The sequence below is a fragment of the Mytilus californianus genome, unplaced genomic scaffold (genome assembly GCF_021869535.1).
Source record: "Mytilus californianus isolate M0D057914Y unplaced genomic scaffold, xbMytCali1.0.p SCAF_5, whole genome shotgun sequence".
NCBI lineage: Eukaryota > Metazoa > Mollusca > Bivalvia > Mytilida > Mytilidae > Mytilus > Mytilus californianus.
In genome coordinates this window covers 52,717,463-52,789,551 of record NW_026262701.1, presented here as the reverse complement: position 1 = coordinate 52,789,551, position 72,089 = coordinate 52,717,463, and the positions used below count along the sequence as shown (strand labels likewise).

At 32.8% G+C, this 72,089-nt stretch overlaps 3 protein-coding genes across 3 annotated transcripts; 2 read left to right on the top strand and 1 right to left on the bottom strand.

The window, feature by feature from the left end:
* Nucleotides 1-32,417: 32,417 nt before the first annotated feature.
* Nucleotides 32,418-33,356, bottom strand: LOC127702041 (M-phase inducer phosphatase 3-like). The gene has a single exon (XM_052206041.1). It carries the CDS (start codon nucleotides 33,354-33,356, stop codon nucleotides 32,418-32,420), a length of 939 nt encoding a protein of 312 aa, XP_052062001.1.
* Nucleotides 33,357-41,932: 8,576 nt separating this feature from the next.
* LOC127702031 (M-phase inducer phosphatase 3-like) lies at nucleotides 41,933-42,890 on the top strand. The gene has a single exon (XM_052206007.1). The coding sequence runs from the start codon at nucleotides 41,933-41,935 to the stop codon at nucleotides 42,872-42,874; it is 942 nt and encodes a 313-aa protein (XP_052061967.1). The 3' UTR covers nucleotides 42,875-42,890.
* A 6,868-nt stretch (nucleotides 42,891-49,758) lies between these two features.
* On the top strand, nucleotides 49,759-66,151 carry LOC127702494 (perlucin-like protein). The gene is made up of 5 exons (XM_052206711.1): nucleotides 49,759-49,844; nucleotides 53,174-53,307; nucleotides 53,650-53,762; nucleotides 61,422-61,664; nucleotides 66,050-66,151. The coding sequence occupies exons 1-5, from the start codon at nucleotides 49,834-49,836 to the stop codon at nucleotides 66,077-66,079; spliced, it is 531 nt and encodes a 176-aa protein (XP_052062671.1). The 5' UTR covers nucleotides 49,759-49,833; the 3' UTR covers nucleotides 66,080-66,151.
* The last annotated feature ends 5,938 nt before the right edge of the window (nucleotides 66,152-72,089 follow it).

Genomic DNA, 72,089 nt, shown 5'->3' with positions numbered 1-72,089 from the left:
GTGTCTTTTTGTAGTGGGGATGTATAGGTACCCTGCCACGTACACTCTGCGTTTTTGTTAGATGTATTTCTTTTTTGTTTCGATCTATCTAGTTTAGCCATTTTTTCTGATTTGTATAGTTCATTCTATGTTGTACTGTTACACCACTATTCTAGGTTAGGGGAGGGTTGGCACCCCTTCAAACTTGTTTAACACCGCCACATTCTGTATTTACTTGTCCCAAGTCAGTCAGGAGCCCGTAATTCAGTGGTTTGTCGTTTATTGCTGTGTATCATATTTGTTTTTCGTTCATTATTTTGCACATAAATCAGGCTGTTAGTTTTTTTGTTTGAATTGTTTTACATTTGTCGCCTTTAACAGCTAACTATGCGGTATTGGTTTTACTCATTGTTGAAGGCCGTACAATGACCTATAGTTGTGTTATTTTGTCTCTTAAGAAGATTTGTCTCATTAGCAATCGTACCGCATTTTCTTATTTTTATAATGGCATATTGTACATATAGATTAGACCGTTAGTTTTCCGGTTTGAATGGTTTAACACTAGTCATTTTTGGGACCCTTTATAGCTTGCTATTCGGTGTGAACCAAGGCTCCGTGTTGAAGGCCGTACTTTGACCTATAATGGTTTCCTTTTACAAATTGTGATTTGGATGGAGAGTTGTTTCATTGGCACTCATACTACATCTTCTTATATCTATATATTATGATGATATGGACAAACGAAATAAACAATTTAATAACAAAGCCTCGTCTCAAGTTTTATGATATTCTATGAAAATTCTGTTTTGATCTCCTTGCATACGTAGACGTACAGTGTGCCACCGATCAGTTCCAAATTCTAATTAATGCTTATGCGTTAAGTATACAATTCCTTGGCGTTACATAGTATCTACAATCCATAGTTCACAGCTGTCATATTCATCTATAATATTCTGGTCATCACTCAGATAAGTTCATGCTGTGAAGACAAATACACAAACATTTGACTAAAATATTTATTGATTTACTATATATATGTGCTGGCTACGTAGGGTTGAAAGGAGTGTTGATAACGGGATAAAAATAAATAATCTCATTTTCCAACTACGTCACGTTAATGTTTAGAAGCAACGCAATCTAGTGGCGGATCCTGGGGGGGGGGGTGTCCTTGGGTTGGAACTCCCCGGCCCTTTTATCCTGGGTTGGGAAACAACCCCCCCCCCCCTTTTTTGAAATCGCCCCTGCAATCGTCATAATCACACCTTGCTCTTCCGATAAATTCGTCACATCTTAAATACTTCCACTATTTGCCCCTTTCATATCTTTCATTATGAAGAAATTTCACTTTCAATATACAATAAACAAGTTTGGTCAGATAAATGTAGTGACACCCTAGAGAAAGATTTATATTATTGAAAAACTGATAAAAAGTTACATTGCCGTTCCCTCTTAAAAGACGCTTACACTGTGGAATTTCTTTAAATAATTGTTATCATGTTTCATATATACAAACCGTAACGTTGAATGTTAATATTAGGTGCAGATGTCAAAATGGTCGGATATATAGATCTATAACTAGCATCAGTGGAAATACCACATTGGAATAAATAGCTCGATTAATTGGTTTGACAATTAGCTGAAGCATTTACAACTGTGGTTTAACTGCATCAAAATAAATACTGACACCTGATTCAGATACTTACAGTGACTTATGATATAATCACGCAAGTGATAAATTCAACCTATTGCTATATTTAATATGAATTTCTCACATGGAGCTTGAAATAGTGACCTATTTCAGCGGCTCATCCCTACCACTCATTACATTGAGTGCCCCCCCCCCCCCCCCCCCCCCCCTTTCCGAGCGCAAAGGATATATATATTAGTTTGCATAATGATAAGAAAGGTCATTTCATACGAAAACAATATTTGTTTTTATTGAATACTTGCGCTAAATCGGTATTTTAAAAAAAACTTACGAAGCCGTGTTACAAAGTCGGTACGGATACGCATATTTACATTAAGGCATTCATCAGATTATCAATTATCGAAGATTAATATCATTTGTATATATATTTTAAAATATTGCGCAAACGAACCTTATTATGTAAATAAAGGCTAGACCTTTTACTGGGATAAAAAAGCAAATACAAAATTATTTGTCAAAGATTCAATTTCACATATAAAATCATAACTATTGTATAATGAGAACTGGATTGCGATTGGCATGAACAAATATCTGCAAAATTGTTTGAATTGTTTTACATTTATCATTTTATAGCTGACTATGTGGTATGGGTTTTGCTCTATGTTGAAGGCCGTACGGTAACCTATACTTACTAGCTTCTAGACGTCCTTTGGTCTCTTGCGGAGAGTTGTCTCATTGGCAATCATACATGTACCACATCTTCTTATTTTTATATTTATTAAAAATTTAAAAAAAAAAAGAGAAAAAAAAAAGAAACTTTTATACAAGTTTTCTAAATATAAATCTTACAAGCGGTGATCAAAGACATCATTTGTTGAAGTAGAAAAGGGAGAAATAAAATAATTGTATATCAAAATTTTAGAATAAGGTATTCAATGAGAGAGTTTTTTCATAGATACATATTTCAAAGTCATACATATGATAGTCATGACAGTACACTTTCATTTCAATTATGCAACCAGTATTTATAGAGTACAAGTGGTATATTTTCGTTTAATCAGACAACCCAACGACACAAATAACCAAAAGGCAGTTGGACAGACAAACGTCCATTTTTAACATTCTGATTTAGTGATGAAACAAAATTTATAAATCATTTGTTTTAGTCCAGAATAAAACTTGATAAAGCAAGGTATAATATATCGTCATTTCTGAAATACGGATTATAAAAAAAAGCATAACACCATACCGATTCATTTTGCGTCTTGTGAAACATCTTCATAGCAATTATCATTCGTAATGTTAAAAAATTTCAATAGATACTTTATTTTTGTTCAGTGTAAATTTTGATAAAACAAAGTGTATATTGACATATATTCATAGCTTTCGTCAATATAATGATATATATTCAAAGACGAGGAATTACTGCCATGCCGATTCTTTTTTCCTCTTATGAAACAATGTTGTCATTTTTGAAATATGGATCATCAAAATTCCCATTTCTAGCATGAACACCACTACATGTATTCAAAGAAGCATAGTTACTGCGAGAATACCTTACTGCGATACCAGTTCCTTTTTGCGTCTAGTGAAACATTTTAATTGTAGCATATCAATTTGAAAACATAGTTTGATTACATCATTTACCAGAAATTAAAATTTATATTATCATACAAATATAAAACTGCTTGTTTAACTTCCAGTGACAAATATTTGAGACATATGCAGAACGAATCCTCTGTCCAAATGACAAAATTATGGAAGTATTTTTCTCTAACAAATAGCTAGTTAATTGGTGTATGTGCGTACCTTGCAAGGTTCTTATGCCTGTCGGACAGTTATCAATTGACCTCGAGCTCATTTCATGGATCAGTGTAAATGCAAGTGTGTTAATTTTTGAATAAAGCATGTAATTACTATTTTTCACTGATGCATAATATAAATAAATAACCCAAATAATTCAGACCATCTTTTTAATCGATATCTTTTGTTTATCTCAACAAGATGTGTTATTTACTAGATATTTATGATGCATACAATGAAAAGTGAACAGACAACACCGTGCTGTAATCAATACTTGTGGGAAAGTCAAATGACCAACGCTTAGTGAAAATGAAATAACAACTATCAATTCTGAAATTATCTTGAACACAAAAATTCACAGCTGCAGACTCCTTCGTCTCTTCTCCTACATTTGCACAAGAGAAATTTTAATAGCAGATACCCGATTTGATGCCGTACCAACCGTAGCACGAAATTGGAGCCGAGATTGAACGACAATAATTGATATATACTCTTGATATCAACGTACGTTTTATGAATCATAATCAACAGTATTGGAAGTATTTTTAGCTGCATCATGGCATTATTTTCACTTGGATATAAAACGTATTTATAGCAAACAATTATTATAGTGTGTGTACTCGATTATGCTTTCAAGTAACTGTTGCACGAATGGTTTATAAGGAGATTTAGTAAGACACTGCTTTATATTATATCTGATTTTGCATGCTATAAATATTATGAAAAAAGTATAACATGAATAGGTTGGAATTTTATTGGTAGGTTTTTAGAAAACATGACAAAATAAGAACAATTTCAACATACACAAGCTAGTAATCTCATTTTTAAGGTATTAATGCCTCGCACACCAGGATCAAGCTAGCAACCACTACGCTTGCAGCCAGTTTTCTGATATGACTATAAACCCAAACGTTGCATCATATTCAAACTTAGTTAACTTGAAACCGTTTTTATTAATATATGACTACTAAATTATCTGTTTTAAGAATACAATTAAGCAGTCAAAGACACTCTGATTAAATGAATTTCAAAATTTCATTTCGTGTTCATTAATTTAACGACAATTCATTTAATGGTGTCTTTGACTGCTTCATTTTATATATAAAACACACGATTTAGTGGTTACTAGTATATTAATAAAAAAAATTAAGTTAGAATGAATCTTAGGCAATTTTTTTTGGTTTATAGACATATCTGAAAAATGGCTGCTAGCGGAGTGGCTGGTCGTTCATACATACATTTAATTCGAATTTGAACGATCTTGGTCGAGCGGGTATTACATAGTATTACATACCAAGTGTGCAATCTTAAATAAAGAAGTAAAGATGAGCGTAATCAGTATCAAATCTTTGCATTCTTCACTTTAGTTCAATACCTTTATAATTCTTATATTTTTTCTGTGTTTTCACAGAAATCGTCTTACACATGTATGAGAAATTTTACCAATAATTAAAGTACGAAGAAAGGATCAAATTATTAGATACGCTAATAAGGTATCTATTATAGAACACGAGTGTTAGTGCAATTTAGTATAAGATGGTGACGATGGATTGCTGCTTAAAGTCAAGCGGCAAAGTTAATTTTTATTTAGGACGGGAACATATGTTAATGTGATATGCATAACAAACCCTGCTTTGTACTAGACCGACTTGCTGGGATGGATTTACAACTTGCTCGCTCGCAAGGCAACAGTCCGTAGGAAGACATCAGATGCGGATCCGGGATTTTGAAAAAAAGGGGGGGACCGGGGCCCCTTATTAGGCAATGTTTGGAGTGGAACATGTAAAACATTTTCATTAACCATAAAAGTAGCTCCATAAGGAGGATTCGGATAAAATTCGCCGCTTCACATGTCACCCTAGTCGGACACCTTATTATAATTCCGAGCCGACCAGTCTTTTCTCTTACTCTTTAATACTGCGTGCTCAGCGTAGTCGCAGCAAATGTCACTTTTAAAGTTTTTGTTTTGACCAAGTCGGGTTTCGATCCCATGACCTCCTGCACTCGATGCAAATATGCTACCACGACACCACTGAAAGTTGTCCTTGTTATTTTTATGCCCCACCTACAATAGTAGAGGGGCATTATGTTTCCTGGTCTGTGTGTCCGTTCGTCCGTTCGTTCGTCCTTTCGTCCTTCCGTCAGTCCCGCTTCAGGTTAAATTTTGGTCAAGGTAGTTTTTGATGAAGCTGAAGCCCAAACAACTTGAAAAGACGTACACATGTTCCCTATGATTTGATCTTTCTAATTTAAATGCCAAATTAGATTTTTGACCCCAATTTCACGGTCCACTGAACATAGAAAATGATACTGATAGTGCAATGGGGCATTCGTGTACTATGGATAAATTCTTGTTAAATATAATTCAATGCTTCTAGATATTGTTTTTTTCATCGGCAACAGACTTATAAAGATTTATTTTTAAATGTTTATGCCCCCACCGTAGCGGAGGGGGCAATAAGTTTTTATCCTTGTCTGTCTGTACGTCCGTAAGAACGTCCAAAAATTGGTTTCCGTTCTCTAACTTTAGTTTGCCTCAAGCAAATGTTATGAAACTTATACACAATGCTTATTACCACAAAACACAGATCAAGTTTGAATTTTGGTGGCGTCACTTTTGCCATTCTTGAGTTATGCCCTTTACAAATGGAAAAATTGCTGAATTTTTTGTTTCCCTTCTCTAACTTTAGTTTGCCTCAACTAAATGTTATAAAAACGTATACACAATGCTTAATTTCTTTTGACCAAGCCGGGTTTCGATCCCATGACCTCCTGCACTCGATGCAAATATGCTACCACGACACCACTGAAAGTTTTCCTTGTTATTTTTATGCCCCACCTACAATAGAAGAGGGGCATTATGTTTCCTGGTCTGTGTGTCCGTTCGTCCGTTCGTTCGTCCTTTCGTCCTTCCGTCAGTCCCGCTTCAGGTTAAATTTTGGTCAAGGTAGTTTTTGATGAAGCTGAAGCCCAAACAACTTGAAAAGACGTACACATGTTCCCTATGATTTGATCTTTCTAATTTAAATGCCAAATTAGATTTTTGACCCCAATTTCACGGTCCACTGAACATAGAAAATGATACTGATAGTGCAATGGGGCATTCGTGTACTATGGATAAATTCTTGTTAAATATAATTCAATGCTTCTAGATATTGTTTTTTTCATCGGCAACAGACTTATAAAGATTTATTTTTAAATGTTTATGCCCCCACCGTAGCGGAGGGGGCAATAAGTTTTTATCCTTGTCTGTCTGTACGTCCGTAAGAACGTCCAAAAATTGGTTTCCGTTCTCTAACTTTAGTTTGCCTCAAGCAAATGTTATGAAACTTATACACAATGCTTATTACCACAAAACACAGATCAAGTTTGAATTTTGGTGGCGTCACTTTTGCCATTCTTGAGTTATGCCCTTTACAAATGGAAAAATTGCTGAATTTTTTGTTTCCCTTCTCTAACTTTAGTTTGCCTCAACTAAATGTTATAAAAACGTATACACAATGCTTAATTTCTTTTGACCAAGCCGGGTTTCGATCCCATGACCTCCTGCACTCGATGCAAATATGCTACCACGACACCACTGAAAGTTTTCCTTGTTATTTTTATGCCCCACCTACAATAGAAGAGGGGCATTATGTTTCCTGGTCTGTGTGTCCGTTCGTCCGTTCGTTCGTCCTTTCGTCCTTCCGTCTGTCCCGCTTCAGGTTAAATTTTGGTCAAGGTAGTTTTTGATGAAGCTGAAGCCCAAACAACTTGAAAAGACGTACACATGTTCCCTATGATTTGATCTTTCTAATTTAAATGCCAAATTAGATTTTTGACCCCAATTTCACGGTCCACTGAACATAGAAAATGATACTGATAGTGCAATGGGGCATTCGTGTCCTATGGATAAATTCTTGTTAAATATAATTCAATGCTTCTAGATATTGTTTTTTTCATCGGCAACAGACTTATAAAGATTTATTTTCAAATGTTTATGCCCCCGCCGTAGCGGAGGGGGCAATACGTTTTTATCCTTGTCTGTCTGTACGTCCGTAAGAACGTCCAAAAATTGGTTTCCGTTCTCTAACTTTAGTTTGCCTCAAGCAAATGTTATGAAACTTATACACAATGCTTATTACCACAAAACACAGATCAAGTTTGAATTTTGGTGGCGTCACTTTTGCCATTCTTGAGTTATGCCCCTTTACAAATGGAAAAATTGCTGAATTTTTTGTTTTCCTTCTCTAACTTTAGTTTGCCTCAACTAAATGTTATAAAACTTATACACAATGCTTAATACCACAAAACATAGATCAAGGTTGAATTTTGGTGGTGTCATTTTAACCGTTCTAGAGTTATGCCCCTTTACAAATGGAAAAATTGCTAATTGTTTTGTTTCGGTTGTCTAACTTAAGTTTGTCTCAACTAAATGTTATGAAACGTATACACAATGCTAATTACCACAAAACTCAGAGCAAGTACAAATTTGGGTAGCGTCACTTTTACCATGTTTACAGTTCTTGAGTTGTGTCCCTTTATAACATTATATGCAAGCGGGGGCAGCATCTGTGTCCATCCCATTTATTTAGTTTATTTTTTAGAATGCATTTCTTAAAGGTTTGATTTTTAGCGAAAAAAAAAATAAAGGGGACCTTATTTAATTTCTACTGTGACGTCACCACAACTTCTATACTCTATAACACTATTATACCATACAGTGTCGTAAAAAAATCGTGAGCGTGAACTATTCCTAACTATTGCCAATTCTCAAGCGTGATCAATTGATGAGGAAATAGACTTACTAGTTTTTAAGGACATTTCTGCTGCCAATACAAAAACGCCCATTGGCAAATATGTAAATGTACTACAATTGAAAGAAAGTTACTGTATAGACTGTAACTCCATCTTTTCCAAATTAGACAGGGTTTCACATCTATTTTTAAATGTTTGTATTGTCCTAATTTTTATGAATCAAATATCGAGTTTGAAATTGTTTCGATTAACACAGTGTTGACAGAATGATTCTCATGATACATATTTTAAAACTGTACTTATGGTTCGCGCAAACCTCCTCAAAATTTGTTGTATACTCAGATATCAGAATGTCTGCAAAGGGGCTCGTACTCTTGCTAAATGATATCAAAATTGCCCTATGCAGGTACAATATTCTCATTTTATAGATATCAACGTCAGAATGACGATAACAGAAAGTATTGAGACATTCAATGCAGTTAACCCTGTAACGATATACATATATCAGGATTATTTATACGTAAGGGAGCTACCATTTGACTTTAATATGGGGAAAAAGGGGGGGGGAGGATGAAAAATATTGTCCTGCATTTTATTTTTAATTGTAATCTCTGTCCTGCCTTTTTTTTATTGTTTTTCCCTCTATTCGGTCCTGACGTTTTTTTCAAATTTCATCCCAGCACCCCCCACCCCCACCCCCCCTCTCCCCTTAAAATGAAATGGAAGCTTCCTTATAATATTAACGTAACGTCACACTGTCTGGTACATGTAGCAATCTTTTGTATCAACGATTTATCTATTTACAGGAAAGGAAAAGAAGACTTCTACCCAAGGCATGATATATTTACAGGAAAGGAAAAGAAGACTTCTCCTCAAGGCATGATATATTTACAGGAAAGGAAAAGAAGACTTCTACTCAAGGCATGATATATTTACAGGAAAGGAAAAGAAGACTCCAATTTAAGGCATGATCTATTACTACTGTATAAAGACACCAAATAATGGACAGAGATTATTTTCTATTTAATCTGTATGGTTTGAATTATAATACTCGCTGTAAATGTTGAACAGTTGAAATTAAAACCACATTTTGCAAGGTTATAAACTCACTTCAAATGTGTCAATTTTTGTCATGGTCTCCCATAAGGTGTATTTTTTTTCAAACGGGCTTGGAAATTCACCAGATTGAATTGATTGGTTGATTGATTTGTTGGTGTTTAACGCCACTTTCAACACTATTGTGCTATTTCGTGGCGGTCATTTTTTATTGATGGAGGAAGCCGGATTGCCCGAAGAAAACCACGAATCTTCGATAGGAAAACTGACAATCATGGGCCTAGTCAATTAAGATTGGAGTCGAGCGCACCTTGCACGAGCGGAATTCGAATTCATAATCTCAGCGTTGACTGGCTAATGATACAGTAGTTGGACTACATGGAGCACTCGGCCACCGAGGCCCCGACAGATTAAAACATACGAGTTAATTTATAGCTATTCATAAATATGGGGATCGGGTATGATTGTCAATGAGACAACTATTCCTCAAAGATCATTTTAAGTGGTTTTTAACAATTAACAGCAACCTTACGGCCTTCAACATGAGAAAAACCATACTGTTTAGTCGCCTATTAAAGGCCCCGATATACATGATTACAGTTAAACAAGAGTTAGTGAGGAAATTAGCCCATTTCCTATACTGTATCATCTCTATCTCTGATGCTTGTTGTTTAATTTATCAGTGTGAATGTTTCCTCAGCCAATGATTCCTTTCAATTGTGTTATCTGCTGCTGAAAATGTTTCACCACAGTGACTCTTTTTTATTCTTACAGTATCTGTTAGACGACATATTTCTCGCTGTTGTATACAACGGAATGTGCAATCATTGTGCAATGCATGAGTATTTTCTTCAAGCCTGTGAACTTATTTTGGTTATCATCTCTGTGGGAATAATTCCCCAGGCTATTGATTTCTTGTTGGTTATCATCTTTTTGGGGAGATTTCCCCATTCTATTGACTTCTTGTTGGTTATCGTCTTTTTGGGGAAATTTCCCCATTCTATTGATTTCTTGTTGGTTATCATCTTTTTGGGGAGATTTCCCCATTCTATTGACTTCTTGTTGGTTATCGTCTTTTTGGGGAAATTTCCCCATTCTATTGATTTCTTGTTGGTTATCATCTTTTTGGGGAGATTTCCCCATTGTATTGACTTCTTGTTGATTTTCTTCTTTTTTGGGGAAATTTTACCATTCTATTGATTTCTTTTTAGTATTCATCATTTTGGGGAGATTTTATCATTCTATTAATTTCTTTTTCGTTAACATCGTTTTAGGGAAATTTCCCCATTCTATTGATTTGTTGTTGGTCATCATCTTTTTGGGGAAATTTCCCAAATTATTGATATCTGATTGGTTATCAACTTTATGGGGAAATTTCCCCAATACTTGTTAACAATTATTTCTACGTTTCTTGTACATGTAAAGTAAAACGTGTTTATTTCTTGTTCTCCAAGTTTTGTTGTGTAGTGTTATTTGATACCATCATCAAATATATGTGTTACAATCATGCCAGTTAAATGTTTGATGGAATATTTTGTTCACACAAATAGAAAACATTGAAAAAAGAGAATAAAATAGAAATTCTCTTTTTCAAATAGATTGCGTTTTCCTTAATCTAAGTCGTAAATTCTTTAGCTTGATCATTGTAAATTTTATGAAAAAAAATACCATTATTTTCATCATTATTTTCATCAGTACCGAGGTTCTCAACTACTAGAGTGGTGAAACTTCAATGAGGTAACAGTACACAAGCAGAGACATTGCTGCGATGGATGGTAATGATTACATTACTCAGTACCAATTTGCCTGCACAAGATGGAATTAATTAACAGTTATGCTTTCCACATTTTTACACTTGCACATACATTATTTAGACATTCTATTTTAAGGTTGATTTGAAAACGAACACAAGAAGAGTTATTGTATTGTCTTCCCTCCTGTCTATATTTTCTTGCTTCGAATTCATCATATCCATTGTTGCAGCATTATATTGTTGTTGCTGTTCACAGCTCAATATGGAAAATGTCAGTATATTGATTATTGTCTCTAAGTCATGCTCTTCAACATTGAATAATTAAATATGTAGAAATATTTCATGATGAAAGATGATAAATAAAGGTCTTATTTTTGCGATATGAAATGTATACACAAGCAAGAGGTTACACGTAAAAAAACATCACGTAACTCGATGAAACATCCTGTTGAATAACATTCAAACATTAGTCCCTAACATCAGAAAGATTAACAAACAGCTTCACATAACAACCAGCAACAAGCTACAGTGAATGGATTTGACAAGCTTTACCACAAACAAATTAAATTTAATATCTATACCATGTAGCTGACAACAAAATATCATTAAATAACCAATTACTTCAACGTAGATCTTTCACGCTGCATAAATAATGCAAATTGCTGATTTGTAAATATTCACCGTACTCAAGTAAATTATTGATGGTATCTTTTTTGTTGGCATTAAAATACAAACTAGCATTGGCTTTCACTTATATATTGAACAATTAAATTCTTGATAAAAAAAAGTGTTCTCATTTTTACCTGCGCCTTTCCCTAGATAATTATGGATCATTTCTGAAATATGGATATTCAATTTTTACAGCACCAAGGTGTCATATTCATGAACACGGCACAATCTGGAATGGTGTATAGTATGCCAAACACTCCAATATCTTTAGAGAACCAGCAAGGCTACCATCAAATGCAGATGAACCAAATGCACGGATTTAATGGTCAACAACCGGCAAATATTCCAAATTACCAACAACAAGCAGACTACACGCAAGAAAATCGGATACTTGAAAACTATGGGCAGCAATCACAAGCATTTGCGACCGGTAACCAGAAACAAAACATAAACGAACAGCACCCAACGACACATGATGTAGATAAAAATCAACCATTTCCGGTTGCCGACAATTCAATAAGAAGTGAAATGTAAATATTCGTCAAATTTAAAGTAATTCAAATATTACAAGCGTCCAGTCCTAGGGGATGAAATTGTATGACAATAAGGCTTAAGAATCATTTGTTACCGAGAAAGAAAATCACTGTTATACTGATTACTAGTTTTCTTTCGTGTAAAAGTGAAATAAAATGTTGAATATGTTCAGGTCAGATTAAATTGTCTTGTTGTCGATTTGTCTTCTTGATAAAAAGTTATATATGTATTTTATTGGACTATTGCTTTCTAAAACAGTTTAACTTTTTAACTTCCGTAATCATCTAACTGATTTGTTTCTTTAGATACGCAATATTGTTTTGCATTTCTAAACTCTTGTTCGCTTATTTTTGTTGTCATTTCGCAGAAAACAAAATAATTTGTGGAGAGCATGTCTAATGAATACATCAAAGACATACATTAAGGCGACAGTAGTTTACCGATGTTCAAATTTCGTAAATCAATCGGGAAGTGACCAATCCTGGTAATAAACAAAACTTCAGAGAATCGCACGAACGCCAAAAGGAACGAGACCGGGTGTTTCGACATTGTGAGTGTCTCCTACTGTGAAAATATTGCTGACATTCGAATTCCCACTCAGTCATAATGTTACAGGAAAAGGACACACTCAGTAAAATTACAGATCAGACGACTATACGGGTATGGGAACATCTTTTGTGTAATAACATAGACTGTACCAATTTTACTGCACTAAATGCACATTTTGACAATAAATGACACTTCCATGGCTTCAGTGATGATAGAAGCAAACATCTTACCAAACCGTATTGACAAATCACGAGCTAATAAAAACCAAAAAGTTCCAAAAGTATAACCAATGCTTTGCATGAGGGAGATATTCCTCAGTTCAAAATAATTTCCAAAATATAAAAATAGAAAATTCTAATAACATAATATTGTATTTTGATACCAGTACAGAAGTTCTGGCTACTCGAATTTGGGATAACCTCTAGAACTGACAGTCTACCAGCAAAGGTATTGACCCAGTGGTAGTAATAACATATACGGTAACAATTTTGCTGAACCAGATGTGTAATGATCACATTCCTGTAAACGAAGTCCGTACATTCGTGAGCGAAACGTTCTAAGATATTGTATCCCCATACGACGGAACAGAGCGTGCGTAACTGCTGAGAAATGTGAAACAGACAATTGGAACGTTGAATCCTCACGCGTCATAAGTTCATGTTTCAGGTCCTCCATTGTTGTCAATATCGAGGAAAAAAATCAAGATATGAAGCAGAATTCTATGCATCTATCCCATCAAATTGGAGATAAAGGATACAACAGATGCAATTAAGTCTGCCTCATATCTGGACTTAAATCTAGAAATAGACGATAAGGGTCAGTTAAAAACAAAACTTCACGACAAAAGAGATAATTTCAGCTTCCCAATTGTGAACTTTTCATTTCTATTTAGGAACATTCCAGTAGCGCCTGTATACGGAGTACTAGTATATATTACCCAGTTGATAACATATTTCAGGGATTGTATTTCCTGTCATGATTTCTTTGATAGAGAGTTGCTAATCACAAGGAAGCTATTAAACCAAGAGTTCCAAGTGGGGAAATCATCCCTTCGTAAATTTTGCAGACGCCATCACGAGTTGGTTGACTTTTATTGAATTTATATTTCACTGATGATGAAGGATATGTTCCGATCGTCTTAACCACAATCCTATTCCCTTTTCCCGGAATGTGACCTACAGACCTACCGAATTAAAGACTAATCATCGGGTTTTTACTTACATGAGCAACACAACGGGTGGCACACTTGGAGCAGGATATGCTTACCCTTCCAAAGTACCTGATATTACCCCCGGTTTTTAGTGCTCAGTTTTAAGTTTTCTATCTTGTGTTTTGTGAACTGTTGTTTGTCTTTTGGTCTTTTTTTCTTTTTTCCATGGCGTTGTCGGTTGGTTTTCGACTTATTAATTTAAATGTCTCTTTTGGTATCTTTGGCCTCTCTTCTACTTTCAATAGTATTCTTAATCAATAAACAGTTTACTTGGATTTATGAAATTTAAGAATTCTTTGAAATGTATTCATTGACATGTATTGGCAGGATATCTTCAATATATCTGAAAGTAAAATTAAAGAATTTTGATCGGCCAGTAGTGGTGCACAATAAATATTCGTTGGAATATCGACTGTCTGCTGAAATATCAATCAAACAAACTAAAGTTATATGTTATCGATCAACAAGTCCTGCATTTTGATGATATTATCATCGGTGTTTTTGTTGTGGAAACCAGTGTGTTTCTGTAAAACTTAATGTCAATTGAGTGTACATTGCATGATTCCAAACATTTCGTGTTATCACGATTAATATGATTTTTCACAATTGTTTGCATCGCTCCACTCGGCAGTATTTTTTACATTTACTAGAATTAGGGCCCTCCCACTCCCAATTTCACAAATTCTAGATCCGCATCTGGGATGTCAAAATTTTAATATTTTCTTTTACGATCATCATTTTTTATACTTAACTTATTTTATTTCCAAGAGATCTAGACTGACAAGAAACAGTAGCATTGGACCATTTAATCTCCTTGTTTCGTGCCGTGCAGTAAGGAGGGTCATTTTGAAGATTTTTTTCAAAAACTAACAAAAAGGACGTCAATAAAAACTTATTATGTATTAAAAAACAAGATGTTTACGACATTTTACTTATGGGACGACCATTCGATTTTCAGGGGAGGAGGATTTTGAACATGGATAATTTGGTCTTGTTAGAACTGAAAATATATGACTTTGCATAAGACAGCGTAAAAATGAATATTCTGCAATATAAAATACAGGACAGATGAGGATACAAATGTGTACAAAAAAATGAAAATCAACGTTCGTGCGGCAATAAAATAAGAATGCCAAGCAACAGAGGTAAATAATAGATCAATCTGGAAAACATTCAAAAAATTCTAAACATAATTATCATATATTCTAAATGGACTCTATTGAAAATTAGGAATTCAATAAAATTTAACAAAACGCCTAAAGCACCTCAAGATATTTATAATATCTGGAAACATAACTTGAAAAATAATCTAAAATTTGTTCTTCTATTGAAAGGCATTGACATCATCGATAAGACAAAATTGGAGTCGTTGATAACGAGAATTTAGACAGTATTAGCTTGAGTCAAAGTACATTTTTTATGGTTTATTGTATAAGAATATCGATTTTATCAATTTATACAAACATAAAAAAAAAAGATAAACAAGTGTTAGCCTATCATGTTTATTGTAGTAAATGCACATCTTTTGTGTGGGTATCTTATTATTTACTTACTATTTTGAAATTAAGGTATAGAACTGTTAGATGCTTCTAACATTATAAGGATATATTTTGTACACTAATTTAAATCCAAGGTAAAAAGTGGACTACATTTTATTGCCTTCTATTACCCCTGGATAGATGGTTCATTTTGTAAACAGTGACCCTTAGCCTGTCCCTGGACGACTAAGGTAATTGTTTACAGGAAATATTTAGGAATAAAACGTTTATATGTGTTAAAAAAAAAAATCTGGAAAACATCCTCCTGCAAGTCACTTAGCTACACTTCTCCCATTCCATCGCAAAGCTTGTGCTAAATGGAAGCGACCCTTTGGCTATGCGGGATGTGTAAATGTGCAGCCACGTCAGATATAAACGGGGACGTTAAATCTGTTGCCTCGTGTAGAAACAAGAGACAAAAATAGTGACATGCTCGCCCAACTTTGAAGAATCTTTGTAACATATCTTTGTGGAATCCGTGTTTTTATAGGTGGCATGGGAAAATATATTTTTAGTAATTGTCAACAAACAACTAATCATTGCGCATATTATATATAATATTTTTAAAAATTTCAAACTAAATAAGGAAAATTACAAATATAAATAAAGGTCTTAGATAAAACGAATTATCAATACTAAAATCTATTTATCAAATTTATATTGATTTAAAATGAATCAAATAACTATATGTAAAAGTTAAAAAATTAACACTGCATTCAAGTTCCAGCTTCTATGAAGGTACTAAATTCTAATGCATTTTTTATGTAACAATCTTTTTCATTGGCTAAAAGTTACTGTCAAATCCACAATTGACCAGTCGTAACTAAGGAGGGACCCGCCATTTTGAATTCATTGGATCAACAAATGTCAATTACTACAATATTATCCAAAATAAAACAACATCTACATAATAATCGCCGTTTTGATGTGATTTTATCCGAAATTTGAATCGTAGAAGTAACGAAATTACCTTCAGTTTGTAAGTTTTCATTTGTATGACGTCATGTTGAGCAATGACGTCTATGCGCCAAAATCATTCATGAAGTTTCGCGGAATTTTATTTTATTTCAAATTTATACATTTTTCCAAACTCTAACGTATTATTTCTTTTTGTAATGCATTAGAATCGGAATAACAGTACTGTAGTTGAAGAGTTGCCACCGTCAATTTTGATTTGACGGTCGCAAATTTCCGTTTTACTGTCTCCGCTACGCGTCGCCAGTAAAACTGCATTTGCGACCGTCCAATCGCCAATTGACGGTGGCAACTCTTCAACTACAGAACTGTTATTCCTTAATTATATGTAAACCAACAGTCGGTAATCTGTAGGATGGCGACTGTTAACGAATGCCAACCCATAGCAAAGTATATTTGTTTAAGAAAAATTAAACCTACTCAGAAAAATGCACAAACTTCGTGGTGTCCACTTACCAAAATAAGGATCTTATGAACGCCTGAACAATTTTGACATTCTTATTTTTTGTTATAAATTTCTACTTCTGATGTAATCACAACTTCCTGTTAAGATTTGACTAAGTACCCATATCCCAGTATCGTCAGAAAGATTCTCTAATATATGATGTGACTCATTACATTAAAATTATAAATTTGAAAGTCAGTCATCCAAGTTAATTTCATTGTATTGTTTGCACATGCATGTCTAATTGTATCGTATAGTTATGTTTAGAAATGTTCTCTTTAACTATGTTATTAGTTTTATTGAGAAATAAAGTCATTCAGCATCATCATTATCAAATATTGTCGTCCTACGACGTATGACACCAGGTAGAAAGCAAATTACAATCAAATCGAAATATCGTAAGTTAAAACTGCGTTTCGTCCAGTTTAGAAAAAAAATTATAACAAAAATACCGAATTCCAAGGCAAATTTAAAAAGAAGATTCCCATAAAAGCTGACTAAATCAAACGCTATCAATTAACGGAACAAGTGAACAAAAACTGCCATATTCCTGACTTGGTACAGGCATTTTCCGAAGAAAAGATACAAAGAAGTAGAATTCCAGATATTGTGGAAATGGATATTGTCCACTCACTTTGGGGTATTGGTTTAAATACTGCCCTGTACTTAATATTTGAATATATTCCGTTGTTATTTTATTTCTGAAGAGAATATATGACGCTTGATATACTGGTTTATTGGGGATGAGAGTTTAATTTTTCGGAAGACATTTGTTTACCAAAAAGGGATACCCATGAAATAGTTTGTTTTCTTCTTAATTCTTTGTCAAACATAACATAATAAAAAAAATTCAAATTAAAAATGAATCAATATCGATTCTAAGGCATCGATATGACCAGTACATGGTATCTTTATTCCCCCATGTTCAGTTTTCAAGTAGACATAAATATGTCAACCATGAAATTACACCCACATCTTTTGGGAATTGTCCTCTATTCACGTCCACAATCCTCTGCTCTACCGCCTAAGAAAACAAATTTTAAATACCTTTTCTTTCTTGATATTCATCAGTCACTGAACGTGAATAAAAGTCCTGTTACTTGTTTATAATTGTGTTCGTCATTAAACAAATATTATGTTATTTATTAGATTGACTCTGTGTTATCAAATGTCATATCTATCTAATAAGATTGAAAAAGACAATTACCTGTAAGCTTTTTTAATAATTGTTTTCTTAATAAATTATACGAATAAAAGTTTGGGAAACAAAACCATTTACTTTTTTTCTTAAAAGGTCTGAAAAGGCATACAGAACATATTCCTGCACTGAAATTAAAAGTTGTATTGAAGACTGCATTGGAAGTTCTAGTATCTTTCTTTTTTGAAAACCAATTTCATAATTTGGTAAAAGTCTGCTTGATAAGATTACGTGGTAGTGTAGTTTACTAAGTAGATAAATCATGGATTAAATGCACCAAAATTTTATGATTTTTTTTAGAGTATTGATTGTATTAACATTGCTTAATGAACTTTGAGTGTTTTTCTACATTGTTTTTGAGAAACTGTAAACTGAAAAATTAATAAACAAGTTATGATTTACAAATTATTTAATCGGTCGTTAATATTGTGACAACTGCTTCGGTGTTGGCGATTTCATTTTGTTGCAAGGAGACAGTGGTAGGAGATTGGAGTTTTTTTTTTATTTTTTCATTTCTATTTTTACATTATTAATAATGTGATCCTAGCAGTGAGGAAACATAAATTATTGACTTTGATTTTTTTTAAAGATGTAGTGTTTAAAAAATAATATGTTAAAAAATATTTATGATGAATAATAACATAAAAAAGAAGAAAATCGATAAATATATATAGAGTATAAGTCTCGAAGTAAGTGTTGTATCATATTACAAGCATGTAATTCATCAGTGTATTGATAGCAGGTCTTCCTCTCCCTCTTCAACGTAAACTGTCTAGATTTCAACAACGTCAGCACCAGCATTTCGATTCTTTACTTAAGCTAAATATTATTGACATTTTAATATTTTAAGACATAATACTAATCTTACAATACTGCGATTTCAGTATGCATTCTATCATAAAACGAATATCATTCCACTTACTTTTTTTTAAGTTCAAGCTATACTGAATATAAAAAAATAGAGGTACAGCATACATTTGTTGATGTGTTTTTGACAGCAACAGCATCTTATTCTCAATGTATGAAGAAAGTGTATTATTGTTTCATTTTAAAACAAAATGCACAACAAAATAAACTGGGCTACTTCATAAATACAAACTATACAACCCTGCCATATAGTTTATAAGAACATATAGCTAACCGCAATGTAAATTTCTTCTTTTCAAAAATATTAGCTAAAACTGTTGATAAAGTCGAGAAAATATAATACATTACAGTTCAAATGTATTTGTTTGTTGAATATATTGATTCTTATCGGCATAACAAGTTATGGAACTTTTCGTCACGGTTATTTTCAGTGACTAAGGAATATCAAGAAAGAAAAAAAAAGAAATCAGAGCTTGTTTATTTCATATGCGGCAGAACAAAAGGTTAGGAACGGGGATAGAGGACAAAGCTGTGGGTTTAAATCTTTGGTTACGACATATATTCACTTTATAATATTTTTTTCTGTTTTCAATTTACTACTTTAAAACAGGACAGGTTATACATCGATTAAAAAACTATTGATACCATGTACTAACCATTCAAATGCCTTAGTATCAACATTGAATAATTTTTGTATTAATAAATCTTTATTCAGTTATGATTGAACTTAAAACAAAACAACAATTTGAAATGTTTTGTACATCCCGTTTAATTAACAATGAAATTTCTTCCCACCAAATTAACCAACCTCCAGAATAAACCAGTATAGTCATTAAATCAGCAAATCCCTCTTTAAAAAATAGAATTATGATGAGAATAGAAAACATGTTTTAAAGAAAAAAAATATAAAAAAAAAACCGCTACACCAAAATCACTGGAAAATTGAAAACAAAATTGATAAAAGAGAGCAACTTAATTTTAGTTTGAATAGTTAAACATAACATTTAAATATCTATTACTCGTCTAGCAGAAAGATAGTTTTGATAACAATAAATATGTTGTCAACAAACTAACCTAAATCTAAAATTTGGTAAAGGATGATCATCGCAGTATAATGTTTTGAAACTGGAACGTATGAGACAATCAGAAAACAAAACTCTCCATAGTCTCATTGTGTTACATGTTGGCCAAATGGTTATCTAGACATGCTAGAGATGTAGAAAAATTGTTACCTGACCGTTTTTTTTTCAACTAGCTGATATTTCAACTATTTTCAACTGATTTTTATAGATTTCTTCATAATTTGTGCTGTCACACTACCGTCTCAGATTAGAGTGAGGGATGAGTGCTGGCAACAACTGGACAAACCGCAATATTCTGTATGTGCCTTTCCAAATTAAGGAACGAGTGAAAAATATAAAAAAAATGAATATCATGGCTTTATCAATTCACATATTTGTCATGAGTTCCACGTGATCTGTGTTGATTGTTTATCAAAGTCACGATCCGGTAAATTTTGGCAACACACTCGTAACTTAATAAGATTGGGATCAACAATCACTGAATAAAATATTATTTGTCGACAATACGTTATAAATTTGCAATAAATATACACAAAAAAGTGCATACAGGATTTAGTTCAGTATATATGCATGCATTGGTTAAATGATTTGGATAACATTTAAACTACAAGAAACTCGTTTCATATGACTCATGAGTCAGGTCTAATATTTCCATATTATTTTTTTTTTTTTTTTGCTTTTACATACATTTATAACTATATCGTAATCAGTTAGATAATTTAAAAAAAACAGTACCTGGCAAGAATTTCTTCTTTAAAAACATGTTCATAATTATGCAATAGGAAAGTTATAACGATTGTTGTTTTTATTATTCAAACTTACATAAGACTAAGTTGTGATAGAAAAGGACTAAATACAACAAGAAGTAAAATAACAAAAATACTGAACTCCAAGGAAAATTCAAAACGGAAAGTCACTTAACAAATGGCAAAATCAAAAGCTCAAACACTTCAAACGAGTGGAAAACAACTGTCATATTCCTGACTTGATACATGCATTTCCTTATGTAGAAAATGGTGGATTAAACCTGGTTTTAAAGTTACTGTAGCTAAACCTCTCACTTGTATGACAGTCGCAAGGCAACTATATGTAGCCACCGGTAAAAGAAAACAGACAACATGCCCAGAAGACACGAAACAGTCAATCAAACCCTACACAGAAAACTAAATTTTAAGTTGCATGCAACTCTCACAGATCCGCTGTGATCCGCTGTGAAATGAAATGTTCAGATCAGAGACACCGTTTGGTATACGTACGAAAGAGGAAAAACAATAGTATACATTGATGGAATAATGTATTCTTTCTCCCAACAAAAGCTTCATATATTTTTTCTTCTTTTCTTAGCATTATCTCCATTGAAATTTCCCCTTTTGAGATACCTCAATAAGAAAAAACGAGTGTACTTCCTTCAAATGTGATCGATGTTAAAATGACAAAAGTTTAAATCCGAACCAGCTGCATATTATGTATATAATTATTATGTTTAACACTGATCGATAGTATTCATGTATATTGTGTAACATGTTTTAAGTTAAACAGCTTGTAATTGTTTGTGAAAAACAAACGAATATAATCTGTTAACTTTTAGTAGCGCAAGACAAATGTCTGATTATAACTATTATTATACATGCTATGATTAATGATAATAACAAAGATTTTGTAGAAAAGGTCTAGATGAATCTGCATGCCACTTAGGTATTGTAAGTATTCAGTTGTCACATTTTTATCTAACTATGAAAATGCAGTCGTGCATTTTTTTTCAGTAAGAGGGGATTAACAGGAAAGCTGAAACCTAAATATATGTATTTTAGATTTATCTAATTATGTATTGTATTGTCAAAAAAGGACATCACCTTAATGCTAATATGTGCAAAACTTCTCGGATTATGCGGTATGATTTCATCAATTTTAAATATGGGGAAAATCTATTTGTTGGTTTGATTAATATAGAATGTATTGCTGACAATAGGCCACCAATGGGTTTTCAATGCAGCGAGAAACTCCCGCACCCGGAGGCGTCCTTCAGCTGGCCCCTAAACAGATATGTATACTAGTTCAGTGATAATGGACACCATACTAAACAAGAAACTAAAATTAAAAATGATACAAGACTAACAAAGGCCAGAGGCTCCTGACTTGGGACAGGCGCAAAAATGCAGCGGGGTTAAACATGTTTTTTTGAGATCTCAACCCTCCCCCTATACCTCTAGCCAATTTAGAAAAAACAAACGTACAACAGTACGCACAGTAAAACTCATGTTAATATTCGGGAAGACACAAAACTGAGGTTGCTATAGTTACAAAACTAAGTCGGTTACCCCCAATTTTTTTCATCATATTTTGTTCCTCAAATCATGAAATACCTTCACACAAAATTTTAAGGAAAAATCACTGGTTGAACTGAATAGGCTGTTTGGTCTTTAAAAATGGATAATTAACGATAGGAAATGTAAAATCATCTCTTTTATCATAATTTTTTGTATTAAGCTTCCCGTTAATGATATAGATATCAAGATCGAGGAAAGGACAGTGGTCATTGTTAGTATTAGCTTTATTTAAAGTAAGTTCAACAGGATAAATTTCTTTAGTATACATACTGAAGTCGTCATTATTGAGAGCCAATATATCATCCAAATATCTAAAAGTATTGTTAAATTTTTGTATCAGATGTTGTTTCGATGGGTCTTTGCTGATTTTAGTCATAAATTGTAACTCATAACAATACAAAAACAGGTCCGCAATAAGTGGTGCACAGTTAGTCCCCATTGGAATTCCGATAACTTGACGATATACGGAATCTCCAAAGCGAAAAAAAATGTTATCAAGTAAAAATTCAAGGAAAGATATAGTATCAAAGCATGTCCAATTGACATATATAGTTCTTTTATTTGTTGCTACTAAAAAATGACCTAAAAGAGTTTGAACATATGTATTCGCATTCCGACTTTTTAAATGCCCATTTAATTAGGTGTGTGAATTTTTTCTTAATAAGAATATGAGGCAAAGTGGTCTTTGGTACCATTAAAACGTTTAAACCCGCCGCATTTGTTTGCACCTGTCCTAAGTCAGGAATCTGATGTTCAGTAGTTGTCGTTTGTTGATGTGGTTCATAAGTGTTTCTCGTTTCTCGTTTTTTATATAGATTAGACCGTTGGTTTTCCCGTTTGAATGGTTTTACACTAGTATTTTTTGGGGCCCTTTATAGCTTACTGTTCGGTGTGAGCCAAGGCTCCGTATTGAAGACCGTACTGTGACCTTTAATGGTTTACTTTTATAAATTTTTACTTGGATGGCGAGTTGTCTCATTGGCACTCATACCACATCTTCTTATATCTATATAGGGTAGAAAAATCAAAATTTTGAAGAGATTCAAAATCACCAATATATGCATGCAATTTATCAAGTACTTCCAACGAGTTTTTGACACTACAAAAGTAATTAATTCCACTATTTTCAAAGGCCTTATTTGAACAATTTATTATCAGGTGTTTGATTGTACCAAGTGTACTAGTAAGTAGAATAGACAATTTAGTAGTGGAACAATGACTTGAAGACGAAATAAATCTATATTTGTAAGGTGATTTGTGTAGCTTCGGAAGCCAGTACATAGTTGGGACTTTCATTGTATTTTGGTTCTGCTTGTAAAGAAGTAGCTAATAGTTTATGTTTGTTACAGATATCGTTTTCTGAAAATGAAGTCAGTTGGAATGTTGTTGAATTCGTGATTTCCTTTTGCAGAACCTCAATGTAAAATTTACGTCAAACTATAATGATATTATTAGCAGCTTTATCAGCCGGGACAAAAACAAATTCCTTGGCTAGTTCTTTTAGTTTATGTTTGATACGAGAAATAGGATTTTTATGGTAGTTGTTAAGAGTAAAATGTTCTTTAAAATGTTGTATACGTATATCAACTATCTTCATTACTGAATTAAAACAAGAGTCCAAAGATTTTTGTCAGCTTTTTCCCGTTTTATCCATTTCAAACAGTAAGCACGAAGTGAGTCGTGGATGATATCACGACACTCATTCCAATTAATAATTGACGGGGGACGATATTTAGGTCCTTTACTGAGGAATGATTTTAACTCTCGGTCGCGAACGATGTTAAGGTCTCCTGTTATAACATGGGAAATGGGGCATAAGTGTAGTCGGAATTATTACAATTACATGACGTAGGTGTATTTTCACTGATATTTACATCTTTACAGACTTGGCTATAATTAAACACAAATTTCAGGGTAGATTTCTTGTTAATACAACAAATAAGAGGGAGTTCAGTATTATCAAAATATCCAGGAATTTGTTCTTTAACAGAATGGTCGTTAAAAATACCGGCAATATTTATAAAATCAAAACCTTTATTGACATACTTTATTTTAATAAAATGTTTTGTATGATCTTCAGGGCGATCAATTTTGGGAAACAGTTTAGAATAACAATATGCCATTATAATTTGAACGATTTCATACTTAGGACTGCAATATGAAATTGTGATGCAAACCTCTAAAATTTTATTTAATTTATTTATAGGTAAAGAACAGAGCTTGGTTAATAGATAATGTCTGCCGTTGTTTTTTGAAATAGAAATTAGGTCCGAAATATTTGTATGGTTGGTCCGAAATTTTCTTTGATTGCGATTTTTTCTACGCCCATGAGAACGGTTTTTACGAACAGTTTTAGAAACAATATCCAAAATGTTAACAGAACTGGTTCTTGATATATTACCAATTCCCATGATATTATCATTAAGACCGAGAGGGTAGACTGTCTGTATTTTTTTAATCCAATTTAATTCAATTATTTTCCTTGATCGTACAAACTTTGAATGAGATTCACCAGGCTGCTTATTTACTACTTCTAAAGGTTGAACTGTTAAATATTTAATAGGATGATTGTGCTTTTTAAGATGTTGATAAATGATACTTTTAAATTTATTTGGTCTTTTAAAACGATACAGGTGTTCTTGCGTGCTTTTAGATAAATATCGTCCAGTTTCACCTTCGTACTGAATACCGCATCCCGGTTTGTTTCATGTGAGTAAATAAATAATACTGTTTGTTTTTCAAGTTATATCAGTTTCAAAATATCTTTCATAAGTTCTTACCGATATTATTTCTACAATAAAAGGCTTTGTCAAATTTACTATCTACACCTTTTTTGTTTGCGTCTTTCAAAAATTAATTTGTATGTTTGTTTGAATTTTTTAGTCAGTTATCATGGTGTATATCTGTTATGTCTGTTTACACAGTTTTGGCTGCTTGCTGAATCCCAATTATGGCCACATTAACCTGTTATGTCTGATTAGGTTGCTCATCCATTTTTGTCAATATAACAGAACTATAATCAACTGGCACCCTTCCATGTCAACTTATATCTTCTATTGCAGGATATGTTTACCATTCAAGAGCAACTTGTTTGATTACTCATCGAGGATATGCTAACCCTTTTTTATTGAGGTTCACTAAAACTGCAAAATGTTAAACAGGCAAATTAATAAGATGTTTTATGAACTTTTTTGGACGAACAAATCTGAGTAAATATGACCGGTTTCATGCGTCACATATAATTCAAAACAGTGAGGTTAATCATATAATTTGCATTGTTTCTCTAAAACAAAAATATTTTTTTGATTTTTGATTTATTTATTTTGCTTGCATGTTTTGAAAAAAAATTCATTGGGACTATATCGCTATTTTTGAGAGGGATAAAGAAGAATCGAATTGCTATTGATGTATTTTCCACAATAAGAATAAATGTGAATGACACAGCACTGTAGAAGTCATTGGGTTTAATAATGACAGAAATATCGTCTTTTTGTTATCTTAAGATGACCTGCAGGCAACACCAAATTATTTTAAGAGGACAAAGTCACTTATGTATAAACCAAGACAGTTTCGAGTTATGTATAAACCAAGACAGTTTCGAGTAATGTATAAACCAAGACAGTTTCGATTTATTTATAAACCAAGACAGTTTCGAGTTATGTATAAACCAAGACAGTTTCGAGTTATGTATAAACCAAGACAGTTTCGATTTATGTATAAACCAAGACAGTTTCGAGTTATGTATAAACCAAGACAGTTTCGAGTTATGTATAAACCAAGACAGTTTCGAGTTATGTATAAACCAAGACAGTTTCGAGTTATGTATAAACCAAGACAGTTTCGAGTTATGTATAAACCAAGACAGTTTCGAGTTATGTATAAACCAAGACAGTTTCGAGTTATGTGTAAACCAAGACAGTTGCGACTTATGTGTAAACCAAGGCAGTTTCGACTTATGTATAAACCAAGACAGTTTCGACTTATGTATAAACCAAGACAGTTTCAACTTATGTATAAACCAAGACAGTTTCGACTTATGTATAAACCAAGACAGTTTCGACTTGTGTATAAACAAAGACAGTTTCGAGTTATGTATAAACCAAGACAGTTTCGAGTTATGTATAAACCAAGACAGTTTCGAGTTGATTTATTATTGAGTCAAAACCTAAAAAATGAAAAATTGCGCAAGTTTCCTGCTAAAATAAAATATAAGTTTGGTTTTCTCTGATTAACCAACAACACTTCTCTTTCATAGACCAATGTTCACCAAAACAATATTTATATATAGTTTGATATAGATGTTGCAGATCAGTGACTGTTTAACGTCCAGCTGCAAATTAAAAGCATGTTCGTAATATATTGCTCTGTATTAGACCGACATGCTGAGATTTTGAACTATAGTTCACTAGGTAACAGTCTGTAGGAAGACAAATCACTCTACCTGGACACATTTTACTGCCTCAGAGCCAACCAGTCTTTGCTCTTACTCCTAAATGTCGCTAGCAAAGAAGACAAGTAGGAAATACCAATTTCAAAACATTTTTGACCTGGTCGATGATATAAACCCACGTTTTATTGTGTACCTCTGTGGTGTATCTGAAACGGTAAAGTTAAACTAGTCTCAACAATAGGAAACTTAGATTTCTGATTGGAGTCATTCTGATCATTTTTTGAAGTTTTAAGATAACACAGGCAAACTTTTTTGAACTACGCACGTTTTTTGTCCCGAATTCCACTAGAGGCGTAAAATTACACATACTTCGCCTTTAGCAAAGAACAATCTATCAATTTTAGTTTGCCTAACGACCAGTTTCAAATACGTCATGCGTGTTCATGATAAAAACATATATCCATAACCGTGTGGACAACAATGATAGCCAATTAAGATTGGAGTCGAACGCACCAGCCTCGTGTGGAATTCGAACTCACAACCTCAGTTGACAAGCTAGTGATACAGTAGTTCGACTGCTTTTTCTCTTGATAAAATTTTATTCAAATATGAACAAGAAAAATTCACCAGACAGTACCTGGTGTCATAAACAAACAGTTACATGTATTCAATTAAAACCCAAAACAAAAGCAATTAAACTACTTTGACTACTTAGACCACTCGGCCACTGAGGCCCCCTTCTGCTTACAATATATAACATTAGAAAAGTCAATCGCTACACACAACCATGCATCCGTTCTTTTATTAGTTAAATAAATTTTGTACACCTGTTCAAGGGGTCTTCGATCCAGTCTGACAGCTCATTAATCGATCAAACGGTCATTCTTATTAGTCCAAACAAACATTTCGTAGTAAAACATTTTAGTCTTACAGACATTAAACCATTGTGGTGACGTCAGCCTATTCATTTACCGTGGATTCTTTTTCTAGAATCAACGCTTCCTAAATCTGCCACTGAAATGGACTCACCAAATTATATTCAATTGTTTCCTTTGTGCGTCTAATTTCATTAAGTTTGAATTGGTTAATTTACTGATTTCTGTTCACTAATGGAATTAATTTAAAAACTTACCTTTAATTTTTGTAATTTGTATATGTCTTCACTGGGAATCGAACCCTTCATTGAAATCTGTTATGAATGACTGACATCAACACATCGACGAAACCTCTCGGCTACCAATGGGTTACAACTTAGATGTCTATTATATATATATAAATGAACATCGATCACACAGGGGTTGTACCTTTATATATACACAATGGGCAGTCGTATAGTATAAGTTGGTAGCCGCGAGGTTAACATGCTTAAAATCAACGAGTTAAAAGATAGGGATTTGTCGGTTTAGGTTCGAATCTCTGTATTATCTCTGTTGTCCCAATTCTGTTTTTTTTTCTAATTTTGCATGTTATAGTGGACATTTTGTTTTAATAATAGCGAGTTTTACCGTTAATTTTTGGATTATTATTGGCTATTTCACATGTTTGAAACAAAAATGATTACATTCTATTTGTCAAGAAAAAATCGTGATGTGCCTAGAGTGCTAGAAATTTCGGTAAAATACTTATTATATATACTTTATATATGCTCTTTGGTCGGGTTGTTGTCTTTTTGACACATTCCCCATTTCCATTCTCAATTTTAATAGAAATAAGTTCGAATATGTCTTATTTTGTAAAAACAGATAATATTCAGATGCCTGATAATATAAAGATCTAAAGTGTTATATTTGTAGTTTGTTAACCAATTAATTGTGATCTGAGATTTATCAATGCATCGTTAGACACGATAACATGGTTATTTAAACTCACTTACAATACCTCCTAATTAAGAAAAGGCTTTAATTTTGAAAAGAAATTAACACAATAGTTTAAGTTATAGATACAATGGATAAGCGTAGATTCATGAAAAACAAACCATTCGCCCTCCGGGCTCATGGTTTCTTTTTCAAGAATCCACGCTTATCCATTGTATCTATATAACTTAATGCATATAAAGAATAATAATAAGAAGAAGATGTGGTATGATGCCAAATCAGACAAATACCCACCAGGGACCAACAGACAGCAACTAAAGATTCTCGTACGACCTTCAACAATAAGCAAAACCAATACCGCATAGCAATTAAGCTACAAAAGGCCTTAACACGAAAAACACGAGAAAAACAACGGTCTCATTTCTGTACATAACAATAAACACAAAATTAAAATGATATACAGCGATGTTCATCTGTGATTTAAAGTTGAGTGGATGAAGAAGAACGCGAGAGAGAAAACACGGAACCCGCATGGAAACGGGCAAATGGTCCGTACTGTCGCTTTAAATTGGTCAACACACTTATTTTCCAATTGTAATTAATGACTTGGTGAATCTAAGTCCTTATCTTTGTCTTGTATTTAAGAAAATACAAAATCAAGGTTTCTTTGGACATTTTTATAATGCAAGTCTTGGTTTTAAATTATTGGCGAGTAAGCATAAGACGTCATTAGTAGAAAACAATCACTCCAAGAAAAACAGGCATCTCCATTTACAAATCCCTATAAGGATCTGTACAGGTTTTCATTTCGGTATCAAAAAGGACGAAGTTGATATATAAGCCGCCGTCCATTATTGTGCGTGTCGAGTTTTTTTTCAAATAAATTGTTTGATTCCATAAGTATTTGGAAAGAAAAATAAATAAATTGTTTCAGAAAAAAGAAAAAAAAATACTAATTGATTTACATTTAAAAATTAATGACGAAATAAATACGACACTGAGATTTAAAAAAAAGTATTGTTAATGTATGTGCATGAGAAAAAAAATGTTTGTTTTAGACGTTGAGAGCCTTTGGCGGGTCGCACAGTTTAAATGTCTTTTATAGAAACAACGTGATAAATCCGACCCAGTCAATTGACGACCTGAGTACGTCAAAAAATGGTCTCGTCCAAACTGTTATGAATTCGATAATAACAAACAATCAAATAAGTAAATCCTGCAGAGTTGTATGAATGACAATTAGGACTGGGGAAAAGAATATGGTATGTTGGATAGGGATATAATTTTGACTTACAACAGGCTACCTTGTCGATTAAACATCAATTATAAAAAAGAAGATGTGGTGTGATTGTCAATGAGACAACTTTTCACAAGAGACTAAATGACACAGAAATTAACAACTATAGGTCACCGTACGGCCTTCAACAATAAGCAAAGCCCATACCGCAAGTCAGTCATAAAAGGCCCCTAAATGACAAATGTAAAACAATTCAAACGAGAAAACCAACGGCCTAATTTATATACAAAAAAATGAACAAAAAACAAATATGTAACACAGCAACAAACGACAACCACCGAATTACAGGCTCCTGACCTGGGTGAGGCACATACATACAGAATGTGGCGGGATTAAACATATAAGTGGGATGAAAACTATACGGTACTATACGTAATTTGTGTTTCTCATTGTTTAAGGCAATCCGGTAGCCTTTAACGGCTTATAACAACTTTATTTGAACTCTGATGGATAGTTGTTTCATTGGCATGCAATCATACCACATCTCCTCATTTTCATATAGTATTCAATGCCTCCTTCATCTTAACAGGTAGGTTACAATACCTTCTTACCCGTATGCATAAATTATCCTATTAAAGTTGCCATGCACCAACATATTTTTTGGTTTAGATAACTGGCATCAACTTTGACCGGGAATTTTTCACAGATTGTCGGAAAATTAATTCATCTTAACTTTTATTCGTTTGGTTTTGCGTGTACATACAACGATTTTAAGCATTACTTCTGTACTAATTTATAAGAATTTCGAATAATTGTTTCTGGCCTAAAAACAGATTGCTCGAAATGTCCGAACTATAACGTTACCACTAATATTAAGGATGAATACCTGGAGAATGAAGGCAATCTTTCAACAGACAGCAACCAAACGGCACAATAAACAAAAAGACATATTATGTACTTGCATTCAGCTTTACCAAAGCGAGCAGCGCCTAAACTTTTAAGTAATCTTGTGAATTTGGAAAGCGAGTTTCGATCAAATGTACTAAAATCATTCTTTGTTAATACAATAGATGTTAAAAGGATATTGAACCGACTTAGAGCATTGCAATTTGTTTCGATCAAAGCATGGAAGTAAAATGGGATATAATACTTCCATGATCAAAGTATGACCTTGCAAGAATTTATGATTTTTATTTTTGTATAATGCTATGATTTCATCCTCACCTTTTGGTTTTGCTGCTCCCGATTTCACAACAAGTTTACAAAGATCGAAATGTTGTTTTGAAATAAAGAGAAAACAATAAAAGCGATGTTCCTTTTCTTTTGATATTTGCTATCTAGTGTGGTAATTTTGTGTCATGATCGAATTCCTTTCCTTTACTTTTGAGATATACATTTGAAAACGTATACGAGTATATGTATATAATGTCATCGTTTACAAATTAGCGTATACAATAAAAAAAAAAAACTAACGACAAAAATAGCCAAAGGTAAAAGGTTAATTTCGCCTCATAATTATACTCTTATTGCAAACTAGCAGATTCGTCCTGAACATGTATGAAATATTTGCCACTGTACGTTAAGCAACCAACAATCAATCAAACCAGCAGGTAGTCGTTGACTTGCTATAACATTTGGTTGTCGTATTTATTTATTTTTAATGAAGTTATATCCGTAGTTAACTCTTTTTCAATTGTTCCACATTTTTGTTTTTTTTCGGTGCCATGTACACGTATGATATGTCTTGTGGTGTGGTTTATGCTCATTGAAGAAGGTGATATGATGACCTCCAAAGATTCACTTTCTCGTCTTTTTGTATGTTAAATACTGTGCATGTATTTTACTTGATTTTCGGTCGATGTATTACGGAAGCCCATTTGGGACCTCCCAAAATTTTTTTTGGGAATTCGATATCACGAGTTAAAATCGTTATCACGAATTGTAGAATTGGTTATAACAGATTTAATTCGTTATCACGGTTTTATGGAATTATTTATAATAGTTTTTGTAATTCGTAATAACGAATTAAAAACATGATATCACTGATTAAATTCGTTATCGCAAATGTAAATGTGTATCATTTGTTATTACAAATTTGTGATTACTAATTGAACTCGTTATCACAGATTTTTGTAATTCGTGATATAGGTTTAAAATCGTTATAACAACTTGTATTACTCGTGACAACGAATAAAATTCGTGATAACGAAATCCATAAATTCGTTATCACGAATTTGATCCGTTATCACAATTCGTGATAACGATTTAAATTCGTGATTTCGATCACAAATATATTTTTAGAGGTCCTAAATGGGTTTCTGTAATGTAAACACCTTAAAAAAGATTGCTGACAAAAATACTCTCAAGAAAAAATTAGGAGATACATTTGTAATAAGGGCCATAAAAAGTCCTGTCAATTTGGTCTTCAATCTATTTTAAAAGATTGGCAAGAAAACTTTTATTTCACTATTATATCCGAATTTTCTATCGTCTTTCTAATGACTAAATATGAACACGCACAATAATAAAATATGATATAATTTAATGTTATATACAATTGTTGCAAATAAATACTGATATAGCACTATTACATGTAATTAATTATGTCAATAAAACAAACGACCGGAGGATGATTTCAGTCGTTTTTGGCCAGCATACCATGATTTTGATTTGGTCCGGAAATGACGCAAGTCATCTTTGTGATCTTTGCTCAACATTGGAACGTAATCCATTGGAGTACATAATGTTTTATAACTTCCATAAAAATCTTTGTATCCTCCCTTTAGAATATAAAGTTCAGGAAAATACAAGGAAGGATAATTGTCAGCATTTAATTCTCTATCATGATTACGAAGAAAGCGGCACATTTTTGGTCCTCTCTCAGAAGAAAACTCACAATGGAAAATAATTATGTCACGCTTTCCATCTGAGCGGGATGTATTTGGATTTTTTAATAGTTCTAAAATATCGTCCTTATTATGAATATTTTCAGCGCCTGGTATGTGACCACCTTCAAACTCATACGAGTATCTACTGTCAATTATACGAACGCTTCCAATTGTATCATCGTATTTACCGTTTAAAACATGATTCATGGTGGCTGGAGTTATGTATCTTAGGTCATGGCAGTGCCCCTGAATGGTTGGTAAACAACATTCTTCCTTTCCATCTCCAGTGAGTACGGCGCCTTGAACTACGACGTCTTTCGTTTTAATGAAGTTGTGCTTGATGGCTTCAACGGACAAGTTTTTATTGGTACTGAGAATCTGTGCATCAAACGACAAAGATTTTTTCAGTAATAGTTTTTGAGATCTGATGTACCTTTTCTTGCTATAAGATACAGGGGTATCACAGTCAGTATTGTTGTCAAATTTGTCGGCTCTTTTTCTCTTTGAGCTAAAGTCTGATTTAAACAAACTTAGTGTTGGTGAGTCGTCAAATTCAGAAAAGTCCATACCAAGTCCGGAATCTTCGTCGAACAAGCTTTTTATAAAGTCCGGAGTTTTTGGAATTTTACGACAGTTATCTCCGGTTGAACAATCCATCTCGATTACTGAAATAAAGAAAAACAATGAAAATATTTTTTCTGCAAAGTTTTTGTTTATTTGTAGATTGCCTGGAAATCATTCAAATAATTGAATAATTATAAAAATTTAATGTTCGGAATATAAAAACATATTAGCACGAGATACAAGTAGAATTACTAGACATGTCGACCCTTTTCCTAATGATTCTAGCCGGGTACAAATAAGGTTTCTATCCGATACTGTATATGATTATATCTTTTATATTTATATGGTAATACCTTACTATACTGTAAATAATTTGTGTTTGGACGTAAAGTGGGTTTTTGCGCTCTCAAACTTTTATGATATTTTTGGTTTTCTATACTCGGTAAGTTTCGAGCGTTCATGATGAATGTTTGTCCGGAAACTCGAGTATAGCGCACGAAAGTTTTGATTTTTAAAAACAATGCCGCTGAACTAACGTTATTAACGTCAATAGTGTGTAAGCATCAAAAGCTTTAAAATTGAAAAAAAAAAAACTACTATATTAACGCAATTTTCTTACCAGATTACAAAAGCAGTTTAAAATATAAGGAGATGTGGTATAAATTCCAACGAGACAACTGACCGCCACAGTCCAGATGGCTTTGATGTAAGCAACTATTAAACCAAACAGCTTTTGACAATGAGAAAAACCCATGCCGTATAGTCTGCTCATGCATAAGTGTATTATGGATCATACCCTTATTACATATAACTGAAATACATTGAAAATATTTTGAAAATGATTATTAATTTTTCATTAATACATGTATACTTACTTTTTTCTAACATTTTAATTGTGACCAGACAGTATTAGTATTGGCAGATGTCAGACAGAAAATGACCACTGTTGTAATCGCCAACTGTTTTATAAGCGGAAAATAATCATATTCTTCATCTCATTTACATCTAAACATTTGTATTACCCTTTATTAGATATAATTATGACTAATTATATTGTATATTCCATTGTCATACAGGTAGATTTTTGTGATACAAAGAATTATGTTGTAAAATATTGTAAACGAACGGTAAATACCTTAGTTAACGTCTGCAGGGTGTACATTTCCAGGTGTTTCACTCTAAGATTGCATTAAAGTTAATCTTTTAAATATTAGAACCATAGGGTTAGGAAATTTGTTTATTATACATGATATATCATAAAAGACAGTTATCTGCAATAATCTGTTTCGTTTATAATATGTTTGATGATTGGATCTCCGAAATCTACAGACGATCTCATTAGGAGACGACCAGTTGATTTTTTTTTAATTTTTTTTTATCGATTTATTTATTTATTTTCGATTTAATTTTGTTTTGCTTTGTTTGTTTGTTTTTGTTTGTTTTTTGGTTGTTTGGTTTGTTGGTTGTTTTTTTTATTTTTTTTTTATTTTTTTTTTTTTTTGGGGGGGGGGGGGGGGGGGGGGTCAGGATGATTTTGAAAACGATTATCTGGGCCTGGTCTGGTAGAGGCTGAAAATAAATAACATTACAAAACACAGGATGCAAATATACTGCAACATAAAATGCAGGAAACAGTTGTGCACAAAAGTAAAAATAATTATTCGCGCGGCGAAGCTGCGGAAAAAAAAAGCGTGCATAGCAACAGATGAAAATAAATAGTCAATCAGCACAAAATCCTCCTGCTCCAACCACCATCCCCAGAATATTAAATGGTCGTCCCCCTTTTTTTAATGTTTTATTTATCTATTGTGTGTTTGCTGGCGTCACGAGTATATCTCGTCAACTTAAATTAACATTTTCATCAACATTTGAACCTTAAGTTTAACTGATGAAAAAAAATCAGATTTTCATCCTCATAAAAGATGGTCACTATTCTGTTTAAGGCAGCGTTGATACATCGCATTGAGACGTAATGACTATTATAATCAATTAAGCGTATTATTTCACTTTTCTATATATTTAATAGAAACATTAAAAAAATAATCACCAAAAATAATCTTTTTGACGGCGCGTAGTCAAAAAATAACTGTTTGAAGAAAGTGAACGTAGGAAAAATTACTCCTTTTTCCAGCGGAAATGTGTGCATAAGCAAAATAACCGGCAAAGTGCACTTAGTAAAATAACACTTTCAAATTTGGCGTGCATTTATTTGCACGTGACATTTATTTGCACGTGAAAGACATAACTAGTTATCGTCTGGTGAAAATGGCGGCGGCCACAAGATTTGGTTGTATTTCTGATTTAGAAAAATAAAAGACTCTATATAACTATTCATGTGAAATTATTATTTGTCTCATAATAAGATAGTACTTACGTGAGAAAAAAATATTCCCTTCTTTTTTTTCCAAAAACTAGCTTTTGCGTATATCATGAATTTATTTTGTTTTAATTCAAAAAGAAAGAATGATAAAATATTAGAAAACTCTGCAATATTTATAATATTTCAAACGTCAAATTATAAAAGGTGAGAAAATAAAAGACAAGTACTTAACGAGTTTTAAGTATTTTACTTAACAAGTACTTGGTATTGTTAAGAGCAGACACATGCAATTTCGATGTTGTTATAGTCTTGTTAATTGTTATTACAAGCGTGTTAATTACAATTAGGGAGTCAGTTCTGTTATAATTTTTTTTTGTCTATAATTCAATTTTAATTTTTTTTTTTTTAAATTTCACATTGTTGAATTATTGAAAAAATAATTATATTAAATCTGTATAAAAAAAATCTTCAATTACACAAAACTCATATAGTATTTTCAGAGGCTCTTTTGAATGAAAGTTGACATAGAAATGATGAGTGTGTGTGTTGGTGGGATGCAAGAAAAAAATGTTCAAGTCGACATGCTGAGAATTCTTGACAAAAATCAATGCAGTTATTCTAAAATATTAATAAAAAAGGGGGGAGAGTAGTTTAACAATTGTTGTGGGTAATGGGGAAATTTCCAAAATTCCGTGTTTTTTTCTAAAACTATTTGAAAAAAGATATGTTTAATTGATTATTTGAATGACAATGAAAGAATAAGCTTTATTTCTCTGAGACTTTATTACAAAAGTTACTATTCTCAGATTGCTACGACATCTAGCGGCCTTTTATAAGACTGACAATATACAAATAAGAAGATGTGGTATTATTGCCAATGAAACAACTCTCCACCAGAGACCAAATGACGTAGAAATTAACAACTATAGGTCACCGTACTGCCTTCAATAATGAGCAAAAGCCCATACGGTATAGTAAGATACAAGACTACATTACAACTTTATGATCAAATAATACTTAAATGCCACAACATTTGAAAGAATACTGGATTTCTCGTATTTTCTTTTCGAAAATATATTTGGGAAAGAGAACAGTTGATACAGTTGTACTATAAAAAGCTATTCAAGGTGTCTTAAAGTTAAAGTTGAAGTCTTCCCTTCGAATGTTTTACGGACGATATCATGATTCGATTTATGTAGAGTAGATCGTAACTTACACGTACTAAAGTGTCCCTTCATGTATTAGTCGAGGATGAAAATTGACAACCATGTTTGACTGTTGCTCCTGTTCAACAAGATATACACATGTTATATTATATCTCTAATGTCAGTCCAGATTTCCCTTCCAACAATCCGTTAATGCATCCACTATGCAGGATTTATTTGGTCTTTGTATAGTTCAATTTAATTCTCGTTCTGAGTATCAAAGAAATAGTTGCCACTGGACGTTTAACAAAAAAAAAATGAGCCAACTACTAAACGTTTCTCTTTTAAATATTATGAAAATAAAAACAATTTTTGTTTAGAAAGCTGTTTTGGTTGACTTTTCCCCTTTCAAATTAATGGAGAAGTTTCTATTATTGTTTGCTAAATGTCCAGTGACAGAGATCGACTTCATGAATATTCAATTCACGGATAAAAAAACTCAAGTAAATTAAAATACACCAAAGGAATATAGAGCCCAGTGATAAATATTTCTTTGAGTTTTTTATTGTTATTGAATACTTTTCTATGAATATTTTAATTTTTTAATATCAAAAGATTTCCGAAACTAGTGATACAAATGTTACTTCAAAAGGAATTTTATTATAGATACACATCGGAAAAATTAAAATCAACTCTTTTTGTTGTAAAATTTGTTTCCGAACTGACCCCAATTGTCAACTTCCAGATTTAAGTCATTTATGAATCAGACATTAAATATGACGTGTTAAGCGCTTTTCATCTGATTTTTATACTGGAAGTTTGTTTGGTTTTTTGTTGTTGTGCTGCTACTCCATTCCACAGGTTAATGGGGGTTGAGCGCTCATAAACATGTTTAACCCGCCACAGTCTGTATATGCCTGTCCCAAGTCAGGATCCTATGATTTAGTGGTTGTCGTTTGTTGCTGTGTATCATATTCGTTTTTCGTTTATTGTTTTGTACATAAATCAGTCCGTTAGTTTTCTCGTTTGAATAGTTTTACATTTGTCATTTCGGGGTCTTTTATGGCTTGCTATGCGGTATGGGTTTTGCTCTTTGTTGAAGGCCGTACTGAGATCTATAGTTCATAACCTTTTACGTAATTTGGTTTCTGGAGGAGAGCTGTCCCATAGGCAATCATACCACATCTTCTTATTTTTATATCAAATCAACATGTGGTACCTTTCATTTCAAGTCAATGGGATGGACACGATATACAGTCACTTTACAATGAATTATTCAATGAAAGGACACCATCTAGTTGTTTATAGCGGAACGTGTATTATAAAGGTTAATGTTAGCAGCATTTAATTATACTTGAAAAGATCCTCTATGAAACGTGTCCCCTAAGAATAAAGAAACACCGCTTCAAAAAGAGGATCATTCCTAGTTGGTTACCGTATAACAGTTGAATATCTGTTGAACAACACGTTTTTGGAACGTTACAAATATGTTGCCAATAAAAAAACGAGCATTTTCATGGTGTCAGTTTCAGAAAACTTTTGTATACATGTACATCCGAATTGTAGTTGCTAAGAACATATATTAGTACTTGCGATTGCCATTTATTTGTATGAAACGAAGATAAAACAATTCATCTTTCAAAGCCTAGAATGAAGAGTACTTATGTATGGGTACCTAATTTAAATATGTTTAAACTATTGCAATTCGATCAGTTCAATTCAATGTTTTATTTAAGTCTCATCTCTCAACAAGTACAATCGATATTTATAAATTATAAAACAATACTAAATAAAATGAGAGCCATTCTATACAGATTTATTAGATACTATTAAAATGCATAGATATAATACATCAAACAATATGAAATAAAGTATTATTTACAATATATAAAATTTCTACGTTTTCTTAAAATCAAATAACAGGTTTTGGCACACACACGTATCATATTTACATCTGCGAATAAGAACACTAACTTTTGGATGTCATCTAAAGTATTAAAATGTTTATTAAAAGTTCCAGCAACATATTAAAATCGTCATAAAGAGGACATCTTAATAAAACATGCGCTTCGTCTTCAATAAAACCATTACATATATGGCATACTCTGTTTTCTAAAACAATATGTTTGTATCTCCCAGTTACAATCCTCAGTGGGGCAACACCACATCTAAATTCGGCGAAATCACTTCTGTGACTGAAAGGCAAAGCAAATTTACAGTATTCTTCGGGTTCAAAATTTTCTTTATACAACGTGTATGTCCGTAGCTTATTGCCACCTCTATCCGATATAGATTTATCAAAATGCAAAGCAGCATGCCAATTATATTGCACGATTACACTGAGGGACAATATTACAAGATATCGCTAGTGCCTCAAAATACATTAATTAATACTGTATAACTAAATAAACTGTTCTTTTTCTCAAATACATTTCAGAGAAAAATAAGAATCCAGAGTTTTTTAAATGGTTTGACACTTCCGCCCCAGCAAGTCCTAAGAAATACCGTCAGACGTCAGGGCTGTCTCGGACAAGTTGTAATAAAGTTGCAGATGAATGCCATTTCTTCTTTCATTGTCACTCAAATGATCAATTTAGTATTTATTCAGAGAATTTCAGAAAAATACGGAATTTTGGAAATTCCCCCTAACACACAGACCTTGTAAAATTTAGGGTATTATATTTATTTTTTTAAGTCCCTCCGCAGATAACACGCAAACTCATCGTTTCCTTTTAAAATAATTATGCTTTCAAAATAATTTTGTGTAATTAACGATATTGAATTATTTTTATAAAATAATTTTCACAAATGTTGAAAAAATAAGCAAATTAAAATTACTTGAATAATGGGCAGAGAGTAGAAGAACTTACTCCCTAATTGTAATTAACACACATGTAGTAACAATTAATTAGACTAAAACAACATCGACATTGCATGTGTCTGCTCTTAACAATAGCAAGTACCTATTAAGTAAAATACTTACAACTCGTTAAGTACTTGTCTTTTTTATTTTCTCACCTTTTATAATTTGGCATTTGAAATATTATAAATATTGCAGAATTTTCTAATATTTCATCATTTGTTCATAGAGAATTGAAATAGAGAAATTAATTCATGTACGAGGTAAAGCAAGTTTTTAAAGAAAGACGGGAAATTTTATTCGTTATTATCTATTTTTCACAAAGTAAGTTTTATCAATAAATTTTTTTTTTAAAACCATTTTTTTTCCATATTTTTCATGTGGGGGCCTTTTTAGCAGACTATACGGTATCGGTTTTTCTCATTGTTGAAGACCGTACGGTTAACTATAATTGCTTACATCCACTTCATTTGAACTTTGGTGAATAGTTGTCTCATTGGCAATCATACCACATCTCCTTATTTTTATTATAATCGAACACGAAAAAGTATTGATATAAATTTATGTATTTGAAAAAGGAGCAGAATTTTATGATAACTGCTAAAATAATTATATTAATCATAATTATAATTATTGTTATTCCTGTTGTTTTTTTCCATTGTTATGTCTTTTCTCTTACATCCACTTTGTATAATGAAATTTTTACATCTGCACAATTGTATGACATTACACATCTTAAATTCATCTTATATTCTTAGACTGAATGCAACTACCTCGTAAAGACAAAAGTTTTTAAGACTCGATGCAAATATCTAATCTACGGAAACAAGAGTATACTCTTGCTACCTTGAAGTTAATGACTAATCTTAGGTAGATATCAATCTTAAAGTTAAAGATTTCGGAGGTCCAATCATCAAACACAATATAAATAAAACAGATTATCGCAGATAACTGACTTTTATGATATTTGTAGATACAAATTTCCTAACCCTATGGTTCTAATATTTAAAAGATTAACTTTAAAGACATTTTAAGGTGAAGCATCTTGAAATGTACACCCTGCAGACGTCAATTATGCGATTTACCGTTCGTTTACAATATTTTACAACATTATTTCTTGGTATCACACAAATCTACCTGTATGACAATGGAATATACAATATAATTAGTCATAATTATATCTAATAAAAGGTATTACAAATGTTAAGATGTAATTGAGATGAAGAATATGATTATTTTCGGCTCAGAATATAAATAGTTGGCGATTACAATTTGTAGTCATTTTCTGTCTGACATCTGTCATTACTAATACTGTCTGGTCACAATTAAAATGTTCGAAAAAAGTAAGTTTACTTATTAAACAATGATAATCAATTCAAATATTTTTAAGTTTATTTCAATATACGGTACTATATATGTCTCTGGTAATAATAATATTATTTATTATTAAGCATGACTTTTTTTTGTACAGTATCTGCAACGACGCAATCGAGAAACATTCATCGATGAAAAAAAGCTTCGTTGATATAACACAACACTTTCATTTTCATATTAACGCTTTTCTACTTGCACACCGTATATTTCCACATACACAGCAACACAACTTTAACTGAACTAAGACGAAAACTATAACATTGCAGGTCACCGTTTTACCATACCATCAACCACGATATAAAAAAATACCAAGACGCACCGCAAGACATGTAATACTGAAAAAAGGAAATCTGAAATAAAACTAGAAAGAGAAATCCAAAAGGCTAACTGAAGTAAATTACTTGAAACGAAAATTAAATGTAAAAAAAAAGACGACGTGCATTGTTTGAGTTGCAATATGTGTTTGAACTCTGGTTCTCTCCGGGCACTCCGGCTTACTCCACCAATAACAACTGACCGCCACGAAATAGCACAATAGTGTTGAAAGTGGCGTTAAACACCAATCAATCAATCAATCAATCAATCAATCAATGTGTTTGAACTCAACAAAAGCATTTATAATTACACTTAAAATAAAATTCAATCACAAACTGTTCCATTGAGGATCGTATGAAGAGATTTCCCCATTAAAACTACTAACTATAAAAACGGAGATGTGATATAATTGCCAATGAGACAACTATCCATCAAAGTTAAAATGAAGTGGATGTAAGCAATTATAGGAAACCGTACGGCATACAACAATGAGAAAAACCCATACCGTATAGTCGGCTATAAAAGGCCCCGACATGAAAAATATGAAACTAGTTCGTTTTTTTACATTGATTGTTCAAGCCACCTACAAGTAAATAAAAGCTATTCAATTGTAGAAAAAAAATATAAATTGTTTTCCTTTATTTCAGTAAATGAAATGGATTGTTTAACCGGATATAACTGTCACCACAAAGTTCCAAGAACTCCAGCCTTTATAAAAAGCTTGTTCGACGAAGATTCCGGACTTGGTATGGACTTTAATGCATTTGACGATTCACCGACACTGAGTCTGTTCAATTCAGAACTTAGCTCAAAGAGAAAAAGAGCCGACAAATTAGACACTAATACTGACCCTGATACTCCTGTATCTTACAGCAAGAAAAGATACATCAGATCTCAAAAACTTTTACTGAAAAAATCTTTGTCTTTCGATGCTCAGATTCTCAGTACCAGTAAAGACTTGTCAACTGACACCAGCAAGCACCATGACATTAAAACAGAAGACGTCTTAGTTCAAGCCGCCGTACTCACTGGAGATGGAAAAGAAGTATGTTGTTTACAAACCGTTCAGGGGCACTGTCATGACCTAAGATACATAACTCCAGCCACCATGAATGATGTTTTAAACGGGAAATACGAGCATACAATTGGCAGCTTTCGTATATTAGACAGTAGATACTCGTATGAGTTTGAAGGTGGTCACATACGAGGCGCTGAAAATATTCATAACAAGGACGATATTTTAGAACTATTAAAAAATCCAAATACATCCCGCTCAGATGGAAAGCGTGACATAATTATTTTCCATTGTGAGTTTTCTTCTGAGAGAGGACCAAAAATGTGCCGCTTTCTCCGTAATCATGACAGAGAATTAAATGCTGAAAATTATCCTTCCCTGTATTTTCCTGAACTTTATATTCTAAAGGGAGGATACAAAGATTTTTATGGAAGTTATAAGACATTATGTACTCCAGTGGATTACGTTCCAATGTTGAGCAAAGATCACAAAGACGATTTGCGTCATTTCCGGTCCAAATCTAAATCATGGTATGCTGGCCAAAAACGACTGAAATCTTCCTCCGGTCGATTGTTCTATTGACATGAAAATAATAGTGCTAAATCTGTATTTAATTGTACCAATTGTATATTAAATTAAATTATATCATAGTATAAGTTTCATGGTGCGTGTTCATGTTTTTTAGTCCATAAAACATTCTGAAACAAAAGAATGAATAATGTAGTTTTAAACTATGTCAAAAGAATATATTCGAAGAAATAGCTTGTTTTTTAAATTGACTCTAGTATCCGGCTAAGAATAACTCACTGTATCTTCTACTTGTTTCACTTGAAATTCCTTTGTGTCAGTCATCTTTACTAAGATGTATACCACGACTGCAAATCTCGCTCACTGAAAATACATACATTGCATACCAAAGGACGAGAACAATAACATTGCGGGTCACCGTATTACCAACATTTCAGATAAAAAACAAAGAGACGCACATCAAGACATGCCGTAATGAAAAAGAAGAAAACAAAATGTGAAACAAAACTGGAAAGAGAAATCCAACAGGATAACCGAAGTAACCAAATGTAAAAGAAAGATAATATGAACCGTTTGGGTTGTAATAGATATATACTTATTTTGTGGACTCAACCTGTAAGTCTCAAGACTTTCTTCTTTATTAAGCTATACATATATATATATATATTCTCTTTCAGCGCTTTCGTGTTTTCTAAAGATTAACATCGGTATATTTTTAGAACAAGGGACACCACATATTTTGATTAATTATTCGGAAGCAGAAACTAATCACGTAATTCTACATTGCGATTAAAAATACCATTGAATTATTCCTTCGGGTGAACATTGTCATAACTGAGTTAAATTTAATGTTATCTCTGTCATCAAAAGGTTTACATTCACCATCATGATTGATTGACCGACGTGGAATATTGGTGTAAAAAATATTCCATTTGTTGTGGCCACGCTACAATCCTTTCATCGTTCATGATTTATTACTGTGCTACTTGCCCCAAGATTTAACTTTCCATCGACACTCAACGGGTTCCATTATTAAAGCGGAAACTAATTGACCTTCTTGAGCACCTCAATTTAATTTTACCACAGTTTAAGTTTAAAATCGTTGTTTTTCTGTGTGGCGTTTTATGCTCTTTATTTTTTATGATTTTAACCCACATATCCCTAATTTGGTAAAATTGCATCTTTGCTTTTGTGTGTAATATTGATAGAATATAACCATTAAGTTGGAAATCATCTTTCAATTTACCGTAGAAACACGGCACGACAATTGTAACCACACATTCAGGTCTATAACGAACTCAAACTCGATAATAATAATTGTTTTTACCTATTAGTAAATAAATATATTTTTCGTGTTTTTTTTCAAAGCAATTTGTGAAATGATAGGTGGGTAAAATAATAGTTGAAACTTTCTGCAAAATTCATTTTTTGAGGAAATTGAAAAAAATCATTTTTGGTACACATTGGATTTTGCCATCTCCATATGAAGGTCTCTGCATGCTGCAGTTTAAGCCGCAACACGAAAGAATACATAAAGATGTTTCTAGAGTAAGAACATGATTTTTTTTATGCAGTTAATTGGAGATAAGAACAGTTACTTATATACCTACTCCTGCATATGTCTTTCTTACGACCATTTATTCTGTTCACCTTAAAATCATTAATACATATTGGTCACTGAACTAAATCATTGACGTATGTTGGTAACTGTAGTAAATCATTGACGTATGTTGGTTACTGTACTAAATCATTGTACATGACGCATATTGGTTACTGTTCTAAATCATTGCACATGACGTATATTGGTCACTGAACTAAATCATTGACGCATGTTGGTTATTGTACTAAATCATTGACGTATGTTGGTTACTATACTAAATCATTGCACATGACGCATATTGGTTACTGTATTAAATCATTGACGAGTGGCTGCTAGCTTGATCCTAGCACTAAATCATTGACGCATGTTGATTACTGAACTAAATCATTAATGCAGGTTGGTTACTGTACTAAATCATTGACGCATGTTGGTTACTGTACTAAATCATTGACGCATGTTGGTTACTGTACTAAATCATTGACGCATTTTGGTTACTGTACTAAATCATTGACGCATGTTGATTACTGAACTAAATCATTAATGCAGGTTGGTTACTGTACTAAATCATTGACGCATGTTGGTAACTGTACTAAATCATTGACGCATGTTGGTAACTGTACTAAATCATTGACGCATGTTGGTTACTGTACTAAATCATTGACGCATTTTGGTTACTGTGCTAAATTGTTGATGCATTTTGGTTACTGTACTAAATCATTGACGTATGTTGGTTACACTGTACTAAATCATTGAAGCATGTTGGTTACTGTACTAAATCATTGACGCATGCTGGTTACTGTACTGAATCATTAACGTATGTTGGTTACTGTAATTAATCATTCACGCATGCTGTTTACTGCACTTAATCATTGATACATATTTACCGTATCTTCTATAATTAATTATAATACATCTGAATCTTTAGTAAAAGTGGGTGTTTTGGTTTTCCCATGCAAGAAAGTTTTTCAAACAAAGCTTTGTCCATATATTGCTTAACATACAAATACAACATTAATTCTATGCGAACTGATAATTTGGATGGGTAGTATCTGAGGATATTTCTGACATTTATAACAGAGAGTTCTAGGCTCAGTTTTGTAAAAAGTATAACATATATATATATATACTCAAAATATCTCAATAACTTGATATATTTTTAAAACTTGCAATGTTCTTGTATCATTCATTGTCCATAATCCGTTTAATTGAAATACGTACGAAGAAAAAAATTGACGGTAGCAACTCAAGAAGCTGGAGAAGAAAATTTTCCCTTAAAAAAAACAAAACAAAGAAAAGCGATAAATGGCATTATTATACCCCTCTTTTCAAGCGGGCAATATATGCATAATGTGATATGGGTGTTCATCCGCTCGTTTGCCCGTCCATTTGTTCATTCGTCCATCCGTCCTAATTTTGTTTCTACCACTTTAACCAAACATCATGATTGATTTTTGTGAAAATTTCCCAGAATTTTTACCATATAATGTAATTGTGCACCGCCTAAATTTTTTTTTATCTGAGTTATTGATTGGATTCCCCGTAGCAAATATTTTTTCTTGCATTATCAGGAGAATACTCACATTGTATCTGCAACTGCTTCTCTAAGTTAGAATTATTGAAAACTTTTTAGAATCAGAATCTCTTTTTTAACCGTTTTTTTGTTTTTTTTGTTGGTTGAAGCAGACGGTCCCATTAGCAAATTATACATTACAAGGTGTCCACGCTTCCCTTACAAGGATCTGACAACACTCCGTCCTACTTTCTGTTCTGTTTAATTTGATATAATTACATTACATGTATGTTTCATTATAATACGTTATTTTGATTGGCTAACAGCAATCTCGCGTTATTATGAAATTAACCTTCATTGCAAATTGAAATGTAATATTCATGATGACACGAGCTTCAACAATAAAGTGCACAGGTAAATAAAAGAAAAAACTTGATAGAAATCGTGTTTTCATGATCCTAGCCAAAAAATGTAGTTATAAGTATTGAATGCTTCATTTAGTAATTTTATAGGGTTGTAAAAGCGTTGACCGTGCGTACACTTTTAGAATGAAGCGCTTCCGCTTCAGCGGTTCACACAAAAGTACTTCGGTCAACGCTTTTACAACCCAATCAATTTACAAAAATAGGCATTCAATTCTTAAATCAACCAATGACATTTTGCCTCCAAATTTTTGAAGGTTTGTAGCATTACAATAAAACATGTGGACCCCAAAAGGTCTTTAAAACAAAAAGTAGAATGGAGCGTTTTCAGATCCTTGTAAAGCGAAGCGACGGCACACGATCTGTAATTCTAATTAGATCGCGTTAAGTTTCAATATTACAGATATTGGTATTTTCGGTCAATTTTATAATATTCACATTTCGTTACTGAGAGCTTGATAAAGACACCTACCTTGAAGTGCTGATTATTATATCTATTCGTTGTGTACATAGAATAGATAACATAAAACACAAAAATATCCTATAATACACCAGACCACCGACACTTTACTCTTCGGAAAATTAGATATACAAATAAAGACGAACAACAACAAACAACACAATGGTCTAGATAGCCTAATTTGGTACTGGTACAAAATGTAGTGGGATTCGTCCAGTTTTACGTACGCACCAACCTCTTCTAACGTCTGGTCGAATTTGGGACGTTTACTCCAAGTTAAATGCTTGGATAGTGCAATATATAGCGAAACGCACGTTTATAAAACTAACCACTACAGGTACAAAATCTAAAAGTTGTTGAACTCTACTGGAGTCTGAATATTAAAAATAACTAGAACACACCCGCGAAATCGCGGGTATTTAGAGCTTGGTTGAAAGTATGTAAACTGTTGTAGGATGAATTTTTGTAAAAGATTTTATGTCTGGAGAATTTCAGAAAAGGTATCAAACTGAGTCATAGGCACTTGGAGACAGGACAACTATTTTAAGCCCTCTCCCTTTTTTTCCAAAGTCCTTTGTTTTTTTCTTCTCTGTTAAATTCCATGATTTTGGCGTTTCTGTCTACTATGAACATACATATAATATAAATAAAGTGTATTAATAATTTGCTATTAACTATCAATTCCAAGTTTCTTCTTCACGGCGATCACTGCTATATTATATAGAGAGTCTCTATATATTATAGGATTATAATTATAGTATACATGCAGAATAACGCGAAAATAATTGTCCTGTCCCCGAGTAATTATGAAAATTATGTTTAAAGAGGGGAGTAAAGATGGGGGGGGGGGGGGGGGGGGGGGGGGGGGGTATCTGCACGAAAGAACGCGAAATAAAATTGCCATTTCACGATGAGCGAACAATTAAAAATTTCTTGCACGTTGATCTTTTTATCTATTTCAAGAAACACGGTGAATAACGAACCTTTTTTACGGCTGCACGTGAAATAAAAAGTGGCAAAACACGTTGCACGAAAATAACCCTTTACCCCCTTTTTTTAAAGTTTAAGGGAGCTACCATTTGATTTTTATGGGGGGCTAGGATAAAATTTGAAAAAATAGGCAGGACAGGAGTTTTGAGAGAAAAAAAGGCAGGATGAGATTATTTGCAAAAAAAAAAAGGCAGGATGACAATTTATGTAAAAAAAAAGTCAGGAAAAAAAAAGGGAGGACAAAATTTTTCAACCTAGCCCCCCCCCCCCCCCCCCCCCCCCCTAAATATCAAATGGTAGCTCCCTAAAATCGGAAGTTTTGGGTATGCTTTAAAAGTCGTTCTGATGACGGAAACAATATCCGGACGCCTTTTTCTTCGTTTTTCTCCCAAAATAATTCAAACTGAATAATCATAAGAATGGATGACAAATGCGACTATGCATGGTACCTATAGGACACAGAGGCATGATGATTAATTTATTGGGAAAGGAAGAGAAGCGACACACAAAATGAGGTCTTCTCGTTTAATAGTATAGATTCAAAGACTCAAATGACCGGGTTGGGCAGACTGTTTCTTAAAATCGAGAATGCTCTTTACTGAACATTTAAATACTTAAAAAGTGACTAAGTTCCAAGTCTTGAAAAATGAGCAACAATTCCTCTGTCAAACAATGCCATTATAGCAGGCCTAGGTGCACAACGTTAACATATATGCATTCTATCTGCAAAGTTACAGGGATCTGGGCTGAAAACTGTAGGAGGAGTTGATTACACAAAACTTGTACCCTCTTTCATAAATTTTGCGGAAAAAAGACTACGTTCCCAATTCTGGAAAAAGAGAAAAACTTCCTCAAACAATTTCATAATAGCAGGTGCACAACTTCCTGTGCAATCTACCTGTGAATTTTCAGAGACCTGGGTTGAAAACTGTAAAATGAGTTAATTACACAAATTAGGTACCCACTTTTCACCGGCCGTCTGCCCATCCGCCCGCCCATTCATCCGCCCGACCATTCACCCGCCCTACATCACCAAACTATAAACCGGTTTGGGAATTCTTTCAACCCGGTCAAAATAACTATTATAATTTACTTCTGAATATTAAAAAGTTTAATATCATTTATATTTAAAAGTTTAAACATATTTCAACAGTTTCACATGAAATAAAAGCTTTATTAAGTGCTTCATGTTGCTGTTGAAAGCATTTTGATACAAAATTGTAAATTTTACTAGTGAATTGAAGGAATTAGCTAATGAAATGAAATAATGTGTGCCCAAAAGACAATATTTATAGAATAACTAATCGAAGAATTCAAATATAGAAAATTATTCCATATTGGTATTATTTAAGTAGGTTTCTCTATATGAATTGAATTTTGAATAAACAAGCATATTCACCTGGAGGAAAGTGATATTCACCGCGCTAAACGTCACGCGCTTTTACATGTAACGTTTTGGTAAACTGTTTGATGTACAATTGGGTTTGGTAAATATTTGTCATTTATTGCATTGTTTTCTCTCGGAATATGGAATAAAACAATTTCTGTTTCGGTAAATATGTGGTTTAATTGACCTTTGAAAAACTGATATTCACTTCGGCCGTCGGCTTCAGTGAATATCAGATTTTCAAAAGTCAATAAAACCGCATATTTACCTCATCAAAAGACAGTAATTGTATAATATTGTAAACATCTCAAAGTTCACATATGGAGTTATGAAACTGCATATTTAATTAAAGATTGAAAAATGGTGAAAATTGGCTCTAATTCTTTAACTTAACATCGAAGTTAAAAAGAGTGAGTTATAAAATAACAAAATAAGAAAAGAAAGAAAAAAAAGCAAGCAAAGTAAAAAAAAAAAACAGAAAAAAAAAATCGGATAATTATATCGGATTTTTATATACATGCATTACATTATATAACCGTAATACGATATGGTCACATGTGGATCAAAGACAGTTAAACACGAACAGGTTGCTTTGTTTCTATTTCATAGTCAAATATTCAGGAGCAGTTTTGTTTAGATCATATATGCTAATAAGGTATGCTATAAATTTTTCACATAGTACTTATTCATATTTTCTTTAATAATCAATTAAGAATAATGTCCAGAAATTAGAACATACAACCATAAAATTTATATCTGTACTTTCATATTCGTTTGCATAATATGTGTATTTTACCCAAAAGAAGTTGCTTTTAATTATGCATATGAAAATTCATTTATTAATACCACACTCTATGCACGCAAAGAGCGAACCTATAAATGGTTAATTGTGATGTATGTAACCGACTCAATGGTTGCTTGGTACATGTATTTCTATGCGACCCGATAAACAGCCCTTCACAAATAAACCATACAATCGGTTCTGTTCGTAATAAAAGATACAAATACACAGGCCAATCAACGTAGATTTATGACAGGCGATAAAATATTTTTTCTGATAACACATGCACAAAACATTTTTTTTTAATTGCTATATACGTATACCTTTTAGAAGTATAAAAATTCTTATCGCTTTCTTTCAAAAAAATCAGGTTTTGGCATATGCTTGTCGTTTGGTGCTGTATTTAGAAATTTTTAATTGATGTTTATATTAGTGTTTCATGTTCTGTCCGACTCGGCTTCTGTCAAAATCCATTATTTATTTAGGTGGACAATACACATTTTATTACTAGATTTATGATGTCTGTGGTAGAGACGGCAATGTTTTCTTAACCGTCTCATGAACTTGGTGCACGTGTTAATTTTCAATCTTTGTCAGGCTTATTCAGTCAGTTGCATTAATTAGTTACAATGTAGTAGCAGTAGCAGTGCAATATTCAAATCAACCCTCCAGCCGACCCAAAACCGCCGAATTTTTACGAAGATGTTGTGCCTTTATGGTTCACGTTATGTTACTATTATAAATTTTAAGGCCAGACATTTATGAACATTTTCTGAGGAGTTAGGGTGCCTACGTACCTTAACGAGGAATAGTCTCATCTTGATTGCTCAACAGCTCTATTTCACGTCGGTCTATGCCCACAAAGATTAATTTTACTCTTATGCGGTACCACGTGGAAAATCAAGTAAGGCTATACCGCTCAGGAACGGCTTGCTAAAGTACTCTGAGACAAGTAGAGTGGTAGACGTACACACACGTGTATGCAAATACCCCTATGGTGACGCATTTCTGTCAAATATATGTGGCTAGCTCAGGCACAGTATTTTAGCGGCAAATTATCCTTAATTATCTGAGAACACACTATCATTTTATGTACATACTGTGTGCTTTGTGTCAACTACAGGTAGCATGTAATTTGTTTTGTTCTTGATTTACAATATGACGGAGCTGAGTGAATTACATGATACTAGAGAAAAAATATCCTCAAGCATTCACACAGTGTGCCGCGCACACTGCTCGGATAGTTAAGTATAGTGTTGGCGTCAGTTAGTTTACATTCATCGCTTTTTATTCAATGACGCCAAGGAAGTTTTCTGTAACATAACGTGTTGCTATTAAGCCCACATATTTGCATAATAAAAATAATTATTTTATCATGTTTTATATCTCAGTACTTCAACAATATCAGACTGGGTATCTTGAAATACTTCCTGCTGGACGTTTACAGGCTTTATATCAACAATAACTACTTTTGTAATTATGGTATAGTGTCTGTGATCGTTCTTATAAGAGTGGTCGTTAATAGCTATCAATTATCTGCGGTTAAGGTTTATTTATATTTAGTTGTATATCTCTAATCATTGTTCACGCCAGTAATTCTCTTATCAATTGGTCTATTAAGGTCAACGCATTAAGGTTTTATTAGTTTATTGGCTTTGGTCTGCTGTGTCGGTATTAACTTAGATCATACGCTTGATGTGGATTTTATTATGTTTGAAACATGTTATATAAAATCTTATTTGTTTTTCGTTTATTGTTTTGTATGTACATCACGCTATTAGTTTTCTACTTTGAATTATTTTACGTTTGGCATTTCGAGGCCTTTTATAGTTTCCTGTGCGGTATAGGTTTTTCTCATTGTTGAAAGCCTTATGTGGCGACATATAGTTGCTTACTTCTACGCCACTTGGTCTTTGGCGGAGAGTTTTCTCATTGGCAACATACTACATTTTCTATTCTTTATTTTTATTTAAGAAATAATTCTTTCATGCCATGCTCTATGCTCATTTTAACATGGGTAGGCATTATATTTGTCAATATCGTTATACCGAGCGTTAGCCAGGTTTAAAATGTTGACAACTATAATGCCTACCCATGTTAAAATTAGCATAGAGCATGGCATGATGGAATTATTTTGATTCTAATAGGAAAATTTAGGACTTTTGTACTTCGAAGCGGACCTATAATACGCGTTTAAAAGGCATTCGTTTTGATTTGATGAAGCCAAAACGTTATAGAAAATCACCGTTTCACGATAAACAAATGAACAGATACATTTAAACTCACATTTCGAATGATTTTATTTAATTTCCTAGCGAGCAACACCAAAACAAATGTCCATTTTGATTTCCGGCGTTGTTCAAAGCACAGCTGACGTTGCAATTTCAATTGTGACGTCAATCACGTGCAGCCCATGTTTTATTGGAATTAGAACATGGCTTTGTTTCTAAAGCGAAAGAAGAACATCATATTAGAATTGAAAATAAAAATGTCATTGTCTGACAATCGTACAAATTAAAACAAAAGTACTGTCAACCGATAAAACTTCGCTAAAAGATAAATTTTATGATCCCAAACACAGGACAATTTAGAATAACATGATGTTCATATTCAGTTAAAATTCAATGTTTAAGTCTAAAATCACCCAAATGATTGGCGTGGGTATAGAAATATGGTTACATGGACTTCTCCAATCTGACAGTTATATCCCATCATGCTAAAGAAAGGCGTCCGCTTGGCTTTGCGGGACGTTAAATCCTTTTTCTGGTATTGGAAAAATAATTTAATTGGTTCTCGTCCTACGAATGCATGAAATATTTGCCACTGCAAAAAAAAATTACTTTACTGAAGTAATTGAATTAATGCCAGCCAACTATCCTTCCTAGAAGAGACAAATTTACTGTTCTGTGCCAATTTTCGGTTATTTTTTTTTAGATGAACTATAATTGCATATAAAGCACACTTGTCAATATTTTAATGTAAGTAATAGTAATTCAAGAATTCATTTAAAATCAATAAGAAATTTTAAAAATATTATAATTCCATTTCAAACCAGTATTAAGTATACAACAGACCTTATTTGCTCAAAAAAAATATCTTTTGTCTGTTATGTTATTGGTTCACGATAATCCAATTCTATCTCAGCACTTTGTTACTCTAATTTGTTTTTTTAATTATAATTGATTATTTTTTTTAAATTACAGTATGTTCCTCTCGGTAATTATGGTTCTGAGTTGTATTTCTATGATCGAGTCAACAACATGTAATAGATCCCAAGAGAGAACAATGATATCTGAAATGCGGTCATTACTTGAGTCCTTAGAAAACAAGATAAACGGTAAATATGCTTTATATCTGTGGAAACTTAACAAAATTACACATACACAAGAAAATCAAGCTTCACTTTGGTACAAAATTGGACAATCATTACAGAAATTAGTTTGATATAATGTTGTTTTATTATTTTAATTAAGGTTATTATTAATATGTTTTGGTAGGGGAAGGGTACTTGTATTTTAACTTAGTTTTCAACGTGTTGCTGTGCGTCTAAATCACTTTAATACTTCAAGAAACTAAAATGTTTTGAATTTTTTTTTTTTAAACTATGTATAATGCATATGTTCATTTTAACATTGAGCCACAGTTCTTGATATAGTACTTATCATATTTATTCTAACAGACAATTCTTGTAAGTGCAGTGCCAATGAAAACAAATGTCCAGGTGGTTGGAAGAAATACAAAGATCACTGCTACTTTTTTTCACCTGATAGTAAAACATGGCACAATGCTGCAGTAAGTAACTTTTTTTATTTATACTTACATAGAAAATTATTCACACGTTTCCTTGCAACTGGTCAATTAAATTTTATCAATCGATATTCGTTCATTTATTAGGCGTTGGGTCAGTTATTCTATTAAGGTGACTCTACTTAACACCCACATGCCTAATATTTGTTCTAATGTCTGAAATGTTTTTAAAAGAAATGACCCTTTGCAAGGATATTGGCCATAGGTGTCAGACCACCAATTCAAAATCCCTATCTATTCAACCAAATTTTGCAATTTTCACAGCTTTCTAAATATTTAACCTTAAGATAAGCTTCATAGAAACCAGGTATATCCTGTATTGTACATATATCACCTTTCTACAAGCCAATTTTCAACCTATGTTTAATGTCTTGTAGCGAAATACTAAAGTTCGGAAGACAAGTACTGCTAAAAACAACTCCTGGTTTTCTGGTAATCTTAAATAAGTATACCATGGAGCGCATTAATCCTCAATTTTTAATTCAAACTCATAGACAAGTAAGTTTTAGCTCAAAATGGTCTACATATATTTCTCTTTCAACAAAAGTTTCATTTCTTCGAATTTGTTGGTTAGTTTAAATAAACAATGACATCAAAATCACAATTTTTTTGTCAAGACGGGCTACTTTTACAAACGTTCTAAATTGGAGTGGGTGAATTGGTGGTCTGACACCTAAAGAGACATAAAAGTTTATCAGAAGTCTTTTGTTTTGCTTTATTCTTAATCCTTGGTCAATGTGAAGTAGATAAAATCATATCTTATCATTATGTGACTTATATTGCAAAATTCACAGCTCAATTTAAACTGACTGTAATGTATGACTTGAATAGAAAATACTTAAAATTTTATTTCTGACTACAGCAACATAAACTTTCAAAATCAAGATCAATTTCGGTTGATTTTTCCTTGTTTGTCCTACTGCTTTAAAGAATTTTTACAACTTTTACAATAAGTTTAGTAAAAAATCAAAGGTATTGAAGTGTCAATGAATATTGATCCTCCTTTCTTTCATATGGTGTCAGAAATGGACTTAGTCTAGTAATTGATCAATAATGCAGTTATGGTCATGAAACAATTTTTATTTACTATAAGTCAATAAAATTTACGGTAGAAAACTTTCATTTGAGACAATTTATGGGATTTGGGTGAGTTCATGCAGTTTTTACATTAGGCTATGCTATATGCCAAATACATGGAATGACGCAATGATGGAACGGGTAAAATCAAATAATTTCATAAAATCTTCACAACGACAATTTTTTTGGGGGGTAGTAAACCTATGTTTTAATGTTTAAAACCAGAAAAACATCTTACTGTGCATTCATATCAATTTCAGACATATTTGTATGTGTATGCATATTGTAAGGGTGGAAAAAGCTAAAAATAGAACAAATTCAGGTTTAATGCTCTAATTTTGAAATATGTGACTTTTTTGCCAAAAAAAAAGGTTGAATTGTGGCTACTTGCATCTCAAATGATCAGTTAAGACAAAAAATCATTTTTTTCTGATTTTTTGGTTTCACCGCTTTTCGCTTTAAAGGTGTCAGACCACCAATTCAAAATCCCTATCTATTCAACCAAATTTTGTAAATTTCACAGCTTTCTAAATATTCTACCTAAAGTTTAACTTCATAGAAACCAGGTATATTCTGAATTGTAAAGACTTGTATAGAAATACTTAAGTTCGGAAGACAAGTACGGCTTAAAATAACCCCTGGTTTTCTGGAAATCTTAAAAAAGTATACTATGGAGCGCATTAATCCTCAATTTTTAATGTAAACTCATGGACAAGTAAATTTTAGCTCAAAATAGTCTACATATATTTCTCTTTCAACAAAAGTTTCATTGCTGCAAATGTGTTGGTTAGTTAAAGTAAACAATGACATTAAAAGCACAATGTTTAGTCAGGGAAGGGCTACTTTTACATACGTTCTAAATTGGAGTAGCTTGACATTAGCCGTACTTGTCTTCCGAACTTAAGTATTTCTATACAAGACTTTACAATTCAGAATATACCTGGTTTCTATGAAGTTAAACTTTAGGTAGAATATTTAGAAAGTTAAACTTTAGGTAGAATATTTAGAAAGCTGTGAAATTTACAAAATTTGGTTGAATAGATAGGGATTTTGAATTGGTGGTCTGACACCTTTAAAGCGAAAAGCGGTGAAACCAAAAAATCAGAAAAAAAGGATTTTTTGTCTTAACTGATCATTTGAGATGCAAGTAGCCACAATTCAACCTTTTTTTTTCAAAATATAATTTATTTAGCTATATTAAAAGCACAAGAACAGATAGCACAGGTATTGCACCTTTAAAAAAGGACGGTATACTAATCACTGAAACAGAAGAAAAAGCAAACATCTTAAACCATCAATTTCAGTCCGTCTTCACAAATGAATCTAACACAAATATCCCAGACAAAGGTACTAGACCACATCTTGAAATGCCACAAATATCTATTGGCAAAACAGGAGTCACAAAATTACTATCAAATCTTAACCCCCACAAAGCATGTGGACCTGACAATATAAACGGTAGAGTATTAAAAGAATTAAAAGAGCAAGTGTCACCAATACTTACATTAATATTCAGTAAGTCATTAGAGTCGGGGGAAACACCTAAAGATTGGAAGCATGCCAACGTTGCTCCAGCATTTAAAAAAGGGGAAAAATATAAACCTGTAAATTACAGACCCATATCATTAACATGTATATGCTGTAAGATCATGGAACATATCATCACAAGTAACATAATGTCACATTTAGAACAAAACAACATTTTATATAATCTACAACATGGCTTCAGAAAAAACCGATCTTGTGAATCACAATTAATTGACTTCATTCAAGAACTATCATCTAGTAATAATAGTAACATTCAAATTGACCTTATCATTATGGACTTTGCTAAAGCGTTTAATAAAGTTCCTCACCAACGATTACTTTACAAACTTCAATACTATGGTATAAGGAAAAATACACTTAAATGGATCCAAGCTTTTTTATCCGATAGAACACAAACAGTTGTAATAAATGGTATTTCTTCTACATCAGTGCCAGTAACATCTGGAGTCCCACAGGGTACTGTACTGGGCCCCATATTATTTCTCATTTACATTAATGACTTCTCTGAATATTTAACACATAGCAAAATAAGACTCTTTGCTGATGACAGCATCATATATAGAGAAATCAAATCTCAATCAGACTGTGATAAATTACAAGAAGATCTAAACGCTGCAGCAAAGTGGGAAGCAGATTGGCTTATGGCTTTCCACCCTGATAAATGTACTAAACTTTCAATTTCACATAAAAAGAAACCATATTTACATGATTACATCCTTCATAGTCACATTCTTGAATCTGTTACATCTGCTAAATATCTGGGCGTTACTCTACAATCAAATCTTAAATGGAACCTACATTATGACAACATTATCTCAAACGGCAATAAATCTTTAGGATTCCTTAAAAGAAATTTAAAAATATCAAACACAGACATTAAATCAAGAGCATATCAAGCAATAGTCAGACCTAAATTAGAATACAGCTGCAGTTTATGGGACCCTCACACAAAAGATGCTACCCAAAAAATAGAAATGGTTCAAAGAAGAGCAACTAGGTACATTTGTAACAACTACCATAACACCAGTAGCGTTACAAATATGATGAATAATTTAAAACTACCAACATTAGCTGAACGCCGCCTTAAAACACGTCTTATTATATTTTACAAAGTAATTCACGGCCTCATTGCCATACCATCTGAAATTTTAATACCAACAGACAGTAGAACAAGACAAAACCATCCAAATACTTATAGACATATACGAACCACAAAGGAAACATATAAGTTGTCATTTTTCCCACACACCATCATACAATGGAACATGCTACCTATAGCCACAGTACAGTCAACCACAGTTGACAGTTTCAAAGCACACCTTACACAAGGTGTTCTCTGCCAACTGATTTAAATTTTTGTATATAATTTTTATTTTAATCACTAGTTTTTGTACATGTAATATACATGCACAAATTGTCAAATTTGTACATATTTTTTTTTTTTTTTTTGTTCTTTGGCATCTACAAGAAAATTAAATTTAAACACGCATGCGCAACAACAAGTAATCTTCAGTATCCTGAAGTTTTGTTGTATAACTGAAGAAGAAGAAGAAGGTGAATTGGTGGTCTGACACCTATAGTGAGCGGTTTCCGGAATATTTAGGATCATTATAAAAATCTCTGTAAATTTACTACTACAATAACTACTACAGGCTTTTCTTATACAATGGTTGCCTTTTTGTTTCAAGTCATATTTTGCATTTTTCTTCTTTTTCGTTAAATTATATATACTTGTAATGTAATAAATATTTCATAAATTGCATGCAAATAAATAAGATTTATACTTTTACTGAAATTTAAAACTAATGATTTCCGTGCTTTGTTGGAACTATAAACAACTGTCATATAAGTAGGAGGTTTAGCTAAATATTACAATAGATTTAACACACCATTTTCTTCGGAAAATGCCTGCACCAAGTCAGGAATATTAGCAGTTGTTTTTCACTTGTTCCGTTGATTGATAGCGTTTGATTTTGTCATTTCTTATGGACTTCCGCCTTTTTGAATTTGCTTCGGAGTTCAGTATTTTTGTTATACTTTTTTGTTAATGTCCAGGGTATACCATTCTATTTCTGTCATTCCAGAAACAATGTAAACGTATGGGAGGCTACCTTGCGAAGATTACAGACTCAGCAGAAAACTCGTGGGTCGTTGACATGCTAACTAGCAAGTTTATTTTATACCTATGATAAGACACACTGTCACTATTACATTTTTGGAACACAGCTGTATTTAAAAAAATTACAAAGTAGACAAAAAGTGTGTAAAAACAAATTTTAGAATTTAAAGCAAAATTCATGGAAAGAGTGATGATATCTTGACATTTGAATTAAGGTAATATGCGGTATCAACAAATACATTGCCAACATTTACAGTGTATTTTATATCAAGTTCTATAAGTTCGAAGATATACCAAACAATACATGTTTACTTCACACCATGATTGTTTTCAAACCGACGTGGTCAAATATACGGATTAAATCAAGGGGAAAGCTAATTATGTGACTAAAACAAAATGATAGAGCTTTGGAAAAAGTGAAGTTACAAAAAACCTACAGTAATTAAAGAAAATGGTATAGTGTTCAAGCTACTCAACATTTTCTCCCAACCCAATATGTTTTCGTGTTCTCTCTATAAGTCACTTTACATCCAGCTGGTCACTTTCCAACCAAAATATATAATAATACCATCTAGTGCTAGTTAAATTATTTAACAAATGACAATTGGTTTGATAATATATTTAACTTTTGATTTACAGGGAACGCTAACCTTATTACATTAAAATATTGATTTTTCGCATATATCTGTTTAATATATAAAACATGTGTTAAGTATAAAGAAATGATGTGTTCATCCGTTCTGTTTAACGTGCATGGTAGGGTTTAAGTGTGACCAATACGCTAGAGATTATTTTCATTTCATTTTTAGCTCACCTGACCTAAAGGTCAAATGAGCTTTTCTCATCACTTGGCGTCCGTCGTTCGTTAACTTTTTACATTTTGAACTTCTTCTAGAGAACCACTAAATGGAATGAAACCAAACATTGCATGACTATTCCTTATGAGGTGTTGACCAAGTGTTGTAACTTTGTAGCTGATCCATCATCCAAGATGGCCGCCAGCGGGGGACTTCGTTTAACATAGGACCATATGGACAATACATACAAATGTCTTCTATTAGAGAACCACAGAATGAAATGAAACCAAACATGGCATGAATGTTTCTTATGAAGTGGTGTCCAAGTGGTGTTACTTTGAAGCCGATCCATCATCCAAGATGGCCGCCAGAGAGGGACTTAGTTTAACATAGGACCCTATAGGAAATACATACAAATGTCTTCTTTTAGAGAACCACTAAATGGAATGAAAAAAAAAAAACATGGCATGAATGTTCCTTATGAGGTTCTGACCAAGTGTTGTTACTTTGTAGCCAATCAATCATCCAAGATGGCTGCCAGTGGGGAACTTAGTTTAATAAAGGACCCTATGTGAAATACATACAAAAGTCTTCTTTTGAAGAACCACTGAATGGAATGAAACCAAACATGGCATGAATGTTTCTTATGAGGTGCTGACGAAGTGTTGTTTCTTTGTAGCAAATCCATCAAACCAAGATGCCTGCCAACGGGGGACTTAGTTTAACAAAGGACCCTATGGGAAATTTATACAAATGTCTTCTTCTAGAAAACCGTTAAAGGATTGAAACCAAACATGGTATGAATGTTTCTTTTAAGGTGCTGACCAAGTATTGTTACTTTGTAGCTGATTTGTCATCCAAGATGGCTGCCAGCAGGGGGAGTAAGTTTAAGATAGGACCCTATGGAAAATACATACAAATGTTTTCTTCTAGAGAACCACTAAATAGAATGAAACCAAACATGGCATGAATGTTTCTAATGAGGTGCTGACCAATTGTTGTTATTTTGTAGCCGAACCATCATCCAAGATGGCCGCCAGCAGGGGACTTAGTTTTAACATAAGACCCTATGGGAAGATTTAAAGATTTCCAGCATAATACAGGCCCTGGGGTCGAACAAATTTTGCAATTATTTCTCATTTTAAGGAAATTACCTTAAGACATGTATCTTGATAGATTTAGATATACTGTAAACTGCAAAAATATCAAGAAAAGAAGATCTACAAATAAGTCAACATGAACAAAATTGTCAGTTGACATCTTGTTGGAGTTATTGTCCTTATAAAGTAATTTTCTACAATTTCAATGAATTTATTGGTAATTTTTGTAAACTTTACAAAAGTCTTCTGCTTTTGATTAACTTACGGGGCCAATATTAAACCAAACTTGGCCTCAATCATTATTAGGGTATCTGTTATGATTTTAATCTATTTTTACATGATTTCCAAAACCAAAGCAGTATCAGGTGAGCGACACAGGCTCTTGAGAGCCTCTAGTTTATTTGGAAGTATCCAACTATCGTTATTTTTTTTTAACTAAAGATGACCGTGATACAAAATCTTTGCAAACACTACTGTTTAAATGACATAATTAAAACATTATTATCATTATCATTATTATTGTAATGCACTCAGAAATGAAGACACGAGTTTAAACATTCTGTCAGTTAAGCAAAGTTTTAGGGTTCACAAATAATTAATTAAATATTGTAATATTGTAAATCTATCACTTATGTTTTTTTTTGTATTCTGTCTTGTTGTTATTTTGTCGTTTATTGTTTGGTTAAATTTGTATTGCCACACACATACTGTAAATGTTTAATGACAATAAAATTGATCTGATTTGATTTGATTAATTCAAATTTCTTAACGGTAAACAATTCTGAAATTTAACCGAATTCCCAAAAAAAACTTTTGGTTGTTATATCAATAGAAAACGTGTGTATTGTTATAAATCTGGTTACACAGACAATAAATAAAAGAGAATATAAAATACGGAGACGTAACAAGTTTACTTCTGAGTTCATTTTGATTTGCATACATAATTGCCCCTTTATAAACTGACAAATTTTACTCTAATATGTGTTTGTTATTGGTGAAACAGAATCAGTTAAGCACAAATATGGCTCTTGGATTGGGACTGGCAGACTTGAAGAAAGAAGACGAATGGAGATGGGTTCATGATTCTTCTAAGGTTCGTTATTCTCAGTGGTATCCAGGCCAACCAAGCAATATTGGAAATAATCAATCAGAAGATTGTGGTAGTTTTTGGTCAGACGCTAAGTATCAATGGAATGATGTATCATGCAAATCAAATGGAATGGGGTATGTCTGTGAGTGTTCACATGTAAGTTTTTTTTTATACTAGGCAGGTACCATGTTTATATCTACAGTTATTAATTACTTTTCTTATGCCTAGAAATGTTTGGTCTTCTGAAAGGATTGAAATTATTCATCATTCATATTTAATTCAGCGTTAGAAACGACATTTTGTATTTAAAATATCCTACATGTAAGTGATGGCATTACTTAGACAATCAATGGCTGACATGTATTAACCAAATTTCCCCATTACTCTTCTAACATGCTCTCATTGAGAAGGGGTTAAGTTGAGATAATGAAAATTAATGAAGTCATTTTTCATGGCGTTAATAATAAGGAAAAACATTATTTTTCTAATTGTGGTAGCCACCATGTCTCGATTGCAACATCTTTAAATGTGACTTATCACGTATACTTGTGCATATTGATGGGTGCTACTAGTGGAGCTGGATCTGCTTAACAATTGAGCGTAAAATGATATCGACCTCGGATTTTGGTGAGGCTCGTGTTGCCCAGTCTTTAGTTTTCTATATAGTGTTTTGTAAACTGTTGATTGGCTTACTATTTTGTTTGATAATCATAAATAAAAACTGAATCGTTTTCTAATCATTTTGAAATGCATCATTTATATATCTTAATTGTTGTCAAATGTCGTACAGAAGTAAACTCTAAACAGTGGATCATAAAGTCAAACATTGAAAAAAAATACCTGTGATGCAAACTGCATTATATATACACGTCTAAAAATGTGACAACTTTATGAAAGACATTCTCCATCGGATAACACGTGGTTATACAGCACTGACACCATAATATATATATATAATTCGTCTCAAATTTAGCCCAACATTAGCAAATTTTTGTTCTTCCCTCAGCTGGATTCGAACCCTTGCTGCTCTGACATCGTGGCAACACCACCTGCACCGTGTCCAGCGCCCTAGACCACACGACCATCTAGGCTACATAAAAATATAGCTTTCGGTGGTCGATTTAAATCCTTTCCTCGTCGGCTTTATCTAGGATTGTATGATGTATAGTGGCAAGTAGATGGTAGAAGAACAAAAATTTGCTGAGTAAACGCAAATTTGAAGATCTAACATTGTTGGGCTAAATTTGAGACGAATCATATATATATTATGGTGTTAGCCCCTTTATAAACACGTGTTATCCGATGGAAAATGTCTGTCATAAAGTTGTCACATGTTTAGACGTGTATAAGAAAATAAAAATTTCATGTGGCGGCATGGTAATTATCATTATCATCCTTTACGACAGACAAAATAGTTGACCTGAAAGGTACACCATCTACTTGCCACTATACATCATGTACTGTGTTACAACCCTAGATAAAAAGGACGAGGAAAGGCATTACATCGACCACCGAAAGCTATATTTTTATGTAGCCTAGGTGGTCGTGTGGTCTAGGGCACTGGACACGGTGCAGGCGGTGTTGCCAAGATGTCACAGAAGTAAGGGTTCGAATCCCGCTGAAGGAAGATTAAAAATATGCAAACGCAAATTTGAAGATCTAACATTGTTGGGTTAAATTTGAGACGAATTATATATATGCATATATATCAGGAGGCGGTGTTGTCGTAGAAGTGAAAAGTGAAAAGTACAGGATCCAGGCCAACTCGGGGAGGAAGTAAAGAATCAGATCTACTCTAACATTGTCAGGTTGATTTTATAGGCATTTTTTTTTCAACAGACTGTCGGAATTCCAATGGGAACCAATTGTGCCCCTCTTCTTGCAGACTTTATTATGATGAGGCTGACTTCATACAGGAGCTTCTTAGGAAGAGAGATAAGAAGTTAGCAATATCCTTTAACTCTACGTTCCGCTATATAGATGATGTTCTCTCACTAAATAATACAAAATTTGGTAACTATGTTGAACGAATCTATCCCATCGAACTAGAGATAAAGGATACTACAGATACAGTTAGGTCTGCCTCATATCTTGACTTACATCTAGAAATTGACAATGAGGGTCGGTTGAAAACAAAACTTTACGACAAAAGAGATGATTTCAGCTTCCCAATTGTGAACTTTCCATTTCTATGTAGCAACATTCCAGCAGCGCCTGCATACGGAGTATATATCTCCCAATTGATACGATATTCCCGGGCTTGTGTTTCCTATCATGATTTCCTTGATAGAGTATTGCTGCTCACAAGGAAGCTATTAAACCAAGAGTTCCAAATGGTGAAGTTGAAGTCATCCCTTCGTAAATTTTACGGACGCCATCACGAGTTGGTTGACCGTTATGGAATAACCGTTTCACAGATGATATCGGATATGTTCCTTATGTCGTAACTACAATACCCTTCCCTTTTCACGAATGTGACTTACCGAATTAGACTATTTACCGGATTTGTAATAACATAAGCAACACGACGGGTGCCACATGTGGAGCAGGATCTGCTTACCCTTCCGGAGCACCTGAGATCACCCCCAGTTTTTGGTGGGGTTCGTGTTGCTTAGTCTTTAGTTTTCTATGTTGTGTCATCTGTGCTATTATTTGTCTGTTTGTCTTTTTATTTTTGGCGATGACGTTGTCAGTTTGTTTTCGATCTATGAGTTTGACTGTCCCTCTGGTATCTTTCGTCCCTCTTTTATAAATATTCTAATGCCTGGTATTTCTTAATCATAAGAAATCCGACGGACAAGGAATAATTTGCAGTTGTCACTACACATAGGCAGACATATCTATAAATACATTCATAGTGATTATATGCTTCAAAAAATAGAATAGCATCCTGCAATTATTCTGAAGAGATGAGAAGATAATCATTCCTGTACATTTAAAGATACTTCGTGTATTGTGATTAGTCGTCCAAGTTGAATACCTACAAGATGGTTACACTTCCCGAAACGAAAGCTGATTTTTATCAGCTTAAGTTATAGGAGGCAATAAGGCGTCTGCACAATGCTAGGCGTTGTTGCCGTAGAGATGAGAAGTAAAACGTACATGGTTCAGCCTCGGTTTGAGAGGAAGTTAAAGAATCAGATCTCCTCAAACATTGTTAGGTTGATTTTTCTAGGCACTTTATAAATATTTTAACGCCTGGTATTTCTTAATCATAAGAAATCCGACGGACAAGGTATAATTTGCAGTTGTCACTACACATAGGCAGACATATCTATACATAGTGATTGTATGCTTCTAAAAATAGAATAGCATCCTGCAATTATACTGAAGAGATGAGTAGATGATCATTCCTGTACACTTAAAGATACTTAGTGTATTGTGATTAGTCGTCCATGTTTAATATCTGCGAGAAGGTAACACCTCCCGAAACGAAAGCTGATTTTTTTATCAGCTATAGTAAGAAGAGGCGTCTGCGCAATGATAGGCGGTGTTGCCGTATATGTGAGAAGTAAAAAGTACAGGTTCCAGCCCCAGTTGGGGAGGAAGTAAAGAATCAGATCTCCTCTAACATCGTTAGGTTGATTTTCTAGGCACTTTATATATATATAGCCTTGTATCACCATCACTGCTGGTGATCCGATGGATAAAATCTGTTATAGAGTCATCACTGGTTCAGACGTACTTATAATATAATTATTTCTGTGACTGCATCTTACATTAATTTGTAGGATCCTTTACAATAGATAACTCAGCTGATCTGTAACAATTCCATCTTCATTCCTTATATATCATGTACTGTGTTACGACGCTAGATAAAAACTGACGAGGAAAGGTAACACCCGGCCACCGAAAGCTTTATTATTATAGAGCCTAGGTGGTCGAGTGGTCTAGCGCGTCGGGCATAGTGCAAGGCTATTTGGTGGCACGATATCTCAGTAGCATGAGTTCGAATCCCGGCCAGGAAAGAACAAACAAATTTGCTTCCGCAAATTTACAGATCTAACATTGTTGGGCTGTGGTTTAGACGAGTTATATATATATATACAGTCCTTGGATGGTGTAAACTTCCCACTAACACCATACACCATTACACCATTCACCACACACCATTACACCATACACCCTGTGCCATTACACCATACACGTTACACCTTTGCACTATACACCTTACACATTACACCATAATGCAATTTAATTTCAAAGAAAGCGTGCGACTACAAAATTATTTATTTATTTTAAAAAACGAATTTTGATCACAATATTGTAAATTAACGTATAAAGTTAAAAATCAGTTCTTATCAATATTTTGCATAGTTTTAAATGTCGTACACCATACATTCACACCATTCCCGATTAATATAATACAAGCCCAAACGAAAAAATATAAACAAGTCTAAATTGAAAACAACGTTCAAACCTATGATATATATATAAAAGCTATATTTTGCAAATTAAATAAATGCTTTGCTAGTAATTTTTCGGGATTAATTATAAAAATGTATCCAGTCGTAAAAATGTTTTTTTTTCTTTTCCTATAGGGACCAGACTGCCGTCCGTTCAATGGATGACAGATAGGTTAGAAAGCAGTGTGAAACGGATATACATGTCCAGTTAATGTCATTAAAGAAATTTAAACACAATGAATTGTTCTGTAAACTTTACTTACCACTATAGAGCCACTTTCATAAATCAGCATTATGACAATGTACATAAAAAATACTAAATAAAGCATCTGGAAAACTACAAAAATATTTCCATGCCGTACTGAAAGTCAACGATTGAATATTTGTAAATACAAAAAAGAAAAACACAACAGAAGAACTCAGATGGGAAAGAAACAACCATTGCTACTCAAGTCGACTTTTGACGTATGAATGATTTTTTTTGTAATCGCTTCACTCATATCCATTAATTTGGTCAAATTTGTAATAAAAAAGGAATTTATTGTTAAAGTTTGTTAATACCTAACCATTATTGAAATTAAATTCGGATATTCATGTTTTTCTATTTTTTGAAATTGATGTAACAATAACTTAAAATCCTTAAAAACTTCGTATTATAGAAAACTTCAATAAAAACAACGAACATTTGCTTGTTAATAGACTTTTGTTTACATTTATTCAGAAATTTCCAGGTTGGGATCATTGTTGCTCTCAGACCTTAAAGTTTATGAGTATAAAACATAGGTTAGACAGAAGGCGCGAATTTATCTTTCTTTGAAAATAATTATGGTTTAGTTTTGGATGTCCTTCTTTAACAATTTTTGAACAAATGCTAAAAAATTGCCGAAAAAAAGCTATCTTTCGGCATTTATTACTTCATCATCTTTATAGATATGAGTCATTATTTTGAAAAAATCTCGAAGTTCACACATGGAGTGGTGACAAATTTAATTAAAAAGATTGTAAAAATTGTGAAAATTTGCTCTACCTCTTTAACTTAACATCAAAGACAAAAAGCCAAAAAAAATAAAGAAAAAAAATAAAAGGGAATTAAAATAAAAATCCAAAAAAAATCATATTTATCGGATTTTGATAAACATGTCCTACAAGGTATAACCGTAACACAATAGGGTCACATGTGGATCAAAGAAAGTTAAATACGAAAAGGTCACTTTGTTCCTATTTCATAGTCAAATATTCAGAAACAGTTTTGTTTTAGATCATATATGCTAATAAGGTATGTTATAAGTTTTTCACATAGTACTTATTCATGTTTTTTTTATATTCTATCTAACTTAATTTTATCGATTGAGAATAATGTCCAGAAATTAGAACATAAAACCATAAAAATCGGTATCGGTAATTTCATATTCCTTAACTTGATATTTGTATTTTGACTAATAGAGGTTTCTTTTAACTATGCATACTTATGTAAGTTGATGTATTAATACCACATCTATGCACACAAATAGCTAATCAAAAAGTAGTTGATTGTGTATGTAACCGACTCAATGGATGCATGGTATTTCTATATGATGCAACAGGGGGCTTAATAATAATAATAATAATAAAATAATAATAATAATAATAATAATAATAATAATAATTAAAATGTCAATTGTTCTTGAACAAATGAGAGGTCTTTCTTTTTCATAATGTAAAATATGTTTCAATAGGCGTAGAATGCATTGAAACGCTCTTTAACACACTTAAAACCCTTAAAATATGACAAAAAACACATAGTCCGCTATTTGGGACATGACCTTGACATTGACGTTCTGACCTTGGTCAAGGTCATTGGTCCAGGATGTCATTACAAAAGACCCCATGGGTCTAGGACCTTTGGTTCAAGAGTAAAAGCTAATTTTGTCTTTTCAGAAACAGTTAATTGGGGTTATGCCCCTTACAGATAGGTCAAATATATTTGGTCATAATGTAAAAAAAAGTTTTGCCTCTATGACCTAAACATTTTTCACTATTTACTGTTTCTGTAAGTATAATCGTTTTTGAGATATCCAATGAAAAGTGGTTAGGTCAAAGGTCAAGGTCAACCTTAAAAAGCTTTAAAACACACTGAAAATCCTCTAAATAAGGTCAAAAACACATAATTCGTTATCTGGGACATGACCTTGACCTTTAACCTTGTGACCTTTGTCAAGATCATTGGTCCCAACTGTCATTGCTGAAGACCCCATGGGTCTAGGACCTTTGGTTATATAGTAAAAGCTGATTTTGTCTTTTCAGAAACCTAAAATAGGGGTTATGCCCCTAACAGAAAGGTAAAATCTCATCGGTCAAAATGTAACAAAGTTGCGCCTTAATGACCCAAACATTTTCCACTATTCAAAACTTCTGTAAGTATAATGGTTTCTGAGATTATCCCATAACAAGGTGTTAGGTCAAAGGTCAAGGTCAACATACAAATTTGACCTTGAGATATTTTTCAGAGTCACATCAATTGATGATGATTGGTGAAGATCCTAGGTGTCTACGACTTACGGTTTTTGGGGCCAACCGACTGCGGTTAATTTTCATAGGGGCACAACCCTACCAATGAGTCGTTGAATCTTTTCAATCCAAATGTAACGAAGAATCGGGGTCTGGTCCTGAACAAATTTCACCCTTCGGTTTTTTTTCTACCTATTACGGTTACGGTGTTTAAATGATAACATGGTTTTTAGGTTTCGGAGGGATAATTGCGAACCGACAAAATTTTACGACTCACAGGGTGAGTTCCGGATAGGTATTCAAGTCACCGATACAAAATGTGATCATGAAAGCGACACGTCTTACGGTTAAGGCTGCTAACTTCGTCAAAGTTTGGCGGAAAATTATAATGATAATAATTAAAAACCAATTGTTCAGAGAACAATTGAAGGTCTTTCCATCCGATACGATATATTTTGATGTTAAAAATAATAAAACTTGGTAGAAAATGTAATTTTCAGTGCCAAACGATAGCTTATTGTACGTTGAATTTAAAAATATATGGTTTCTACACACTTTTGTTTGAAATAAGGGAGATAAGTTGTTACTTCCGGTTTGAAAAATGTCTCATTTTATAGTTTACTTGACACTGATTCCAAAAATATATGGTTCTATGTACTTTTACGATAAATAAGTACAAAAAATGCCACTTCCGGTTTACAAAAGGTCATTTCCATTTGATTTCTTCAAGGTCATATGACTTGCAACTTAATGCACAAAGTCCCATAGGTTTATTATGCATAAATTAATTGTAAAAGCAAAGGTCAAAATCTGTAACATCAAATCAAGCTTTGACCTTGACCCCAAATTCAAGGTCATGAAACAAGGGTTTCAAATCAAAAGACTCTAGGCCTCTACTTTATATTGTTAATGATTAATATTACCATACGACTAATATTAGATACAAAAGGGGGGAAAACTCCCATTAATTGCTACGTACCCTTTCAACTAAAATTTACGTGTTACGACATGTCGCAAATAACAATTGTGTGAAAATATTTTGTCGATATCTTATAAGATTTCTGAAAATAAGTGATAACAAGCCAAAATCAAAATTTAGAACATGACCTTGACCTTTGACCTTGACCTCAATTTCCTCCAAATGGACCAAGGACTTCATATCTAAAGACTTTAGGCTTCTATGACTTATAATGTATGAATTTATCCAACATATCACCTATGTTAAATTTTCAAAGGGAAATAACTCCCATAAGATGTCATCCAATCACATCAATTAAATTTAATCAAACCATTCTTAAGAGCAGACAAACAATTTGGTGAAAACAGTTTGTTAAAATCTTTTACAGTTTCAGAGATATAAAGATAATAAGAAAAAAAGGATGCGGGGAGATAACTCCTATAAGAATAAGTGTTCGGTTACACAGGGTGAGTTTTATAATCCCCATTACTGTACGACATTATTGGCCAAAAAATCCTTTCGATAAGTTGTTAAACAAAAAAGCATCTCAGACGGCAGAAGAAAAAAAAATCAGAAGAAAAACAAAAGGTCTATCCACGAAAAGTGGAAAGACCTAATAATTAAAAACCAATTGTTCAAAGACCAATTGAAGGTCTTTCCACAAAAAAACAAGTATTTTGATATGAAAATAGTAAAAATTCGGTTTAAAATGTCATTAACAGCGTTAAATGATAGCTTATAGTATTCTGATTCCAAAAATATATGGTTTCTATACAATGTTTTTTACATAAGGGAGATAATTTGTTACTTCCGGTTTGGAAAAGGTTACTTCAGGTATTATTCAACTGTTTAATTGACACTGATTCCAAAAATATATGGTTCTATATACTTTTACATTCAAAAAGTATACAAAAATAGCTACTTCCGGTTTACACAGGGTCACTTCCGGTTCCTTTTTCAAGGTCATATGGCTTGCAACTAAATCCAAAAAGTTCCATGGCTTTATCATGTACACATATGAGGTAAAAGCAAAGGTCAAAATCTAGAACGTCAATTTAACCTATGACCTTGGGCTCAATTTCAAGGTCATCAACCAAGGACCTCAAGTCAAAAGACCCTAGATCTTAATTATATTTGGTTCATGAGTTATTTCACCATATGCATATTTTTAAAAAAAGTAAGGAGAAAACTCTAATTTGATGTAAGCGCACCCTTTAAACCAATATGTATGTGTAACGACATGTCGCAACTAACAATTAAGTAAAAATATGTTGTCGATATCTTGTATCGTGTTTGAACAGTGGTGAAAAAAAAGCAAAAACCGAAAGTAAGAAATGACCTTGACCCTATTTACTGTCTTTTTGGACCAAGGATCTCAAATCAAAACACCCTAGGTCTTTATCACTTATGGTTTACAAGCTACAACTACATTTTTCTTATTAGAAATACAAAAGGGGAAATAACTCCCATATGTAGTCTCCGGACCGCTTCTGTCGAAATTATTTTTAAGATCCTGAAGATATAATGAGCAAATTGGTGAAATAATTTTGTCATAATCTTTAATGGTTGCGAAGGAGATTGTACACAAGAAAAACCGTGTTTGGGGAGATAACTCTTACAATAAAAAGTGTTGGGCTTAACAGGGTCAGTTTCAAAATCGTAATAACTGTTCGATATCATACGCAAAAAATCTAAGCAATATCTTGCGACACAAAAAAGCACCGTCAGAAAAAAGTGGCGGATGAAGAAAAAAATAATAATAATTAAAAACCAATTCTTCAGAGAACAATTGAAGGTCTTCCCACAAAAAAACATGTATTTTAATATGAAAATAGTAAAATTCGTTTTAAAATGTCATTTCCAGTTTCAAATGATAGCTTATTGTACGCTGATTCCAAAAATATATGATTTCTATACAATATTTTTTAAATAAGGGAGATAATTTGTTACTTCCGGTTTAAAAAAAGTTACTTCCGGTATTATTCAAACGTTAAATTGACACTGATACCAAAAATATCTGGTTCTATAAACTTTTATATTAATCAAGTACAAAAAAAGCTACTTCCGGTTTACATAAGGTCACTTCCGGTTGGCTTTTCTAAGGTTAAATGGCTTGAAACCTAATGCAAAAAGTCCCCTAGATTTACCAAGTACACATGAGGTAAATGCAAAGGTCAAAATCTAGAACGTCAATTTAACCTATGACCTTGAGCTCAATTTCAAGGTCATCAACCAAGGACCTAAATTCAAAAGACCCTAGGACTTAATTATATTTGGTTCATGAGTTATATCACCATATGCATATTTTTAAATAAAAGAGGGGAGAAAACGATTAAATGATTAACACCAAATACAATAAAGCCAATGATGTATAAGAACCGGCAATCATTTAGTTTGGGAAACAGTATAACTTAAACTTTAACTAGTGACTTGAATTGGATTTCAAAAAGGATAGGATTGTAATTTTGGTTAGTTACATCAAAGACTTAAAGATCAAGAATTGTTGGAGAAAGGTACCTATCAACCACATATTATGTTAACGATAATGACCAACACTTTGACACAGAACAATGTTATACGAATTTGATTGCTTAACTGGTAAATTTCCTTGAAGTCTTTCATAATAAGGACGAATTTGATTGTAAATGATGGTGCCAATATTCACAATTTTTCAGGAAGTCCGAAAGAAATATTATTTAAATTTTGAAAAGTACCTAGTTACCAATTATG

What these genes read in the sequence shown, in the direction of transcription:
- LOC127702494 (XM_052206711.1), top strand. An exon ending in CTTAGAAAACAAGATAAACG is followed by an intron (nt 53,308 to 53,649) that starts GTAAATATGCTT and finishes TTATTCTAACAG; the next exon opens with ACAATTCTTGTAAGTGCAGT. An exon ending in ATGTCTGTGAGTGTTCACAT is followed by an intron (nt 61,665 to 66,049) that starts GTAAGTTTTTTT and finishes CTTTTCCTATAG; the next exon opens with GGACCAGACTGCCGTCCGTT.
- LOC127702041 (XM_052206041.1), bottom strand. Translation starts at nt 33,356, where the DNA reads ATGGATTGTTCAACCGGAGATAACTGTCGTAAAATTCCAAAAACTCCG.
- LOC127702031 (XM_052206007.1), top strand. Translation starts at nt 41,933, where the DNA reads ATGGATTGTTTAACCGGATATAACTGTCACCACAAAGTTCCAAGAACT.